A 58,390-nucleotide genomic window follows, 5' to 3' on the forward strand; every position below is an offset into this window, starting at 1 on the left:
AAATATAATGTTTTTAATGTCAAAATCCTTGAATTTATGCAATGCACGCACAGTGCACCATCAAACAATTTGTAATTTGCCGATATAGGTAAGTATATTCGTCGAAGAACATTGGAGTGGGACTGAATTACACTACAATACATAAGGCATATAGGTTGAAAAGAAATGTTTTCGTTTTGGTATTCGGTATTCGGCAATTGAATTGGTATTCGGCAATTTGTCGAGTTTGCCGTGGACGCGCATCACGCGTTGCTTTGCAGAATATATTTGCAATTTTATTTTAGATTTAGGGAGGAAATGGGTTTGATAGTCGATGATGTTAAACAGGGATGGGGCACAACTAACGATGGAAACACTGCGAGAAGATTTTTCCGAAACTTCGAAAAGTCATAACAAATTACAGGAAACGATGAATTGATTGCTGAAAAGACTATATACATTACTCCAAGTTTTGGTTTCAGGAAAAAAAAATAAATGCCGAAAAGTTTAATAAATTTGCAAAAAAGATATTTGTATTGTGCAGAAGAGTTAACCTTTATAGATGGTATTACATGCCATCTTCTCTACACAAAATTTTGATACACGGAGCAAAACTCATCAGCAATTTTTGGTTTCCGATAGGGCATCTGTCTGAAGAGGCCTCAGAGTCTAGGAATAAATACTTTCGGAAATATAGAGAATGCCGTTCAAGAAGGTCTAACAGAACTTTTGCAAATGAAGACACTTTACATAATCTTTTGTTGTCTTCCGATCCATATATAACTGATATGCGTAGCTGTGATAAAATTCATAGCGATTTAACAGAGAAAGCATATCTCTTTTGTTATAATATTTTTGTTTTCTTTTTTATTTAGAGATTAGTTCTTTTGTGAGTCACCCTGTATATTTTGTTAACTATTTGGTACAAAAGGCCATATTAATTTAGATTTAACAGAGAAAGTAATTTCTCATATGTTATAATGTTTTGTTTTCTTTTTTGTTTATAGATGAGCTCTTTTTGTAAGACACCCTGTATATTTTTTAAAATATCTGGTACAAAAGGCCATATTAATTTAGATTTAACAGAGAAAGCAATTTCTTTTTTGTTATAATATTTTTGTTTAGATATTAGTTCTTTTTTGAGACACCCTGTATATTTTGTAAACTATATGGTACAAAATGCTATATTAATTTAGATTTTTGTTGTATTTATTGAAGTCGTACATAAAAAACAGTAAAATAAAAGTGTTAATTTCGAAATAAGTCAATGTCCCTATTTTCCTATGCTTCGATCCATTGTGCGGAGGGGCCAGGTGAGCGATTCGCAGAATGCTGCATTGAGGAGCGGATTGCTTATGGAGGTGGTTCCTGCATGATCTGGGATGCAATTTCTATGACTGCGCGAACCGACCCAGTTTTCATCCGTTGGGGCGACCGTCGTCGGCACGGGAGAGGAGGTTTAACTGGTGCTAGGTATATTGAGGAGATTTTAGCAGTTCATGTGGTACCTTACGTTGACTACATTGGAAACGAATTCACTTTTATGCATGACAATGCGAATGCACACACATCAAGAATCGTACACGATTACATTTCAGAAGTCGGATTTCGGGTTATGGAATGGCCAGCATGCAGTCCAGACTTAAACCCGATAGAACATTTATGGGATGAGCTAAAACGAAGAATTCGTACTAGACGAAGAGCCCCAACTTCTATCCCAGAGCTCATTGTTGCAGTAGAGGAAGAGTGGCTTAACATCCCGCAAGAAACAATATCAAATTTGATCGAATCTATGCCAAATCGTATGAGAGATGTTGTTAGAGCAAGAGGGGGTCATACCCATTATTGAAAATTTAGTTTAGTTAATTGTCCATAAATAAATAAATAAATAATAACATACACCTCTTAGTAATAAAAAGCGATAATTTGTTTCATGCATTAATTTAATAATTTTAATTCAAAGAAACCAAAATACAAATTAATATCTCTAAACTCTTTTCAAAGAATATGAAATTGTCTTTCAAACAGCATGTATTTTTTCCTAATCTGACAAACAGATTCTAAAAAATATATAGTTAACTTTAAAACTTTGCCTTGGGCCGATTTCTATGCACGCAAGTGTATATAATTTATTAACTTTATTTATTGTGATTAATAAAAATGCGTTTGTCTCATCAAGGAGGCCGAATTCGACAAAATATCAAGAGATAACTTTTAATAGGCATTAAGCGGCCCACACAAAAGTGGCACACATGTTTTTTTTTTGAAAAATATTCGAGTGACAACCCATATGCACATACATCCTTGATAAATTTATCGACACTTTTTAGCATTAAAATATGTAGCACTTATAGTAATTTTTACCGCCAAAATTTCATTCAAATCACAAAAATTATAATAAATCGAAAGATTATTAAGACTTTAACACCCTGTAGCTACGAAACAAAGCAGAATCGAACATATGTTGATATGAAAGCAGAATCGAACCTATGTTGATATGAAAAATAAATCTTATTTTTACGTGACGAATCTCCCCACGAGAGATGGTGCATGTTTTTTGGAAGCCTACTGGACGCCATTTTTTATCATACGGTAGATGAAAAATATCTTAAATATTAATAAAAGTTTGTAAAAACTGAAATTCGCGCTTGGTAATAACACAAATCCGACCAAAAACAACAGACTTAATTTGTATAATTTATATTAGAAAGTGTTTTCCTTTGGAAGTAGTTCAAACGTACCGAATACTGCGCGGCCCCGACCGAGACCCACTCCCTCTGTCAAACGTCGGGAATAGGCACGCCACTGGCCGAGGCCTTCCGGAATTCCCCTAGGTGAGATCGTCGTCGGCGGAGTCGCCGTTGTCGTCGTCGGCGTCGTTGTGGCGCTGGTGTTCCGGGTGGATGTTGCTCAGGAGGTCGCGCATGGCGTCCACCAACGTTGCCACGCTTCTTCTGAACTCGCCGTTGCTGTAATCGTCTCGGGGAAGAGCCTGAGCCTCGTCTTGTTGCTGACCTCTGTAAAATAATGAAGGGATATACAGGGTGGTCCGAATTGTATTCGGGAAACTTCGGGAATATAGGGGGTGGCGCACCTCATTCGCCTCGGTTGATTATACGAAAACGGAAAGATGTAGAAATAAAATATTTTATGGATATATGGGGGAAGGCAATGTGCATAATTTAAAATTATTTTGAAATGTACAGGGTATGTCAGAACTAAGATCCACACCAAAGTGTTATATTTTTTTCTTATGGAACATCCGGTATTTTATGTCATATTTGGATCCTTGGACACAAAATAAGGCATTTATTATAAGGATTAAATATGTTTAAAAGTTTTGGTTTTTCGGATATTTAAAGATATTTAAATATGCATGCTATAACAAAAAAGATTGTCGACACCATATACATTGCTTTTCAGAATTAATTATTGTGCTGACTTTTAAGCCAAACTGAAAAATTTGATTGCTTCGTTTAATGTATACGGGGGTATCAAAAACTGCTGTCTATTTTAAGTATAGTAAACGCCACAATGTTTGGGAGTGATTCATCGGTCGCTACCATGTGAACTAATCTGTTCAAGGTCACATAAAACTGTTTCAAGGTCACAGAAAACGATTCCAGTGCCGTGGTGTTTCAAGTCATATAATAATCAATATATAATCTGTTGTAATTTGTTGTTTTAACTGTCAAAGTCTTGTTAAAACATATATTTGGTTATAAATATAAACTGAAATGCCCCATTGGTCGCACTGCAAGCACACCAATGACGACTGACGCACAAAAACAAATCAATCAAAGAAACGCGATATATAGTCTGTCCAACGAGAAGATCCTTGACAGTGATAGATGTGTCTGTCATTTTAATTTCAAAGTAGTTTATTTTATTTTACAAAGAAATAAGTTGGTACAACTGGAACGCATAGCAGGATATATTTAAAATTTGATTGACAAGATGACAAGTGATTACTTCAAAATATTGTGAAAAAAACTGTATAAAACTGAAAAAATGTAATCGAGTTATTTTATTTAATAAAAACGGTATGTGTTAATACAAAACAAACAAGAACAAGACACTACGTACCAAAAAAATATAAAAAAAAAACTATTATTTACTTTCAAGCTTTATGAAACTACCCGTTTTTATGATTATATTTATCAATATAACTTATGTACAAATACAAATTTGTAATATTCCACAGGAATAAATAAAACAACATAGGTAAATAAAACAAACTATTTTAATAATAATAACACCTACCAAATTTTATACCTTAAAGGTTGATTAATTAACTTTAATCTTAATTTTTTTAAACCAGGACCTTTTGACATTATTTTTCTACATTACTAAAATCCATTATTTACCTCTCGTGTGATGTCGATATTTTACAGCTACTCCAGTTTTTAGTATATGTTTAGTTTGATCCTTCTACCATATACGAGATGCACTTATCTACGACGAAATGGTATACAAAATTTATCGATGGCAACTTCATTGGTGTATAAGACTTTCTGCCTGGACAGCGAGTATTAACCATAAACTGTGCTCTGGGTCTACAGTTAATTTTCACTCGATTTTTCCTCCACTTGACTTCAAAAGACACAAAACACACGTAATAATACGAATCAAAATGCATAATCTTCCAAAACGCAGGGTATTTAACAAAAGTTGACAGAAAATTATAACCTATAATTTGGCAAGACTTTGACAAGCATCAAAAATGACAAAAATCTAAAGGCGAGTTCATACGCATCGGTGTTCGTTTGTCGTTCATCGTTCCGTCAAACCAATAAAAATGAAATACGATCTGTCATTTTTTAAATAAACCAATAAAACTGGTTAAAAACAACAAGACACGACTCATGACGGATTTATATTTAAACCCATCCATAGATAACTTAAAAATTATTAGAAACTTTTTTTAGTAAAATAAATAGATTGGTATGGGACGTCATCTGCTTTTCTTCTGTCATCGTCTGTCGAAATCTTACCTAAGAAAAAAAACAGAGTATAGTATCGTCTTTGTCATTCACGGTAACATTTTAGAATAAGTAGGAGGACCGCAGGCAGATGATTAAACCGGGCTTTTAAAAACCTACGTCTGCGGTAAAAATTTACGTTTTAAATGTAAAAATGATAGCGCGCGTGTCGATTCTAACTTCATATCAAGGAGTTATCATCAATTGGGAGTGATGAATCACTCCCAAACATTCGTGGCGTTTACTCTATTTATTTTACATAAAAATTTCGTTATTTCAAATACAACACCCTGTATTTTTAAAAATAAATTAAAGCAGATTCAAATGCTATTTCAAACTATACTGAGGTTTCCTATACCTATCTAGCTCAGATTTAGAATAAAGAGCAAATTTTCAATGGCAACGAGGAGGGCTATAGCAGAGAAGAACAATCGTAGAGAAGCGACAAAAACCGTCGGCACTATTGAAGTGAGGGGGACCAAGTTTTGTGACCTTCAAATTGAGGTACGTGAGAGATCGTCGGTTTATTACACTGAAAGAAATTCAATGAAGAAATGAAAAAAGATATACACTGATAAAAAATGTGTTTAGTAAAAAGCATATTAAAAATATTTAGGAATAATTTTGAATAGTAACTATCTTTTAATATTTTACGGGTTTCCGCGATTTGTCGATTTACCGCGTTCAACACTATCTTTTAGGGATATTCCTTATTTTTATATTTAAGGACTTTAGCATTAACAATGGCAACGCTGCCCGTGTTCCGAAAATCCGTTGAGATGACAGTTGGCCGTTTTACCTCCCACTCCAAATTTTTAGGCGGGATTCGTTTTGTCGCTTCTCTACGGTTGTTCTTCTCTGGCTATAGCGTCGTCATGGCAAATTTCTAGTGACAGTAGCTATTTTCAAAGTCGAAATTAGTTTATAGACATATTTAAATTTATACCAGTTTACTTTTATTTTACATACAATAGTTTAATAAATAATATTTATTAAATATGAATTTATTATTCTTTAAGAAAAACGAAGAAGTAGTTCTTTGATTTATTTTACGATGACTTGTAGGTACATGGATTTTCTATAAAAGAGATATATAATTACTAGCGATGGGAACTATCGAATGAATTAGACTATCGAATGGTTACTGAATGAATGATTTCAACTATCGAATGGTTTTATTCGAATAAAATCATTCATTCATTTGTATACTAAAGCATATGTGACAACCTCGCCGTGCGACTAAATGGTTATCGTTGAGCCACGACTATCGAATGCTTTTGATAAATGAAAAATGAAATTTAGTATTCGTTTGATTTTTGTGTGCGTCAGTGCATTATTAGTTCTTCCAAATTTTTATAACTTCACCTTATAAATACTGTGCTATTTTTGCGTTTATTAAAATATTTAAAATACTAAAATAGTAGTTTTTAATTGACGATTGTGTGCGTGTGCAGGTGTCAAAATTTTTCCGAAAATTTGTGTGATTTTCCGTAGCCCGATCTTTCAATTATTTTATTTTATATGGTATATATGGTCTATTTTTAATGGGAAATTTTGAGAAGTAGCAATTTTTAAGAGAGATGAGATGAACTTGAAGTTTTACACGTGCCAATTTAAAAAAAAAGTTAACGATGTTTGTATTTTGTTTATGCTAATTCTCTTACATGTAGTTTTTTGCGAAGAAATATTTCATTTATTTTTTAAAGTAAATGCCAGTAAAAGTAAATATTATTTTTAAATAATAATATAAAGTACCTAATATAAATAATTTTGATTTCTAATTTTTCATTTATATTTTCCTTCCATTACACTGCATGCTTAGAAAATTAATAAATGTTTATATTTCATGATTTTAAAGTTTGTTGTTAATATAACAAATTAGCTCTGTAATTATTATTATTTAATAAACCAACGATGTCAAAAAATTTAAAGACTATATTATTTTTAAATATGATCTAATATAAATAATTTTGACATCTAATTTGTTGTTTATATATTGCTACTACGTAAAAAAATGTTTATATTAAATTATTTTAAATTTTGTTGTTAATAGGTATAACAAATTATTACTGTTATTATTATTTTTATTAAACCAGTCTTTGTTTAAAAACATTAAAAATAATTTTCCTACATCCAAAATATTTTATTATCTAACCTAACCTAACACCAGATTATTAATAAAAAAAATGCAAAATATATGGACATACTATCCCTAACTAACTAAAGCCAAACAATAATATTCTTTGCTAATATCAACTAATACCAATATATGGCAACAGCGCCCTTCATAATGTATTTTCTGTGTAAATACTAGCACCTCAATAAAAAAAATAATGTGTCCTTATCTTTATATGACTCCGCAAAAAATCAAAGATGCCGGCTTCTTTCATAGCATTGCCACCGACCGCTCTCGGGTTTCTCGGAAAGAAACCTACATCGCCGGGCGACAACTAAAATCCAGTTAATATTTTATTATAATCGATCCTGACGAATAAATGAATTTCATAAATGAATGAATTTTATAAATGAATGGTTTTTGCTGCCGAATTACTAGAATACAATATTTCAAGGCAGATGACGCATCTATTCGATAATTTTTATTCGAATAGTTTTCAACGAATGTTTTTTACTAGCTATCGAATTATTCGAATGAATTGCAACTATCGAATGTTTCGATAGTATTCATTCGATAGTTCCCACTACTAATAATTACGGCAAATTCATTTTCTTCACTTCTAACGACAGGTTTTTGTCTAATAGGTTTTTTATAAACCATACTACCAGCTCTGTGAAATAGGACAAGTAGGTTTTCAAAGGAACGCTTATTTGGAAGATTCCTATTTGGATATCTTTGAGCATAAGCCCTTGAGGCCAAGAAGCAATTTTCCTCACAAAATAAAGCAGCAGATAGTGCTTTATCTTTCTTGATAAAATAATGAATACTTACATTAAACTATTGTGGGTAAATTTAAGTAAACTGTTATAAATCTAAATAATAATGTCCATAACTAATGTCGATTTTGAAAATAGTTATTAACTGTCGTCTGTGTTGATTATCATTTTATTTAAAAATCGCTTTTTATTCAAAATCTGAGCTAGATAGGTATAGGATACCATAATATGTTTTGAAAGAGCATTTGAATCTGCTTCGATTTATTTAAAAAAAATACAGGGTGTTGCATTTGAAATAACGAAGTTTTTATATAAAATAAATCCTTAAAATAGATCAGACATTTTTGACACCCCTGTATAAATTTAAGGAAGCAATAACATTTTTCAGTAAAGTTTATTTCTCTACCTTTAAACTCAGCACAAAAATTAATTCTGAAAAGTAATGTACAGGGTGTTAATAATCTATTGTATTGTAGCATGCATATTTAAATATCTTTAAATATCTCAAAAGCCAAAGATTTGAAACATATTTAACCCTTACAATAAATGCCTTTTTTTGGGCCCAAGAACCCAAAATTGAAATAAAATACCGGATGTTCTATAAGAAAAAATACAACTTTGGTATGGATCTTAGTTATGAAACACCTTCCGTTTTCGTATAATCAATTACGTCGATTACGATCAATTTATCTGTCATTTTAAATCAATTGGAACAATTGATTTAAAATGACAGATCACTGTCAAGAATTTTGTCGTTGGACAGACTACACTCACCCTTCGACATTTCCTGGTAACTGATTAGGATTGAAATCGGGCATCAGAGATCCCAAAAACATAGCCAACGGGTTCGAGACATTGTTTACAACCGTAGGTCGCTTTGGTCTCGAATACAGATTGATAGAGTCCTTGGGAGGGAGGGGATCGAAGGTCATTATTGGCCCCGACGAATCCTGCAAACGATATCTTTGATAAGGAACAAGAAATCCCATTACTAACGAGGTCACGAGGTTAAATAGGGTGGAACAGTTAAGAAAAGGCTTATTTTATATCGGCCAGGCATTTTTAGAGCTACCCTGTACAGCGTGGGTCAAATTCGACGCTTTTAAATGGAAACACCCTTTTCTATAGCAGATAGGCGAAAACTAATATCGGTGTCTGGAGCTCAATTTTCATCAAAAACATGATCATGAAAACCGCATATCGATATCTGTTACTGTTTCGGAGTTACGGGATGTTTTTCAAAAATGTGCATTTTTAATAAATCACTGTAACTTTTTTGCTATGGAAAATTTTGCATTTCTATGAAAACATTTCCAAAGCACCTTTTTACGTAGAATTTAATGGTATAAGTATATTTTTTTTAAAATTAATAATTTAAGAGTTATCAACAGAAAAATTGATTTTTTATTTGGGACACCCTCTATATTTTTAATTAACCGAAAAGAATTTAAAAAATATAGCACACTTGATATTTTGTTATATTCCCCTTCGAAATACAGAATTTTTAAAAGTTCGCCACTTTTAACTAGTAGGCTTTGGACTCCTTATTGATGATATGCCCTTAATGGAACTCGAAAACATATTTTTCCAGAAAGAAGAGGCACCGCCTCAGAACGCTGAAGTTATCAGTAAATTTTTGCAGCCAATTTCCAGAATAATTGGATAGCTAACCAAGATCCCAGCCGTTGGCCGTCGAGGCCACCTGAGTGCCCATGGATCTAATCCTATGGATATATTTGCGGAAGAATAAAGGTTGTCGCCCACTAGACCGCTGCGCGGCGCGAGAATTTTTTCCGGCTGCGAAGGGACTGCGCCCACTATAGTGCGCTTTTGAAACGCGGCAACGCTATTTAGTTATAGTCGAAGTGTTTTTTACTTACTGTAGTTTAGTTTTTAAAGCAATGAGTTCAAGTACGGACGAAAGCGTATTTTTTGTGCTCTTCTAACAGAGGAAGAGGAAGAGGGGGTGAGGAAAAGTTTGGACTCATACGATTAACCAAAAAAGAAAGAAGTTTGGAGAATTTTACATCTTTTTCCAGATTTAATAAAAGACAAAATCATTTTTTTCAGTATTACAAAATATAAACGAAACATTTTACGCACTCCTCAATTGAGGGTTTTAGAAGAAAAAACACCGGGTATATCTACTCATCATATTTTTTCAGAAGAGACAAATTACTAATATTTTTGATAATTCTTATTTATTCTGATGTGTATATTAGTTATGTGGTCAAAAAAAACCCTGATCTTTTTTATATATTTAGGTAATTAGAATTTAAAAATTGGAGATTGTCACTTTTGTTAAAAAGTGGAGATTGCCAGTTTTGCCTCTACACCCCTCAATTATATTAAATCTTTGATAGAAAAGCATTTCGTCCATCTGTCTCTAGTGAGGGAAGACTAAAAAAAATATCATATTCCTTTATGAAAATCGATTTGCCTAATTTACCTTTAAAAATACAATTCTGCCATTAATACATATCACTAGTTCCTAGTCAAAAAGCCAACTGAAAAGACTCGAATGCAAAATTATCTCCCTTGTGAGTACGCACACTGCAACGCGCCGAAACGCGGGAGACGGAAAAAAGTTGCTAGAGAAGTCTTCCGACTTCTTGACGGAAATTCCGTGGCGCGCTTCTGCGCTGCGCGCTCTAATGTGCGTTGGTCCATTTAAATACATGGCAAGCAGACAAAAGAAATTTCCACATGGCGCCGCGCCGCGTCGCGCCGCTGTCTAGTGGGCGACAACCTTAAAGGTTCCTTATTCTTCCGTATAATCTAGACAAGTATTAGAAATACTTAGCAGTTATGAGAGGGTATCTCTCACCCCCACTGAGTTAATGAATTCCGCGAGAAATGTTTAGAAACGGCCCTGTCTGTCCATAACAGAAGACGGTCGAACACCTGCAGCAAAATCTCATGTCTTGGTTTGCTATTTATTTTTATTGTTATCAGATATAGTTTAAATGTGTTGATGTTGGTTAAATATATTTTAAATTGTTATAAAATTCTGCATCTCTCAAAGCACAAATATTATTTTCTTTTTAACTGATGCTCACAGCTATAATTTTTTTGCATTACAGCCGGTGCCATTCAAAGCCTACTTAATTAAAGCGGGCGAATTTTTGTATACTCTACATCTCGAAGAGGAATCGAGCAAAATATCAAGTGAGTTATATTTTTGGAAAGGTAATTTTAAATTCTTTTCAATAAATTAAAGATATACAGGGTGTCTCATATAAAAAATCAAATTTTCTGTTGATAATTATTAAATTATTAATTTTAAAAAAATTATACTTAAACCATTAAATTCTACGTAAAAAGGTGCTTTGGAAATGTTTTCATAAAAATGCAAAATTTTCCATAGCAAAAAAGTTACAGCGATTTGTTAAAAATGCATATTTTTGAAAAACACCCCGTAACTCCGAAACGGTAACAAATATCGATATGCGGTTTTCACCATCATGTTTTTGACAAACATTGAGCTCCAGACACCGATATTAGTTTTTGTCTATCTCCTATAGAAAAGGGTGTTTCCATTTAAAAGCGTCGAATTTAACCCACCCTGTACACTCATTAATACTTACCGAAAATGACAATCCTTTGACGTCATCAGATAAAATGATGTGTCTGCCTATACTTAAAGGCATTGGTCCTGAAAATCTAACAATAAAAAAATGTTAGAAATGCTTAAAAATGTCTTTACTAGCATTATAGCAGTAATATCAGATTAGGTATACTATACAGGGTCCGGCAATAGTGCGTCCGGCATCTATAGCTCCTAGAATAAAAAACTTGAAAATTTTGTTTAAGTGCAAACCTAAAGTATGTACCAGGATGTATTTCAGGAAAATATTTTAACTTCTATAGGGTGGCTCAAAAAAGTGTGAGTGGACCTGGATGATTTTTTTTAAATGGAACACCCTGTATATTGTTGCATTTTTGGCTTCCTTTTAGATCACTTTACATAACCCTAAGATATGAATAAATATATTTCGATAGTTTCAGAGATATTAAAAATAAATCAAAAATATATTTTTCAGCCCTTCTTAAAAAAATATTAAAAATAAAGAACTGTTCCGAAATCAAAACTATATTAGGTATTTACTTTTAGATGGTCTGTTCTTACTTTGCTATAATTATGTTAATCGTAAATCATACAGGATGTTCAATATTCTACACCAAACTTTCTAAAATATAAATTATTTTTTCTTTGTTTTTTAAATGGAACACCCTGTATATTATTTTTTATTAGATGGAGAGTAAAAAATGAACATTTTTGTATTCAGAGTATTTCAAAATTTTTAACGGTTTCGCAGATACACGCAGTATTTTATCATATGGCGCTTTCAATGGTAAAATACGCGAGAAAAATCATTGGGTGGCTTTGATAAAAATTTACTATGGAAAATGCCATCTGAAATATAAAACCGCATATATCTGCGAAACCGTTAAAAATTTTAAAATACTCTAAATACAAAAAATGTTCATTTTTTAATTCTCTGTCTACTGAAAAAATAATATACAGGGTGTTCCATTTAAAAAAACGATGAAAAATTATTTTATATTTTAGAAAGTTTGGCGTAGAGTTTTGAACATCCTGTATAACTTACGATTTTCATATTTATTGCAAAGTAAGTACAGACCATCTAAAGTAAATACCTAATATAGTTTTGACTTCAGAACTGTTCTTGTATTTTTAATAATTTTTTTAAGAAGGGCTGAAAAATATATATTTTTGATTTATTTTTTAATATCTCTGAAATTATCAAAATATATTTATTCATATCTTAGGATTATGTAAAGTGATCTGAAAGGAAGCCAAAAATGCAATAATATACAGGGTGTTCCATTTAAAAAAAATCATCCAGGTCCACTCACACCTTTTTGAGCCACCCTATAGAAGTTAAAATATTTTCCTGAAATACATCCTGGTACATACTTTAGGTTTGCACTTAAACAAAATTCTCAATTTTTTTATTCTAGGAGCTACAGATGCCCGACGCACTATTGCCGGACCCTGTATGTATACAGATAAAAATCTTATCCCTAATTCGCGGTTCGAAAATTGTTTTTTTATGACGATGTGCAAACGAATAAATTTTCCTGTGCGCAAAAATAAACTCGTGTAAAATAACAATAAACAGCGTAATAGAGAGATATCGCTAAACCGAATAGCGTGCATGGACGTCAATAAGGCCAGCTGTTATTTCCTTTACGTGAGGTGGTATTAACTCTCTTCATTTATAGTTATCGGATCGGAAAGAATTCTGTTCGCGTCGCGTCCGCTATTTAAACTTAACCTAACTTTGAATTTAAAACTTTGAAATTGTTTTGTTTACTAGGTATTTTAAAACTAAAGGACTAAAGTGCTTATTTCCGGTGCTTTATTGTTCAACGTCTGCCAGTGGGTTTAGGGCAACAAGCAACAAATTCTCTTAGAAGGGCTAAGTCGTCATCTGCTGTAAACCTAAGCCTCTTTATAGGTTCTTTAATATTGGAAGAGGTGGAATCTATATTTTGGGCCATATTTATTTAATTAAAACTAATCCCAGCTACTTAAATATCAAATTACCTAATAAAACTAAAGTAATAATTCAAAACAATTCACACATAAATCAAAAGATCTCGCCGGCCGGCCCCGGTTGTCAAATACCCGCACATGCCCATTTAAGCAATTTTTAAACGTTATTTAGAAATAGCGCTTGGTGTAATTGATCCGCATATTACGTCAGGCGGTAACGTTATTAGCGGGTGTTGCGTTAAAAATTAGAGAGTTTTTAGGTCGCCTATTTGGCAAATGACGTAAAACGCTAAACGTTATACTGATTGTGCGCAGTTTGTGAAAAATAATCGACAAAATTTGTTGGCCAGGTATTGTCATTTTAGATTTTGAACCGTTTATTTAACACGTCATCTGTCAAACGTTAACGTTGCCAAATAACCTCAGAAATTGAGTTTTGTTTTTCAAATCAAATTTTGCAAATGTCAAGACGTCAAATGTCAACCATCAACTTGGACACTACATCTTGGAGTTGCCAATTTTTGTCGCTCAAACATGTTGGTTATATTTTGAAGGACAAAAGAAGACTACAAAAAATATATTTTTAGGAACTATTTTACGTATTATTTGTAACCCTTTTGCAGCAGTTTTCTTTTTTCTTTCTTCTTTGATTAACCCAAATAAGTATTACATTTGACAACCATGCTAAAGTGTATCCCGTAATAGCGTACCGTTTATGTGAACCTAAATAGCGGCGAACGCTATCCACTAATAGAGTAATCCCTAATTTTTGTATCAATGCCCATGCTCTATATAACGGATAACGTATAAAGCTGATCGAATAAGGAGCTTAACAAGTCTCTATTGACACGCGCATATCGTAACCATGATAAGGTACGCGTAAATACTGCATGACGCTATTCGGTTTTCCGATATCTCTCTAATAACTGTGCCGGTCAGGCGCTGTGCGCAATTTCAGAGGCCATAAGTGGGCGTGCTACGTGCGCAAACTAGTAACCTAACTAGTGCCCGATTCCGAAAATTGGAACCATGAATAACAATAAAGAAGAAACAAAGTTTATAATCTGTATAATCTGTGTAATAAGTAAGAGGGTGCTATTAATGCACAAACTAATAATCACAGAATTTAATAAAAACTAACTTTGAAAATGGTATAATGTGCTTATCAATCAAACTTACTTCTCTGACTGCAGTCAAGGGTAATAAAGTACCTTTATCATCGCGTTATCGTCTAAATTGTTTATCAGGAAAGCTACAAGCTCTTTGCTTCGACTGTTTAAATGCTTCGGCATATTTTCAACACACAATTTCAAGAAATGCAATACAAAAACTCGAAAATTTAGTTCTTAAAAGGACTGTTTGCGCTTAAAAGTGCGATTTAAAAAAAAACTACGAAAATAGGCAAGAAAACGAGAACTGCTCACAAAGATTCCACAACAACACGATATTATACAAAATAATGACTGACATTAGGATAATTGTCAAATAAGAAAGGACAACATTGATAAACACGGCGCAATGTGACCAACAGAGAAATAATAAAATTCGGTTTAAACTAATTTTTGCAGCTTTAATCTAAATAAAATATCTGTTACAATCATTTGCTCTATAAAGTAAAATGAAGAGCTGCTTGGTATCTTGAATTATACAACAAATTTAAACATTTTTTGCCAAAATTTTATTTAGTCAGGTTTATAGACTTTAGTGTCAATGTCGATATGATTGATGACGTGTATCGGAAAATGTTTTGCGATTACAATATTTGGTACTCTCTATTACCTAGAGACTTTCATTTGGTAACCCTGTAGCCACACTTACCTCCTTAGTCTCTTCTCTTTATATTCTTCTGCCAAAGCACTATTTTTGTCCACCCTGTTTAACACTTCATGTACGTTTCTTTCTAACCATGCCATCAAATCGGAATCTTTCCACAAATGGTAATTTCGACTGACATATAACAGAACCAATTGGCCCAATGATGAAGGCGTACTATAAAAATAAAGATTATCGTAGAATAACATTAAAAAAATCTAGTTGGATAATGTTTACTCTTTTTCATTTAGTTTTGCGAAAAACGGATGACTTGATACCCTGCTGTCTATCTGCACTGAACACTGTTCTAGTAGTGGCATTAGAACGCTTGGGAACATTAACAGTGCTTCCTATAATAAAAAAAATCAAAAAACACACACTCACATTCTTAACAGGAAAAAATATTTAGGCGAATTCTTTTCTTTCCGTCATAGTTTTTCTTCATAATTATTCATATGACTGTAAGTGTAAGCGAATACACGTTAATTTACAAATCTGCACGAATTTTGTACAAAATGGCTTTCCAAACCTGTTTGCACAGATTACTGAAAGTGTAAACCAGTGGCGGCTCGTGACACTTGTGACTGGGTAGGCGACAAAATTTTAGTTGCGACAAAATTTTAGTCTACTTAAAAATTGGTAGTATTGAGAGAAAGAATAATTATTTTTTATATATTAAATTGATGAGTCGGTCTCTTAATAAAGAAAAGTTATTTATTATTATATCAGTAAAATCATCAGATTTTTGAAGAGCTGATTGAAAGAAAGGCAAGTGACGGTAAACGTTTATTTTTCATGGAATCTCTACTATAAATTTTAATGCATTTCAAACATGAAAAATGTCTCTCAACCCAAGTACTTGTAAATGGTGTAGTAACAAACAAAACAAACAATTTGAAAGCCTCTGGAAATATATTTCCAGGATTATTCTCCTTAAATTATTTTATGCTCTAAATTGGCATATCTATTATTAATACCTGCAATTTATCCATTAATTTATGTTGCTCAATAATATTTTTTGTTTGTTAAATCACTATTAAATGCGTTGGAAGTTGGAAATGTATCAATATAACAAGTTTGTTAAATCAGATGTTAAATGCGTTGGAAATTTTTTATAGGATTCTTTAAATTTCGGATCCGCAAGAGATAAATAAAAATAATTGAGACATACGAGTCCCTATCTGCAAACCTTATTTCTGAATGTACAACAACGTTATCTAATATTTCATAAAATAAAATTCGCAAAGATATTTGACTTAGCCGCTTTTATTAACATATCGAATTGAAATAACACAGAGACTTTTCTGTAATATCTGTTGTATCGTCTTCTTGCAATGAATAAAATAACGCGCTTTTTTATTTCGGATTCTTTTATTTCTGTGGCGTGTTCTGAAATACAACCGGTTATATCATTTTTAATAATTTCAAACAAGCCCGAAAAATGTTTCCAATTTGCTTTAAACGTTTTTTGAATTTTTATATAAAAGTTTTAAATGCTACGTATAATGAATCATATGAAATATCCCCTTAACGAAATGTGATATACCCCCTTATGAAATATCCGGAATATCCCCTTAACATCTAAGCCTACCGAACCTCCACGACTTCATGCGAAGGCGACCGTATATTTCGCCTAAGCCCCGCCGTAATGTGATACAACTCCGACTTACGCTGCGTCGCTACCGCACGATGAGTTAGACAGAGACAGAAGACTGCCGTACGTCCTGCATCGACTCTGATAGTAGGCGATGTAGAAATTGCCGAACAAAAGCACTCCACCGGTCAAAATTATTATTTTTTTTCATTTACGCAGCGGCACAGTCAGCGGTCAGCGTACGCCAGCGGTAGTGAATATGTTAATATACAAGACCACAAATATTAAAATAATATTGATTATTAAAACACACTTTCGTGTATTAACAGTATTTTTATGTATTGGCAACATTAATATAGTCTGTCCAACGAGAAGATCCTTGACAGTGATATATGTGTCTGTCATTTTAATTTCAAAGTAGTTTATTTTATTTTACAAAGAAATAAGTTGGTACAACTGGAACGCATAGCAGGATATATTTAAAATTTGATTGACAAGATGACAAGTGATTACTTCAAAATATTGTGAAAAAAACTGTATAAAACTGAAAAAATGTAATTGAGTTATTTTATTTAATAAAAACGGTATGTGTTAATACAAAACAAACAAGAACAAGACACTACATACCAAAAAAAAATATAAAAAAGAACTATTATTTACTTTCAAGCTTTATGAAACTACCCGCATTTATGATTATATTTATCAATATAACTTATGTACATATACAAATTTGTAATATTCCACAGGAATAAATAAAACAACATAGGTAAATAAAACAAACTATTTTATTAATAATAACACCTATCAAATTTTATACCTTAAAGGTTGATTAATTAACTTTAATCTTCATTTTTTTAAACCAGTACCTTTTGACATTATTTTTCTGCAGTACTAAAATCCATTATTTACCTATCGTGTGATGTCGATATTTTACAGCTACTCCAGTTTTTAGTATGTGTTTAGTTTGATCCTTCTACCATATACGAGATGCACTTATCTACGACGAAATGGTATACAAACTTTATCGATGGCAACTTCATTGGTGTATAAGACTTTCTGCCTGGGCAGCGAGTATTAACCATAAACTGTGCTCTGAGTCTACAGTTAATTTTCACTCGATTTTTCCTCCACTTGACTTCAAAAGACACAAAACACACGTAATAATACGAATTAAAATGCATCATCTTCCAAAACGCAGGGTATTTAACAAAAGTTGACAAAAAATTATAACCTATAATTTGGCAAGACTTTGACAAGCGTCAAAAATGACAAAAATCTAAACGCGAGTTCATACGCATCGGCGTTCGTTTGTCGTTCATCGTTCCGTCAAACCAATAAAATTGAAATACGATCTGTCATTTTTTAAATAAACCAATAAAACTGGTTAAAAACAACAAGACACGACGCGTGACGGATTTATATTTAAACCTATCCATAGATAACTTAAAAATTATTAGAAACTTTTTTTAGTAAAATAAATAGATTGGTATGGGACGTCATCTACTTTTCTTCTGTCATCGTCTGTCGAAATCTTACCTCAGAAAAAAAACAGAGTATAGTAAATAATGTAATGTAATAAATCGCTTAAATTCTGCCAAAATCTTAAGGTAGGCGCCGCCTACCTTGCCTACCCTGACGGGCCGCCACTGGTGTAAACCCCCCTTAAAAGTTGTACAAACATTACATACCGTGCTGGCAACTCTTACTTTTGGGTCGGTATTTACATGTGTAGAAGTAAATCGCATAGGGATCTTATTAAGTCGAAGTGAGAGAAATGCGACGGTGTGCTGTTGCGGCGTTGCCGGTACGCCTTTCCCTATCATGTAAAGTATAATCACGATCGCAAACCGCTTATTTTTAAAAGACTTTTTCAAGAGATAACTAGATAAATAAAATTAGCCGAGGCGACCCGAGGCGCGACAAAAAATTACCGATATGGGCATTGGTATTGGCTAGAACCGTCCTTTTTTGTCGCGCCTCGGGTTACCTCGGCGAGTGTGTACTTCCAGCATAAAGATATCGTTAGGGTGTCCATTTTTTTATAACGAGAAAACGTCAGAAATCGCGATAATTTAAAAACTCAATTTTTTAACACATAACACGCGATAACTCAAGAGCCACTTTTGATATTGATTTTTTTTTATTTTGTTCGGATCTTTTACAAGATGTTTAAATAAGAAAAATTCGATAGGTTTGTTTTTTTTTTCATTTAAAATTGAAAAAAAACATCCATTTACTTTTAGTGCATTGCAATTTTCAGCAATCATGTAACTTTTTTATTTATAAAGATTTTCACATACTGTCTACGAAGAAAATATAGCAGAAATATTAAGAAAGTTACTGAAAAAAAATACAATCAATTGTTCCTGATGGATTTCGAGATATCGATTTTTGAATTCCGAGTTCCAATAGCGCGACCACTGTCAAACACCAACTCAATTCCACTTATTTTTACCAAAAGTGCAAGTGTTTCTAACTTGCCGTTAATAATTTACAAGCTATAGGGAAAATTACAACGACTCGTTAATAAATAAACAAATAAAGCATCACGAGACGTAATTAAATCGTGAAGCTGAACGCATGATGTACGTAAGTAAAAATTTGAAGTACTGATATGGTACTGATTGGGTTGACTGGGCGATCGCGACGAATCTGCTATATCCCCTTCCACGTCTCTTAGCAATGTGCACAGTTTCTCGCTTTGTTTCATACGTTTGGCAACGTTTTTACTGTTCTCTCCTTGTTCAGTACATTATAAACGCATTGTACTATTCTTACATGCGGAAATCCTGACCTTTGCCAGCCCTTAGTATATTTATAATTAATTCATTTTTGTTTCCTAAAATATTTTGATTAAAAGAAAATATGCAAAAGTCGGCAACGCCGCACAGAGGGGATTTTTTCCAAATTCGTGGCCAAAATTTAAAATTCTGAAATGAGCAATATTCTCATCATTAATATTTGAAACGATAGGCAACATATCTATCTATTAAGCTAAAAAAAAATTATTATAAATTTTTACCGTATTCTCTAGTTACGTTGATCCAAAGTTAGCTTTGGCAAGACAAAATGTTATGCTGGCTGTCATTACTTAAATTTTCGTTACTAATAACGTTTGGTTTTATTGTGTTTCCAATAATTTTTTGCGAAAAGTGAAACATGGATTGTGTACCTTCATGTATGTAGAATAATATAATATTTTACTTAGTAGTATTTTAAAAATGCATATATAAACTTTTATTGGTTTTGTTTTCTATTGTTCAAAATGAAAAAGAAAAATTAAGCGTTCATTCGGTTAAGCATTTGGTACCCTATTAATGCGTATTAAGCTCAATGCTTTTCACTGTCTTATTTATCAATGCTTAATCTTATTAACTGTGTTAAAAGTGACTGCTAGTTTTTGCTAATCTGTTCAAAATAACAGATTTTTGGCTCTAAACGTAATGTGAAATCTACTTATATAATAGAATAGACTGTCTCACTAACAGCCACTTGCATCAACATTTTTTTTAAGAGACCGTTAGGTTAAGGGTCTTTTAAGTGCCATTTTAACACTGACTCATGACCTGTACGTCACGTCAAATAAATGGCACCTTTAAATTTAATTGTCCTTTAGTTAACGGACACTTAAAAAAATGTCTGTGAAAGTGACTGTAAGTGACGGATATAGGCACATATCAATGCACAGCTTAAACCTCTGGGTCTAGAGACTCGAAATTTTGCACAAAGGTTTCTTATACAAAGTAGGCGAGCAATAAGAAAGAATTTTATAAAACTTGAATTTAAAGGGGTTGTAACTACCCTTTCAATATTGAAATGTTTTTTATTTAAGAAACCACTGGTTTCGCGACAAAATGCTTGAACACGTATTTTTATTTTTATTTTTGACATACGAAGATATTTTTTTCCACAACGATTGTCCCATAGGGGGCGAATACAACCCCCTTTTCATCAAGCTGAAACCAATGGGAGTAAAAAGCTGAATTTTGGCTTACGTATAGATTGTTAGGTGTAGAGGTTCAATAAGTAGGGATTTTTCAAAACTCAAATTTTAAGGGATGAACAACAACCTTAAATATTTTTTATTTAAAAAACTATTGATTTTGGTGAAAAGCGATAGAAAATACGTGTTCAACCGTTTTTCTGCAAAATTAACCAATTTTTAAAATAAAACATATTTTAGGGGTTGTACACTCCCTTAAAATTTATATGTAATGAAAATGAAAAACATAAGAACAATTTGCAAAAAATACATGTTTAAAGATGAAAACTACTGAATATTTTCTTCTAATAATTAATATTACCTCTGTTTCGAACTTTGCAATTTTTCGTCACCCTGTATAGCATCAAAGTATAATAGATATTTTCTTAGTAAATATGACTCACTTTTAACGTAAATACTAGTTTCGAAAAGAAATAGTAAGTTTATGCTACAAAAATCATTTTGGCCACGAATTTGGAAAAAATCCCCTCTGTGCGCCGTGCCGGTCAAGCTTAATCACGTGACTAAAAGTTTACTTGTTATGATCTACGAGGCATGTTTTTTAAGTAAGTACCGGTTTGGAATTAAAAAAAACGTGCAAAGATATCGCAATAATTTTATTTTTACATGAAAGCCTGTACCTTAATCTACTTTTCTACATAATTTCCGTGAATATTGAGGCACTTGTCATAACGTGGTACCAGTTTTTCAATACCCTCCTCATAAAATTCTGCCGCCTGACTGGTTAACCACTGTATCACAACTGTTTTGACTTCGTTATCGTCTTGAAGACGCTGACCGCCCAGGTGTTTCTTCAAGTGCAGGAATAAATGGTGGTCACTGGGCGGCAGATCAGGCTGTATGGAGGATGATCAGAGTTTCCCATTTAAAAGATTTGATGAGATCTTTGGTCCGATTAGCCACATGTGGACGGGCATTATCATGCAGCAAAACAATACCCTTACTCAACTTGCCACGTCTTTTGTTTTGGATTGCACGGCGCAGATTGTTCAATGTCTCACAATAAGATGCTGCCTTGATTGTCTCATTACGAGGCAGAAACTCCACTAGCAATACTCCTTTTCTGTCCCAAAAAACTGCACATGATTCTCCGGGCAGAAATTGTTTGCTTAAACTTCACTGTTTTGGGTGATGATGAATGTCGCCATTCCATGGACTGTTGTTTCGATTCTGGTGTTTCGTAGGCCACCCATGTTTCGTCACCAGTAACAATTTTGTCTAAAAAATCTTCACCTTCATTGTGGTACTGCTCAAGGAAAGTCAATGCACTGCCTAAACGTTGGGTTTTGTGCAAATCCATCAACATTTTCGGAACCCAACGTGAACACAATTTCCGGTAATTCAAGTTCTCGGTCACAATGCGATACAAAACACTACGAGAACATTGAGGAAAGTAGTCGCACAATGATGAAATTGTAAAGCGTCTGTTTTCTTTCACCTCTTTGTCCACTTTCTGCACCGAATCTTCATTAACGACCGAAGGACGCCCACTCCGTTCTTCATCATGCACATTTGTGCGGCCATCTTTAAATGCTCTCACCCTTTTCCTTACCATTCCATCACTCATAATGGTTTGTCCGTAAACTTCACAGATCTCACGATGAATATCGATCGGTTTTACGCCTTTAGCACTAAGAAATCGTATGACAGCCCGTACTTCACAATCGGCGGGGCTCACGATTGTCGGAGGCATCTTAAACACTCAATAAACAACGTATACAATGAAAAATCAGACTGTACTGGCGTCTGTGCATAGACAAGAGATGCAGGTAACCAGCGCGCATGCGCGGAACGCCGACCGAAGCGCTGCGGCGGCGGAATCGCAAAACGGTACTTACTTAAAAAACATGCCTCGTATATCTACTTATTCTAGTGGCGAAATACCCTGAAGTATTTTTTGAAGGAATTATATACTTACTTGAATCAAACTGTCGGCTTTTTCCGTGTTCCCAATGTTAAAATAGGCAAGTGGAACATTATAGGAAAAATTGGGGAGTTGCATCAAGTTATATGTCGCATCCAATTCAGTTATGAAATCGATCAGCCACTGGTACTCTTTCGCCCGCAAAGCGTAAAAGTCTATAGCTAGCTTTATAGCGACGGGATCTGTGTCCGGATCCAGCGACAGCAATAGCTTACAAAATTCTAGCGACGTCCTGGAACAAGCTCTTCCTCCCAGGAACATTAGGTGTTTGAAGACCGTTACGTATAAGGCTCTGGAAAAATTAATTTTGTGTAATAGAAGAGCAATATACTTATAAAAAAAGTGCGAGTCGTATTCGCCCACCGAGAGTTCCATAGTTCCGAATAAAGACGATATTTTTTGTGATTTAATTACAAATGTGTAGTTTTCAGATGTTTCCCTACACTTGTAGCACGGCACATAAAACAATCGGCACGCCAACTCTACTCAGATTCCATTGTTTAAAATTCCTATAAAATTTGACCTTGTCGGCGCCATTATCGTTTCCTAGTCAGGGCCGGATTAAAACGTATTAAAAAATTTCTCAGAAAATACGACAGGGTCGTATTAAAAAAATACTGTAATTGACTGAAACTGAATTTTATTTGCAATACTTTTGTCCAAACAAATGAATCGTTAACCGCGCATACTTCTCGAAAATTAAAAATGAAAAGATCAATTAAATATTTCACTGTAGAGAATAGACAATTAAAATTAAAAAACATGCAACTAACAAAAACATGCCAGGAGTTACAAACAAGAATTAAAAAAATACCAATAAAATATTTATTGAACAATATAAAGAGGCTACGTACAAATTATGCCCATCAAGGGGCGTAGCAAATTTTATTAATATTCAAATTTCACAAATTAATAAATCCACAATTTTTTTGAGAAACTTCTATTTTTTTCATGGCAGGAAACAAAGTAGGTACCGCATTGTATTTTATACGGTTACAAAGTGAATTGGTAAACATTTTAAATTCAAAGTGAACAGAACACAACCTGTACTTGTGGGCCTTATTTATATCTTCAATCAAGTCTTCTCCATTAGCTGCAATTGCCCATGTTCTTGCCCTAAAAATGTATTGTTAACTTATTTTCGATATACTCATTTTATTTATTTTTATACCCATTAGTATTTTTCAAAGTAGAAACAATACATTTATCAATAAAGTTGTTTGCGTTTAACTTTTTGCCTTGGGTAACGAGTTACAGAGTCGGTTAAAGTGTTTCAATAATTATGATCTTCAAACATCCTCCACACTTAAATACTTTTGTTTTATTTTCCTTCACTGCCATCTGACATATTTCTCTAACTAAATCATAAAAATCATATTTTTACTATAATTATCCCAATTTAGGATAAAACGCGACTTAGACGCCATATTAGTTTTGTATTTCTGTGAATTAGGATTTTAAACAACGTTGCAGTTTGTACTAAATTAGGCTTCTAGTTAACGTCGGTATTCAACGTCGTTTCGACCCAAAAATTATTCTCCAAACTAGTGCAGACTAGGGTTGGCACGAGGTTGTGCCGACGTTGCGCCCCGACGTTTGGTCGCGTGACACAAAGTTGTCCCGACGTCCAAATGCTGCTTGGGAAGTTTTATATTTTTGCGAATAATATTCAGGTTTATATTCTTCTAATACAGTTATAACCTTTAGAATTTAAATTAAAATACATACATTTGTAAGATAATTATATATTTCTATCGTTTTTCTTAAAATCTGTTTACTTTAGAAATAGTTTAGCTTAAACAATAAAAAGTAACATAATTTGAATTATTCGAGATACCTACGCCGCGCCATATGCTGAATTTCTTTATCTACGTGTATGCTTTTATCTACGTATATTCCTTATTGGCGAAAAAGAAGTAAAATGTTCATGTCAGATAATCATCTTTTTTTTCTTTAAAATTGAGTTATTTTTTTTCATTTTTTTTTTGGAAATAAAGGCATTATTATTATTATTATAATTCAAATAAAATCAGTTTTGCTTTATTCCTCACTCAAATTGGGATTATATTTTTAATCCTTTGACAGTAGCTTTACAAATTTCCTTTTTTTTTCGGTTATATTTCTTCTTTGTTTTTTCTTATTTTGGTAAGAGTTTATTTGTAATTATCTAATGTACCTAACATATATTTATTATCAATCAAAAATGCCTAGTACCTACACATCACTACGGACAACAAAGTGATCTTATATAAGGGTTCCGTTTTTTCCTTTTGAGTTACGGAACCCTAAAAATAAGTGAGCAAACAAAAAAAAATATTTTACCTGTTTTCCTGCCTCCTGTAATCCAACCTGCAATTTCCTTGGGCCGCATTGAACAACGGATGAAAAGCACACTCGAGACAATACAGGGCCCTCTCGATTAACTCCGCAGCCATAGCCAAATCTTCACTTAACTTACACAAATCAGAGAGTTGTATCAACGCATTCACGTGGTAAGGGTGATCATTAATAATAGCAACGATATTATCAGGATTCAGACTTTCCACTGCCTAGAATCAAAGAGTAATAAGTAAACCGCACTAAGCGAGTCAAAACTAATCAAGCGTAAAAATTAATTTTTGGGACTAGAGCAATAAGGAACAGAGAACTGGACCACTATTAGGGTGGGTCAAAAAATCGACTGTTTTTTTTTCACTTACAGCGTTCTTTATCCAATTTTTTATTATGTCCCCTAAGGTTGTGCGTTTCTTGGTGCGTTTCACTGATATGGAAGATGTTCATGACGCATCCATAGTAGTAGTGATGGGAATAATCGAATTATTTTCACGATCGAATAATTAGTAATAATTCATATTTCACAATCGAATTAATAATTCGAATTATTTAGTAGCATTATAAATTTAACCTAAAAATAAATTCGTCCCAGCTAGTGCTCGTCTAGGGGCTATATTAAACAAATCTGAACCATTGCCATACCTATATTCTCTCACTGAATAAAGAATAAAAAAAAATTCTTTATTCTAATAAGTCACCCTTGTTCCATTTGAAAAAATTGACATATGTATGATTAAAAATACGATTTGTATATCTTTTAACAGGCCTAGACAAGACACGAAACCCATTAGACGATCAAAACTATTTTTCCAAGGCTCCTTGATTAAAACTTAATGTTTGGTTTGGTTTGGACGACCCGGTATATTAAAAAATATTGTTTCATAATGTAATCTCATTTTAAAATTCTCGTATGTTATTTTAGATTCTGAAGATAATTTTAGAATACACCGGAATATATTTTTAATAAAAACATTATTAATTATTAACAGGGTTATAATTATGATTTTGTTACAATGTAAGTAAGTAAATAATGTAATGCAAGAGAAAAAGTTGAAACGAAAGTGGTTTCAAGACTTAAATGGATTATTTAAGTCAAATTTCTTGCAAACTTGGCACTGGCGAACCATATTTTATAGTTCTTGAACAGAAAAAGTCAATAAAATACACTTAAGGACTACAAGCTAAGAAAATGCGTTAATACAGCCGGGGACATAGCGGCAACAAAGCTTTACCGCACACGTGCGACGCGTACTACAAGGTAATAAATGAATGAATAGGCTACCTCGCCTCTAATCGGTGTTGCCATATTGTAAAGAACTTATCCTTTTTAAACAGTATCCGACTTATAATTTAGTAGAATAAGGACTATTTAATACATCTATGGAATATTAAAACCTACTTTATTAAAATGTAATATTAATATCTCAATATATGTGTATAACAAGAAAAAAAATATTGATAATATTAAAGACGTGACAACATAGGCTGGATGAGGAAGGCTCGGTCGACTGTACCCAGAAGTAAACATGTGTACAAAAAGATTGTTTGACCGCGTTGAGATGTAAATAGTGTAGTCTATACAGTGGCGTCGCCAGAGGGGGGCCGGGCGGGCCGTGGCCCACCCTGGATTAGCTTGGACCCACTAGTGGCCCACCCGCGCAATGTCCAGTAAATATAATCAACAACTATGATATGGTAAATTATCTGGCCCACCCGAATAAACCCTGGTCCCAGTACTGGCCCACCCTGAAAAAAATATCTGGCGACGCCACTGAGTCTATATTTTATTTTAAGTCTATGTTACCAACCTTTTTTTTTCAGAGTATGACGTGAAAAAAAATAATCGATTTTTTTGACCCACCCCAACCTCTGTTCCTATTATCTTTATACACCAAAGCAGCGGCGTGCGGTCTATGGAAGCGGGGGAAGCACCGCTTCCCTAAACTTTTTAAAGATAAAAAATAGTTAAACGTTAACAACACTGTTATTTTATACCAAAAGATTAATTTGATTTGTTAAAATTATTTATTTGAAATCTTACATAAACGTAGTAAATTTAATTAGCCTTTTACTGCATAGATGCGGGCCTGGAAATCGCCGCCGGTCGCCTATGCCTCCTTCATGTAGGTGTTATTGACCTCGAACGCAGAAAATCGCGCACAGTTGCTAGCCACGTCAGCGATCTTTCGGCCGCCTTCCGCGGCTTTTAATTTATCGGAACGGGTTCGCTTGCGATTTTATAGGTATTATTGTATTTTTTTCGGATTTAACTTAGTGTTTACTGTTTCGTTTGTAATGGGGGGTCAAGAAGGACAATCTTCTGCTTCTGCTAGCATGGACAATAATTTAGACTGTGTTTGTGTTGTATGTGTGTTATTAAAAAAGGGATTCTCTAGTGGAACTTCCAAGAAAAAAGTGACATTATTAAGTCTGGTAGGCCAACGGTTCCTATCAATTTAGAGACCAGAGTGGAGAAGTCGGTAAAAAAATTCACTAGACATTTCCATGTTGGGTTTTACGACAAATATGAGTGGTTATATTATATATACAACTTTGTGTTTTTGTTTGTTTAATTTAACTTTGTGTTTTTTTTTTCGATAGAATTTTATTCGAACCATGGAATTGGCCTCGGAATTTTCAAAGGTAAGTTTTTTAAGAAAATGTAAAAGTAATGTCTCGAAATAGGGTTTTTTACCGATTCGCTTCCCCGCCTATAATTGTCACCGCACGCCGCTGCACCAAAGGTAAACTGAAATATTGAAACCTACTTGCAAAAACTTATTTTCCACCTGCCTATAGCTCAGACTGTGCTCGTAGCTGAAGTACTGTAGTCCATCCTTATTTTCCTTAAGAGACATGGATAAACCCGATCTACCTACTTGAGGCCAGTTTTCTTTATACGTAACCATCCACGTGGCTTTCAAGTGACCCCTCGATCCACCTCTACTCTTACGCTTACTAAAATAAGTTATATAAATACAACATTTATACAGAGTGGTGTCTCTCATACGACACGGAGGCTGCAAGGAGAACGACAGTTTGTATTGAAATGAAATTTCGTGAGCATCTTTACAGTAGCGTGGCAACCCCGCAAACTTTGTTAGGGGGCCCCTCTAAGTATACTCAAAAATTCGTTCAAATACATCATTATTGTGATATCTGCTTGAAACATATTTTTTAGCCACAATGTGATATTTTTTTATATTTTGATAAATAATTGTTTCAAAATTTATTTATTTATTATTATAGTACTCTTAAAATACTTAAACTAGAAAACAAACATTTATGCTTCTAATTAATCAAAGTTTTGTTAAAAAAAAACAACTCAACATTTAACTACTATTAACTTTGCTAATAACTAAAACACAAAAAAAGGGAACAAGAAATTTTAAATATTTATGAAGTACCCTATGGTATATTAGAAAGTCCCTATTCCTTTTTCCTCGACCTTAACAAAAGGAACTTGTTTACGAGGCTGTCCAAATCTACCTCTTTTGCACGATCATTCTCAAATGATACACAGTAGTTTAGGACATAGTAGACCTCGCAAAACTTTTTATTATTTTCAGCTTAGAAAAAGTTCTTTCTGGTTCAGCGAATGTTACAGGGAGAACCAGAAACAACTGGAATACAGTGCAAATCTCAGGTATACTGCAAATCAGTATTTGTTTTTTTTAAATATGATACCTACTGTGAAAATTTTTGATTTTTTCATAAAATAAATGTTTTGCTTGAATTAGCTCCGATGCTAGATTTTGTGTTAGGTCGTTAGGATATTTGTCTACTAATACTTTGGCATTAGCTAAGATATCAGATTCCTGGGATTTTAACAATGTTTGTGAGTTTAAAATTTTAAATTTTGAATAAATATTTTGAAATGCGTCATACCTGATTCTAAACTGAGTTATTATTATATCCAAACAAGCATAAAAAATTGTGCAATTTAAACGACTTTTAGGATTTTCAATGGGCTCATCAGCTGCTATTTCATCAAAAAATGCTTTGACTCTACGAACTCTTCTTTTTTAACTGAGGTTCAATATTCCAAGATTTCGCAATTGAAATTGATAGCTCATACACACTTTCAAAATTGTCCCTAAGATTTTCTATTTTAACAAGAACTCCTGATATTAGATCTGTGGCCAGTCCTATGTCAATATCATTTTTTGTAAGCCTTTTGAAAGTAAGTTAGTATTTTCCTTTGAATAAGAAGACTAAGGAAGGAGCATATCAAAAATCTTAGGTACACCGCGATGGGCCTCAAATATGGCCGACTTAAATTCCAGTTTATCAGTGTCGTTCTAATTTTATTTAAAAAATGTAAAACTATGATGTAGGGTAGACGTGGGGTAGACTCAATAATTTGTTGTTTTATTTTACGTTGTGAATAAATGTTGGTATTTATTAAAATTGTTATAAAAATATATAATTCTAATAAAAATAGATAAGTTATAATAAAATTTAAAGACATCGGCTGCCGACCGGGTCTCAATAAACTATCTTTCTCGCGCTTATAGATACTCATAAGACTTTCTTATCGCGCTCATTTAAAATCTTTATTCGCGTCTGGCAAGTATTAAATCCCATTGAATTCGTCTGGCAATTAACACATATTTTTTAATATCATCTAATAAATACGCTGTAAAAATTTTAGAATGCCTAAAGTATGTTTTCTAGGTATAATAATTAAACATATTTGGAATGGTCTGGTTACACTTTAAACCCGAAAAAAAAGTCTGGCACACTTATTTCTAGGTTAAATAGATGCTAAAATTTAAGAATAAACAAATTTCAAGTTGCCTAAAGAATGTTTTTTGGATTTATTTTTTTGCAAATGTTAAGGGTTGCGCAGTAGCGAAATACCCCCAACCCCCCAGCCAGACTTAGGATTCTGGGTTCACCAGTTAATAAACTATACATTTTAAGTTATTCTAGCTTGCCTAAAATATGTTCTCTAAATATGTCGTCAGCTCTTAGGCTATAAGCTTCTTACGTTGAGTGGTTTGAGCAGGATCGTGATTAATCAGTGAGTCAGTCACTTAAGGATTTTATATATTAATATAGGATTAATATAGATAGTTCTACAGGGTGTCCCGAAAAAAAGTTACACATCAAAGTTTTTTGTAATGGAACACTCTATACAGAGTTGTTCACCACATACGACACGGAGTATTCTAGCTAAACTAAAATGTCAATATTCCATGGGTATAGTGATAAATGAGGTCCAAATTATAAAAAATGCATTTCCTACGAAAACTTGAAGGGATAGGGAGAAAATGGTATAATACAATTTGATAGACAATTAAATTGTGCATCTGATTCTCTTAAAATATACAGGGTATTCTATTTAAATTAAACAAGTTATTGCCGTTTAAAGCTAGTCATTATTTAATATAAATTTTTGGACACTCTGTATACGGTAGTATAATTTTTATTATTGCAACACAATATCTGATTAATAAATATAATCTTCAGTAAATATTTACTATTAAAAACTTTAATGTCCTTGAAGAAATGAAGGCTTAAATTTTTTACTGCAATTTCACAAAATTGAAAATATTTCAAAAACGGTAAGGTTTAAGTGTGATAAACCTTAATCAAATTTACCTTTATTTCAATCGTAGAATCTAAAAATTGAATAATATACAGGTTGTTCCATTTAAAAAAATACAACTACAATATTTTTTTACTTATTTGGGACAATATCTGTATCTTGTAAAATTATTTTTAAAATTGTGTAGTCCTTCTAACCTAACCTAACCCAAAACTTACAATTTGTAAAAATCTAATCGTTTAGCTACAATATTCCGTGTCGTATGTGGTGATTCTAGGAAAAAAATAAAGGTGAGTTTTATTAGAGAAATATATGACTGAAATGTAGTGTAGGTTTTTGACATATTATTTAACATTTTCTAAAAATAATGAACAAATTTTAAATATTAACAAAAGCTGCCTAAATTGAAATTTACCCAGTATAGCTTAATATTTAATTTAAATAACCATTGTACTTTAAATCAAATTAAATCTTCGAAAAGTTATACAGGATGAGACTAAATTAATATTGAACATTGATCACTTTTAAGTTACTCTTTTATTTTAAACGGAACACCCGGTATATTATTGCGACATTCAATGGGAAATTCATGTTTCTTCAAAATACTATTAAGGTTACCTGTCCCTCAGACAAAGTATTTCCTGGATATTTTTATTTGTATTGTTTAGTCAGTAGACATTACCAGTTATACAGGGTAAATTAAAATATATGCAGCTCTTATTGAAATTTAAAGTTTACTGTTCATTTTCACAAAATGTGAAATATGCCAAAATCCTTGCAGTTTAGGCATATGCTTCCTTAATAAAACTCACCTTTATTTTTTTTCCTAGAATCCAAAAATAAATTAATATATGGAGTATTCCATTACAAAAAAGATAACTTTGATGTGTATTTTTTTGGGGGACACCCTGTATAGCTCCATATATTTTTATAAAATACTTTCAATTAAGCTACATACACTCCCAAAATTTCATTTCAATACAAACTGTCGTTCTCCTTGGAGCTTCCACTTCTTATAAAAGACGCCACCCTGTAGAAGTTTACTAATAACAAACTGTTCGGTTTGAAGAATCTTGGAACCAAATATCCTCTTAAGCTCATTATTAGGATTCAAGTGTTTATGTTGCAGCGAAAGTATAGTTTTCTTGTAACTGCTTCTTTCGTGGCTTTTTTGATTTGTTGGGGTCGCAACTTTAGGTGAAACATTCTCACCAAGGAGCCTGTTCACTTCCCTCACTGACCTTTCCACTTCATCAATCTAAATATACTGAATTAACTATTTTATATTGAAACATATTGGTTACATACATCGGCATTGTCTTCACTGCTTCGGTGAGTACTAGAATGTTTCCCCGATTTCTTCTTCCTTTTCCTGCGTTTCTTTTTCACAGACTCGTGAACGTTATCCCCCTCGCAAGATTTAGCTGCTTCAGTTTCATTATCGTCTTCCTTTACTTCACTTTCTGAATGGGATTGTTGGTTTAGCTGAAAAAAATCATGAACTATACTGCATTGCAGAGACACCATAAAAAATATGTATTATATGAGAAATTACAGATTAACAACTATATAAATGTTAGAAAATAAGTGTTTACCAAGTCGTAGCGGTTTATATTAAGTTGTTTTCTTCGGGCACCTCCAACTGGAGTGTCGATATCTATATCGGAAGTGTTTTCATTTTCGACCAGATCTTTCTCTTTTTCACCTTGCAATTTACGTAGAACTCTCGAAGACATTATTTTTCACTTAAGTTAACTGCAATCTGCTGCTATCACCTGCGCTATTTAGTGAAAAACATTGCAGAACGACTAAAACCTCTTTTGGAATGTCGATTATTCACCTACATGTCACTTTTGACAACCTAATCATATGTTAAGTGTATTTAGGCAACTAGATATACCTAAATTTGAATTATAACTACGTTCCGAAAATATATAAAATGTATTTTAAATTTTATTATTTCTTGCATAAATACTAACCAAAAACAAAAGGATTCTGTAAAGTGATTAATCAAAGTTTAATAGTACATATTTTTGGGATTTTATTTATTTATTCTTAAATACAAACCAAAATATAAAGCTTAATTTGGTGGCTTTATTTCCGAACGCACTATAAGGTCGTTCTCTTTAACGGTTGACAACAACAGTTGACAATTTCAAAAGTTGTTAGAAATATTTACAAATGTTTTACTCAAAAATGCTTATAAACTGTGTTTAGAAAGCGTGTTATTGAAAACTTGATGAATAAATTGGTAAAGATGGTTAAGTGCGATAAGAAGCTGGCGACGCCACGTCGCAGACTCTCCGCTAGAAATACAGGCACCATATCCAAAGTTGTAAAAGTTTTAACGCAGCCTATAGCCAGTACTGCGCCCTGTATCCAAAGGGCCACGAATATGACAGTGGTTGTAAGGGTACGGCCCCCTAATTCCAAAGAACGCGACCAGAATTCTCGGTTAATAGGAATGCAGCATTCATTTTCAAATAGTTTGTAATGAATTCAACTTTTAGGACTGTTGTAAAAGTAGTAGGCGATCAACTGCTTATCTTCGATCCAAAGGAAGAGGAACAGCCGTTTTTTTATCACGGCGTCAAACAGAAAGATTTCCTGAAGAGAGGCAACAAAGAATTGAAGTTTATGTTTGACAGAGTTTGTGGAAATTCATCAACAAACTCAGAAGTTTATACATACAGTACAAAATCTTTAGTCGATACTTTAATGAATGGATATAATTGTTCGGTATTTGCTTATGGGGCTACAGGAGCTGGAAAGACATATACCATGATCGGTAAGCTTGTTTTGAATGCTCATTCTCATTTTTATGACTTATTTAAAATGAACAGGCACAGAAGAATTCCCTGGCATCACATTTCTGACGATGAAAGACTTATTTAGTAGAAAAGAGGAGCTGAGTTCGGAGAGGGAGTTTGAATTGATGTTAACTTACGTAGAAATTTACAATGAGGTAGTTAAGGATTTACTGTGTCCTGGTGGACAACCGTTATATCTCAGGGAGGACTCTAAATATGGTAAGCTAATAAAATAAAAATTAATAGAAAATTTGCGTTTCTTTATTATATGTACTTTGTATAGTTTAATAACTTTTTACCTGTCAGTCTTGCCTGTTCATGGACATAGTTTAAATTAAAATATACAGAGTGATTCAATATTATTTATAGGTGTGATAATATCGGGAGTGAAGGTACACAAAATCGCCAACCCTAACGACTTGTTCTTACTGTTGGAGCAAGGTAACAAAAGAAGAACGCAACATCTGACCGACGCAAACGCGGAAAGTTCGAGGTCGCACGCCGTGTTTCAAGTGTATATTCATATGACGTCAAAAACTACCAGAGAGGTCAGTTTTTTTATTTTTTAGTATATTTTTTTGGCATTTGTGTTTATCAAATATATAAAATTCTCATGTTTTAGTTATCGTACTCCTCCGAAACGGCTTAACCGATTTTGGTGAAATGGCATTAAAAAATACATACAACCCTAAATTTTCACCCTTTTACCATCAACCCCTATTTTTCAATAGGTTTTTTTTAAATGTTTTGTTACCCTACTCCTCCGAAACGGCTTAACCGATTTTAATCAAATTTTATATGTATATTCAGTAGGTCTGAGAATAGGTTGTTATCTATTTTTAATACCCCTAAGTTATAACAGTGGCCCACCCCATTTTTTTATTTTTTGGACAAAATTTTTTATTTTTTTTGATTTGGCATTAAAAAAATACACACAACCCTAAATTTTGTCACAACCTAACCTAACCCTTTTACCATCAACCCCTATTTTTTAATAGTTTTTTTAAAATTTTTTGTTACTATACTCCTCCGAAACGGCTTAACCGATTTTGATGAAATGGCATTAAAAATACATACAACCCTAAATTTTCACCCTTTTACCATCAACCCCTATTTTTCAATAGTTTTTTAAAAATGTTTTGTTACCCTACTCCTCCGAAACGGCTTAACCGATTTTAATGAAATTTTATATGTATATTCAGTAGGTCTGAGAATAGGTTGTTATCTATTTTTAATACCCCTAAGTGATAACAGTGGCCTACCCCATTTTTTTATTTTTTGGACAATTTTTTTTATTTTTTTATGATTTGGCATTAAAAAAATACACACAACCTTAAATTTTGTCACAACCTAACCTAACCCTTTTACCATCAACCCCTATTTTTTAATAGTTTTTTTTTTAATTTTTTGTTACTATACTCCTCCGAAACGGCTTAACCGATTTTGATGAAATTTTATATATATATTCACTAGGTCTTTTTTTATTTTTTGTTTTTAACATTTTTTTTTTGATGTGGCATTAAAAAATACACAACTCTAAATTTTCATCCTTCTACCATCAACCCCTATTTTTTAATAGCGATATTGTGTATTGTTTACTTAAACTTAAAAATTAATCTTAATTTACCGGATCCGGATGGTATAAAATTGGGTCTGTATATTTTATTTTAGGTTTCGACGGCTAAATTGAGCATGATAGACTTGGCAGGCAGCGAAAGGGGTTCCGCTACTGGATACGTCGGACCCAGATTTAAAGAGGGCGCTAACATCAACCGCTCACTTTTAGCCCTCGGCAACTGTATAAATAGTTTGATCAACGGAAAGAACCACATACCATACAGGTAACATCAAGCTTCAAGTACCCCATATATTTACCTATAATAGCTTACTATTTTTACTTATGTGATTTTATTAACAGAGATTCAAAATTGACAAGACTACTTAAAGACAGCTTGGGAGGTAACTGTCACACCGTTATGATAGCGAATGTCTCGCCATCGTCTCTGTCATATGAAGAAACATACAACACTTTGAAGTAAGTTTTGTTGATGTAGGTATACCGTGCTGGCAACTGTTACTTTTGGGTCGGCATTTACATGTGTGGAAGTAAATCGCATAGGGATCTAATTAAGTCGGAGTGAGAGAAATGCGACCGACCGACGTGACGCACGACGGTGTGCTGTTGCGGCGTTGCTGATACGCCTTTCCCTATCAAGTAAAGTAAAATCACGATCGCAAACCGCTTATTTTTAAAATACTTTTTTTTGACTGAGCATCTGAAATGGAATTATAAGGATATCGTTAGGGTATCATTTTTTTTATAACGAGAAAACGTCAGTAATCGCGATAATTTAAAAACTGAACTTTTTAACACATTACAGGCCATAACTCAAGAACCACTTTAGATATTGAAACTTTTTTTTATTTTCAAGATCGGATATTTTACAATATGTTTACATAAGAAAAATTCGATAAGGTTGTTTTTTTTCCATTCAAAAATTGTGAACTATCCATCCATTTACTTTTAGAGCATAGCAATTTTCAGCAATCGTGTAATTTTTTTATTGATGAAGATTTTTACATACTGTCTACAAAGAAAATACAGCAGAAATATTAACAAAGTTCTTGAAAAAACTACAATCTATTATTTTTAATAGATTTCGAGATATCGATTTTTGAATTCAGAGTTCTAATAGCGCGACCACTATCGAACACCAACTCAATTCCACTTATTTTTACCAAAAATGCAAGTATTTCTAGCTTGAACTTAAAAAAATTCAAGCTATAGGGAAAATTACAACGACTCGTTAATAAATAAACAAATTAAGTATCACGAGACGTAATTAAATCGTGAAGCTGAACGCATGATGTACACCTTTCCCTAGAACTTTATGTACTGACAGAGGTACTGATTGGGTCGGCCGCTCGACTACGACAAATCTATCCCCTTCCACGTCTCTTAGCAATATGTGCACAGTTTCTCGGTTTATTTCATGTGTTTGGCAACGTGTTTACTGTTCCCTCTTTGTTCGGTACATTATAAAACGCATTGTACTCTTCTTACATATGGAAATCTCGACCCAAGACTAAGCTTTGCCAGCCCTTAGTATAGTACGTTTGTATACTTATATTCACTAGTAATGACTCCACGTGAAACAGCTATAAAAAAAATTGTATGTGCACTATGTGCTTATATTTGATGTGAAACTCCTTCATACTTTCGCCTGTCTGTCCGTCTGAGGACTCCATTCGGGTACCTCTATCCACGTGCTTAGTTTGGTTCCAATCGACCAGTAATTAAGAAAAATCCTGATGATTTCGTTTAGTTAGAGGCATCAACTTTTGACATTTCTTACGTCAAAACTAACTGTCACAGTAACACGTGTCGTACACGGTCAAGTTGGACTTGGTCCAATCTATCGATGTACCAAATTTCATTTAAATCGGACAATTTTTTCTATGCCCTAGGTTGTCCTTACCCAAGGACAGTTAACCTAATAGGACTGCTCATTCAGCCAAAAGTTGAAGAAAGTTCTTGAAAGCGAGAGAAGGGAGTGGTCCCTGGGAGCTCCCGGGGAATGCTCCCTCACTCGACCTCCCTGAAAACGAAATGTCGTATTCTTGAAATACCGAAAGCACCGAGGAGTATAAGGGAGGAAGTAAAATCGGGGAACAGCGTTGCCGGTTTGTACGACCAATTAAATTACAGCAAATTTTGAGATTCAGCAGCTTACTTATTCTATGGTCAGCGGCTTTGACTTGCTCAGGCTTGTGTAGATGGCGTCTTATTTACTTTAAAATGTAAAATTTCGAACGATGGCAAATGTAGGTTGATTTGTTTGTGTCTTATGTCTTTGTACCTCCCATAAGATCAACAAAAGGTTTTTTTTGCATGTCTTGTACTAAAGTGAATACAGAAACTTTATTCAGAGACAGTATTTTCAAATTAATGAAATTAATACAGCGGGGACACACAAACGACTTTTAATGTTTTATCTAAATTTCAAATTGTTCAAAAAATATACTTTTTGATGTTTTTATCCATATTTAAAGCCATATATTCCACTATAACCGTAATTTATATATGTACAATTTATTAAGCATTTATTCTTTTTAGACCTTAATTTGGGTTCTCAAACAAATGCATTTTTATTAATTTTAAAAATGACATGTTTACTATCCACACTGCATAAAACATTTTTTACACACATTCAAAGAGACATTTTTATCTATTATTATTATATTAAGTATGTAACAGACCAGTAAACAAAAAACATCGTAAATAAATACGTTAAGTTGGGTTAGGTTTGCTCTCTCCCTCGCTTTATTGTAAGAGAACTTTTAACTCCTTACCATCTCCCTAATTTCTTACTCCCTCCCACAATATTTTTCAAAAATACGGAAACTACCAGTTTTACGATTACCACGCCTACTTCTCTCGGGAGTTCTACTCCCTGAAATTCAAGAATAGGTACCCTGTGCATGCGAAAACTCCTCGCTTTGTGACGTCATTGTAGTCCTTGTCATGGTTATTCGTCCTTATCCCAAGAACAGTTAACCTAATAGGACTGCTCATTCAGCCAATGTCCGCCAGGTGCATGCGAAAACTCCTCGCTTTGTGACGTCATTGTAGTCCTTGTCATGGTTATTAGTCCTTATCCGGCAACCAATAATACACAAACGTGCATTATTGGTTACCGGATGCAAAACGTTCATTATTTAGTTTATTTATTTAACACCTTATATGTATTGCAGTATAGAAAATTAACTGTATAAATCGTTTTAAATACTCGGATAATGCATTTTTAAGAACAGCAGTTCCCAGCATCACCGTTTGCAGGCATTTTTTTTAGAGTTCTTCCATATTTTGCTTTAAAATAATAAACAATATCGTAGGCACTTAGTAAGCACTCTGTCGCAATCCACAACACAAAATGAACGTATTTATACACTCTATAAATAAGTGAGAGACAAAATAATTAACTCAAAATTTCTCAGCCGTTATTTTTATAAGTTTACCATAGGCAACTAATAATACACACTATCATGACAAGGACTACAATGACGTCACAACTGTCAGCTGAAGCGCGGGAAGAGGCGAACGTACGTCTTGTGAGGATGAGCAATCCTATTAGTTTACCGTTCTTGGTCCTTACCGCTTTTTATCTCGCTAGCTTGTGTGTCAAGGCCTTGAATTTTTACTCTCAGCGCGTGTAAAGAAGTTTCATTTCAAAAATAGTTTTGTCTCGGTCATAGACTTAAAATAAAATATAGAGTACACTATTTAGATCTAAACGCGGTCAAACAATCTTTTTTGTACACATGTTTACTTCTTCTTCTTACCGCCGACCGAGCCTTCCTCATCCAGCCTATGTTGTCACGTCTTTAATATTATCAATATTTTTTTTCTTATTATACAGATATATTGAGATATTAATTTGCATTTTAATAAAGTAGGTTTTAATATTCCATACATGTATTAAATAGTCCTTATACTACTAAATTATAAGTCGGATACTATTTAAAAAGGATAAATTCTTTACAATATGGCAACACCGAAGAGACGCGAGGTCGCCTTTTCATTCTTTTATTTTTGTAGTACACCTCGCACGTGTGTAGTAAAGCATTGTTGCCACTACTTCCCTGTGTACTGCCCTTGGCTGTATTATCGCATTTTCTTAGTTTGTAGTCGTTAAGTGTTTATTTTATTTACTTTTTCTATTGAAGAACTATAAAATATGGTTCGCCAGTGCCAAATTTGCAAGAAATTTCGCTTAAATAATCCATTTAAGTTTTGAAACGACTTTCGCCCGGTAGGCAACTCTCAATTTACCAATTGGGAGTCAGTGGCGTTGATGTAGAAAGGCGCTTATTTAGATAATATTTTAGTAAAATGTAAAATCAATCACAAAATAAATCATAAATAAAGTTTTTAGACTCGTAAGACGTATTTTTTTCTAAGCTTTTATTTAAAAAAAACCTCTCCTAAATCTTAATAATATAAAAAAGTTTAAATACGATATATTTTTAATTGAATTATCGCTTCATTAAAATAAAAAAATACCCGCCTATGATACGGAGAGTTCAGGTGTACTGAGAAACGAAAGACAGCGTTGCATTTCGCGGCAGAGTCGTCAGGGAACGACTGTTACGACGGAGACAACCTGTCTATCGCTCGTGTCGCACTCGTTAGAACCTAAAACAATAACAAGACATTGTCTGACCGCATTGGCCAGCTATTTATGAATGAGATGCTCAGTCTATATTTTATTGTAAGTCTATGGTCTCGATAGTGTACTAGCATTATACGAGTATTACTTATATGAATATAAATATATACGAAAATAAATTTTCTCAGGTACGCTAATAGGGCGAAAAGTATCAAATCGAACGTGAAAAAGAACATAGTCAACACCGACCTGCACATCGAACAATACATCAAGCTGGTCAGCGACCTCCAAACGGAGAACGCCACCCTCAAAGCGGAAGTAGACCGGTTAAGACACGACAACCAGCCAGTTCAGTCTGACAGTGGGTCACAAGTGAACGCGTTGACCAGTGAGAACGCCATGTTAACCAATGAGAACGCGGCGTTGGCCAACGAGAACGCGACATTGAAGAGGGAAATCGAGATCCTCAACATGACCATCAACGCGCTGAAGATCGAGAAAGGTGAAGGTGACGGATTGTGCGCTGTCAAAATCGGACAGGAGTCCAAGGAGGTGTCCATGGAGGTGTGCAAGAGTCCGGTGAAACCATCCATTTCCGTGGAGTTTACGGAACTGGTAGTGGAACAGAAAGAAGCTATGAAACGGATTTTCGAGCTGGAACAATCGATTTTACTGTTGAAAGGGTAAGTAAAAGTCCAGTAATATTGAAAACTGGCTGTCTTCTTTGTCATTTTGTCAGCTTTTTGGTGCCAGCGGTATATTTTGTTGTACAAATTTCGTTGTACAGGGTGTCCCCTTAGATCTTAAAAACTTCGTGGATAAAGCTATGCCATCGTGTCTATACACACTATCTACTATAATATAGTAGTATAATATACATATATTACACACGACTTTGTTTACGGGACTTTCACATGCATTTTTCTATTTATTTCTTTCTAGAACAAGATTATCGTATAAGCCTATCCTTCTCTCTGAATATGCTACTGAGCATGCGCAGAACGATATAGACGTGAATGCTAATTTGGAGCGTTTTTTTCGCTCCGTTGACAACAATTACTAAAAATATAGACTAATAAAAAATGTTAATCAAGATATAATAATTGATACGTGTATTTATTATTTTGAAAATATTTGTCATATTATCTCAATATACTTTTAATATAAATTTTAAACAAAAATTAAATCATATAACGATAAATTTTTTTTTATATGGGACACCCTGTATATTTTTAATTTATTGAAGAGAATTTAAAATTACCTTTCCAAAAATATAACACACTTGATATTTTGTTAGATTCCTCTTCGAGATATAGAGTATATAAAAGTTCGTCCGCTTTTAAATAAGTAGGCTTTGAACGGCACCGGCTGTAATGCAAAAAAATTCTAGCTGTGAGCATCAATTAAAACGGAAATAATACTTGCTATAAGAGATGCAGAATTTTATAGCAATTTAAAATATATTTAACCAACATCAACACATTTAAACTATATCTAATAACAATAAAAGTAAATAGCAAACCAAGACATGAGATTTTGCTACAGGTGTTCGACATATCGACCGTCTTCTGTTATGGACAGAAGGGGCAGTTTTTGAAAATTTCTCGCGGAATTCATTAACTCAGTGGGGGTGAAAGATACCCTCTTATAACTGCTTAGTATTTTTAATTCTTGTCTAGATTATACGGAAGAATAAGGAACCTTTATTCTTCCGCAAATATATCCATAGGATTAGATACATGGGCTCTAAGTCAGGCGGCCTCGACGGCCAACGGCTAGGATCTTGGTTAGCTATCCAATTATTCTGGAAATTGGCTGCAAAAATTTGCTGATAACTTCAGCATTCAGAGGAGGTGCGTCGTTTGCTGGAAAAATATGTTTTCGAATTGGGCATGTCATCAATAAGGGGTCCAAAGCCTACTAGTTAAAAGTGGCGAACTTACTAAAAATTCTGTATTTCGAAGGGGATTATAACAAAATATCAAGTGTGCTATATTTTTGGAAAGGTAATTTTAAATTCTTTTCAGTTAATTAAAAATATAGAGGGTGTCCCAAATAAAAAATCATTTTTTCTGTTCATAACTTTTAAATTATTAATTTTAAAAAAATTATACTTAGACTATTAAATTCTACGTAAAAAGGTGCTTTGGAAATGTTTTCATAGAAATACAAAATTTTCCATAGCAAAAAAGTTACAGCGATTTGTTAAAAATGCACATTTTTGAAAAACACCCCGTAACTCCGAAACGGTAACAGATATTGATGTGCGGTTTTCACCATCATGTTTTTGATGAAAATTGAGCTCCAGACACCGATATTAGTTTTCGTCTATCTCCTATAGAAAAGGGTGTTTCCATTTAAAAGCGTCAAATTTTACCCACCCTGTACATCAAAATTGTACTTGTAATATACCTTATCTGTGATTCTACCAACAGCCATATACTTCTATCCACCACATTTTGTGTGTCTTTTGACCAAGCCTAAAGTGGTCATATGAACAGAGTAGTGTAAAACGATCGAGAATTTAAGAGAACTATGTATTAGAATTATTTATTATTATTAAGAATTTAATTTTGGAGAACGTTTCCTTTTCACGTTCCCCTGTGCCCTTTAGTACTAACCGCCACTGCTCATTTCTCTGGTATTGGAGGTCAATCAGTTGTTTAATGTATATTGCAGACAGTTGGATGAAGACCTAAATCGGAAAACCGTTAATATCATCAAAAATCATGAGACCAGGAAGAAACTGTTGGAGAAATTTGACAAAGACGAGAAGGAGGTGCAAAAGCAAATACAGGAGTTGCGCATTGCCAGGACCCGGGCCGAAAATAAGCTCTGGAACTTGCTGATGGCCTCTCCAGAACTGAGTCGGGAATATGAGAGATTTGTATCGGACAAGGAACGAATGGAGTTCCAATATAAGGTAAGAAATATTTAAATCCAGGGTTCTCAATCTTACGAGGGTAGTGTGATAAGTTTCCGACTTAATAATTACAAAAAAGCATTTAAAAAAATGTATACAGTGTGAGTCTTAAATAATTGCAAATATTTTCAGGCCGTAAGAAATACACTCAGTTGCAAAAAAAAACGCAACAGAGAAATTTTTGGTCAAATTTAAAGCGTCATACTTTTTGTTATTTTTAGCTCTATTTTCATAATTTTTTTAGCAAGCTGTATATAATTATATCACCTTTTATTCGTAAACTCAGTTTTTTATCATCTTTAATATTTGGTATATTATACAGGGTTAATCGGGGTTGTTTTTTTTATCCTAACTTTAAAACACCCTGTGCAATAATTTCATGTGTAAATTTCCCTAAAATATAAATTTACGGTCAGAACCATGTCTCCTGAGCATTTTGTTTTTTGGATCATGTCAATAACACTTTAAATTTGACCAAAAATTTCTCTGTTGCGTTTTTTGCATCTAAGTGTATTATCTGTGGTTTGTTTCGAAATGTTTAATTATTTTTCTCTGTGTTGCAGAGCGAACTGACCCAGATAGAGAACCATATGCTGCTGAAAAAGCTTTCCAGTTTCCAGACAACGAATAAAAAACACCGAGCGGACAGCGCGGTCACGCCGGGAACGTCACTATCAGGTAAGGCGAACATTTTTCGCATTCTCCCGGGCCAATAAACGTAGTAAACTCGCAATTTTATGCCGAAGAAATGCGGCGATATGTAATAATAACGCGCATCTCGACATGGATACAATACGCGAAAACACCAGTGGCGTGTGGTATATGAAAGCTGAGCCTCCTCTAAAAAAATACACAAAATATGTATAATAATTTAATACAGTTATTTAGTTGGTTATAGGCCAGTTAAAATAATTTGGAGCTCTTAGATTTGTATTTTGGGAACGTTTCGGTTAATAAATAAATAAATAAATGTCTTTATTGTCAAAAAAATTAACAATTTGTAGACAAAGGTAAAGTAAACAAACAAAAGAGAATACAAAACAAGTATACAAATTACATTGTCAGTCTTATTGTTTAAAATAAACATTTATAAATGTTTACAATGTCAAAGAATAAAAAAACAAAAATAAGATTCAAAAATATTTTGAAAGTTTATAGTAAATAATAAATAAAATATAGTAATAGCAAATATTAGACCAGTTCAAGATCAAATTCGATTATCAAAATATAAGTCATTTACGGCGTAGAAAGCCTTCTCTAGTAAATAAGATTTCAATGTTTTGCGAAATGAAGAAAATGATGTTATTATTATGGGTTTGATTTCAAATGGCAGGTGATTGTACATTTTTTTCGAGTTGTATAATATTGAACTTTTAACTAACTCTGAGCGTGGGGTAGGTAGATAAAGATCTTGCTCCGCGTTCCTGAGTGGATAAGTGTGAGATGGCCTTTCTTGAGAAGCTGATACATGCTTACATATTAGGCAAACGGATTCAAATATAAATAAGGAAGGAAAAGTTAATATTTTTATTTTTTTAAAAAAGTCCTGGTAATGAGTTCTGCTTTTTAGTCCCAGTGAATATCGAACAGCTCGCTTCTGGAGCTTGAAAATGCGATCAAATTGAGTCGCACAACACGTACCCCAGAATGGAAGGGCATATCTGAGGTGCGACTCAAAAAGTGCATAATTAACAGTTCTAGCCACTGACAAGTTAAGCTCCTTAAAAACAGATCTTAATGCAAAACAGGCAGAGCTTAATTTTTTCGACAAAGCGTCGATATGCATGTCCCATTTTAGAGAATTGTCTACAACAAGCCCTAAGAATTTTACAGATTTTACGACGTCAATGGTGGTGTTGTTAAGTACAAAAGGCTGCAGCGAGTTTTTATACGACAAAGCTTTAGTTTTAGAAATGTTGAGACTCAGGAGGTTCGAATCGCACCAAGATTTAATGGTGATTAAGTCATTTGATATGATCCTATGAAGTGCCGTGGCGTCCTTGTTGCTCCAAGTGAAGCTAGTGTCGTCCGCAGATAGACATATTTTACTACTGATGTTATGTTAGCAATGTCGTTAATAAAACAAAATAGGGCCTCGTACTGAGCCTTGAGGTACTCCACATTCTATTGGCATGCTATTATTGGTATCCACCCTCACAAGTTGACTTCTGTTGCTCAGATACAACTTAAACTATTAATTAGGATCTTATGATTTACACAGTTGAACGCCTTAGAAAAATCACAGAAAATTGTTGCTGTAGAATGATGGTTGTTTAGGCTGGAGTAAACTTTATTAAGGAGGAAAAACATAGTGTCATTTGTGGATAGTTTTTTTTTGATAAACAAAAAGTAATGATATAACTGTACGCTGGATAGTCCCGATGAAGATTATATATTAATCGAAACGCTGACAAAATATAAATATAAGAACTCCAAAGTCTTTTCCTGGTCTATAACCAACTAAACAACTGTATCAAATTGCAAAATTGGGGCCACAAACATTAAAAATACTATAATAATTTAGTTTATATTAAAAGTGCCCGAAAAATAACCTTTATCCTGGGCTTTACTATATTTAAATCATATAAGTAATACTACTATAAGGCTAGTAAAGTAGAGTAATAGGCTAGTAAGTAAAGACTTTAAGCATCTGTCAAGAGACTGCTACTGCAATAACATGCAGAATGCTATAAACAAAGGCAGATAGGGATATCAAAATTAACCTATCAACTATTATATACTCGGGTCGCCCGGTATATTTTCCTTATACTGAGTTATGGCATCGGTTCAAGGCTTATAGCACAGAATATCTAGCTACGCAACAGAAAAATACTAGAAATGAAAGAGCTAAAATTGCACAAATAGAATACTAGATGGCGCGACAATATCATAATCAGAATATAATTAGAAATTTTGAACTTTCGGTTTTGAATCGACGGCTCGTCGACGGCCTTATAGCTCGGCTAAATATGCACAGTTGCCAGATTCAAAAAGACTTGAATTGGCATCCCATTCTTTTTATTGTGTATAATGCAGTATGTGTTTCTTTCTATTCTTCTTTCCTTGTCAGATACACTTATATTAATTATTCCTTTGGCTATTAAAATAGTTTTAAGTATATTATTACAAAACATATACACTTTTAATATACACTATACCTTATAATGTTAAGTAAGAAAATACCTTTAATTACTTTTAAAATTAATAATATACAGGGCGATTGATAGTGATATTTATTAATGCTGGAACGTTAGTAATGAAATATAAGTTTAATAATAATGGAAATAATTTATTAAAATGCAGTACAAAAAATGTTAACTGACTAAAAAATACTATAATAACAAATTTCTTCCGTTTACCACGTTATTTATATAGACCTAGGTAGATTTTAAAAAGTGGCACAGGTACAATTAATAATATATTAGTTCGGCATAAAAGTTGCTGTCACGACATCGAACAATAAATTAAAATTCGTAAAATAAATTAAAATTATTAATTAAACAAATCTTTATAAAGAAACGCAAGTATACCAAATTTGGGCCCAATCGAACTCCAGGAAATGATATCATAATAGTGTACTATATTATGGTACCACTCGATATACTTTAAGGTACCATAATATTGCAATGTCACCGAAGATCCGTAGTATACAAAATTTAAGAACAATCGAACGCCATGAAATGGTATCGTAATATGGTACTATATTAAAGTACCACTTTATATACATCATAGTACCATCATATTACAATGTCACCGAAAATACGTAGTATCCCAAGTTTAAGCCCAATCGAAAGCCATGTACGTAATATAGTACTATATTATGGTACCAGTTGATATGCTTCATGGTACCATAATAATGCAATGTCATCAAAAATACGCAAGTATATATCAAATATGAGCTCAATCGAACGCCAGGAAATGGTATCGTAATATGGTACTATATTATGGTACCTCTTATTATGCTCCATGGTACCATAATATTACAATATCACCGAAGATACGTAGTATCCCAAATTTAAGGCCAATCGAAGCCATGTACATAATATGGTACTATATTATAGTACCAGATTATATGCATCATAGTACCATCATATTACAATGTCACCGAAAATACGTAGTATACCAAGTTTAAGCCCTATTGCCGCCATGTACCTAATATTGCTATGTCATCAAATATGGTACTATAGAAGGTACCACTTTATATGCTTCATGGTACCATGATATTACAATGTCACTGAACATATAGTATACCAAGTTTAAGCCCAATCGAACGCCATGTATCGTAATATAGTACTATATTATGGTATCACTTGATATGCTTCTGAAAAAAACGGCGTCCAGTTGGCTTGAGAAGGACGATCGATGACATTTCCCATATAAATTTACATATAAAATGACAGCGATATTCATTTCATAGCTATCGCTAACGCCGTTTTTCCCGATTATACGATATGAACTTGGTATGAACACAATCGAACGTCAGGAAGTGGTAGAACTATAATAATAGTTCTGTAGAACAATCCTTATTATATTGTCGCCGAATTACAATGAAAATTCAGGATTTAATTATACAATCAAACGTCAGGAAGTAATTGTAATTTAGCTCATAAGATTTAATTCCAACTAACATGGCAAACTGAAAAAACAGCTCTGATCTATTTTAATATGTTTAAATGATGTAGCAAATTTGAAGGTAGGCTTTATCAGGAAGTATTACGATATGAATTACACAATGGCAACACTGCACAAAATTCTTTTAAATTTTGTTTGTAGAAAACTGTTTTCTTTTAAATTTATTGCCCTCTATTATGTAGTAGCGAAACTACCACATCAAAATATCTGATTTGGAGACAGGCTTTTAAAGCCTGTCTCCTTTTGCTTCCTACAATTTTATACATGTAACGAGGCTTCTGTTGCGTAGCTAGATATTCTGTGCTTATAGGAAATCCCATCTAGATTATTGGCTCGAACTCTTTACTGCATTACATCAGGCTTCCTATCAATTTTGAAACTCTTCTGCCAATCCATTTTTAAATTATTTGCAAAATTACGTCCTTAAAAAAGTAACTCGTACAACGTTAAAACACTTTTATTAAAAACTTTGTTGTAAAATTAACAGGGGAGTCAATATCACGACAGTTCAAAATTTGTATGCAATTTCCTATATTTCCAACGACAATGCACCACCCGGTATACTAGCCTTATTAAAGGTATTACTTATATGCGATATCCAAATGGTCAGCCTCGAATATGGAACACCATGTCTGTACAACCGGGGCTAATTTATTATTTTCGCGACTTTTATACAGGAAAATCGCAAACTAAACCCAAGAGGATCCTGCAAGATTCCAAGAACTCGGGAGTGAATTCCACGTTCGTCATGGACAAGGACGCCGCCAAGACACAGACCAAGACTAAGACGCGTCAGATCGCTGTCAAAGGTGGGGTATATTTCGGGCACGTTTTGGTGGAAATATTGCAAGAGTTGTTGCATAGCGATGTTACTGATCGATACTGATAACTAATAATAAATCTTTTGTACGTAAATGGTGATGGCGTTTTTTTCTCTACTAATATTGAACAGGGATGTTGCATGATTTTTTTTAACTTTGGTTAGGATTATGAACACGTTAAAACATCGTTACTTGCAGCTTGTCTGACAAACAAAGTTATACACTTATTTTTGGTGCCCAACGTGGGGCATGAAAGATTTTTGGTGCCCAACGTGGGGCATGAAAAATTTTTGGTGCCCAACGTGGGGCAGTAAAAACAATAAATTGGCATTTTTTATTTAAAAAAACTTCTAAGTTGAAACAGTTCAAGTCTTGTCACTAGTAGGGAGATACATAAACTAAATAGTCTTCAAAATAACTTTCAATCATTATTGATTTATTGCTTGATTATAACAAATTAGGACTAATATTATTTGGATGCTTGGCTTCGTTTTTTACGAAGATACCAATTTTGCAAACGTAAGACCATTTTTCGTGACACGAGATAATCTAATAATATTTTCTTTCTATCATAGGCTATAAGACGCGAGTTTCGAAGAGGTTTGGACCGATATCCACGGCAGGCGGCAAAGAGAACAACCATCAGGTTAGGAAATTTGAAGCTAAAAAGCCCGTTAAGAGGAATTGGATATAAAAAAAGAAATGCCTAATGTAAGTATGACCTATAAATAGTGTTAATAGCCGCTTATAGTTTTTATTTTTTTATAATATACATTTTTTTGAAGGATTCCTGATGATATCACAAGTTACAAGTACAATTATTGTTCGATCGATTCTCTACAATGACTTTATTTTATTATTTATTTAGTTTATTACGTGTTTTATATATTTTTAATTTTTACTATGATATTTTGCAATAACAAGTAAGATACAAATCGCCTTGCTAAAATAATAACCTCATAACTATTCGCCTGATTTTTGCTAAAAGAAAATTTTATTTTGATGTACATATATATTTTTAGAGGAAGATTATATTAGAGTTTAATAATTTAAGAGAGAGTTTTTAGTATGCATAAATTGTGTTTTTTTGTACCAAGTATATTTTGTAATAAAAGAGATAGATATAATATCACACAAGTAGTTTTATTTTTTTGAGATTGAAGTAAAAGATGTTTAGTAAAATTTTACGTTACCATCTCCTTTTTGCTGGTAGGGATAATCTGGACGGAGCCTACTTTGTTTACGCGGAATCCGAACCGCGGTCCTCATACGTAGCTCTATCAGACGACAATTAGATGAAAACAAAAATAAGTGAAGAAAATTAATTTGCCTTAATTGGTTCTTTTATAGAAAATCCAATATATCTACAAGTCATCGTAATATAAATCAAAGAACTACTTCTTTATTTTTCTTGATAAAATAATAAATACTTACTTATTAAACTATTGTAGGTAAATTAAATAAAAGTAAACTGTTATAAATTTAAATAAAGTCCATAAACTAATGTCGATTTTGAAAATAGCTACCAAGTTTTACTAGGTAGTAACTACCCAAGTAGCATCTATCTGACTTTGAACTAAATCTGACCTGAAGCGACATCAGACTTTGTGCAAATTTAGGTCGGGTGCTGGTGATACGACCGGTGACGTCGCTTTCCTATTAAAAGCGACGTCGTTGGATCCGAGTCGGTAAATCCAACGATCTGTCGACGTACAAAATAACAACGTACCATTTTTATTAATTTCCCAACGTCGTTTCCACGTTGGCTTGCACGACGTACATATACTTGAACTAGCCCGACGTCTACCCTTTGTCCGAATGGATACGTTTCACTGATAATCCCTAAAGTAACGTCCAATTATATTTTGTTGTATTTTATGTTCCTATTTATAACCTAATTTACGTATCTCTATTTACGTCCGTAAATACAATTAAGTAGCATTTGCGGCCTAATGAACATCATGAACATAACCTAATAAAAAGTTTTTGTAAACAAACTTAATTTTTTTATTATGCCTAAAAAAGCACTAAAAATGCATTTATACATTCATCTACATTTTACAGAAAGAGGTCGAGGCTTTTGCAAAATAATAATAGTAGTAGTGATGTCTTCCCTCCACCCACGAATGCTTTTTATCCGGAAGAGATGCTGCATTACACTGGTGCATCTTAATTTTATTTTTAGCTTAGGAAACCAGCAGACCCCATCCTCCTCCCACATGTGAGGTACTGGTTCCAATTCTTTTAAATTTTGGATATATACTATCTTAAAAAAGTGGCTACCCATTTTTTGAAGGAGAAAACAAAAACTAAAATATAGTTGCACAGATCCACAAATCACTGATACGCAAAGTGAGGTTACGTGGCGTACGTTGGAATTATATACGTCATAATTCATAATACGATTGCCGGTCGTCCGGTTTGATGACTTCGGTCGTGTGAGACGACTAATGTTGGAGACCCGGTCGGAATTGGTATATTGGTAGTTCATATTAAGTCGGACACAGAAATCCGCCATTCTTAACAAGTATCCGATTGTCAGCCATTTTAAAATTGTTTTTTGTTTTTAAAATTTATATTCACATTCCGATTTCTAGTAAAATAATATTGATAAGGTTGAGTTTGGGGGGAACCACAGTACAGTTTTATGATTAAACCAGCTAGAAAATAAAAAAAAATATTTTGCGAGTTACTTTTTTATAGATATTTTTATTTCATAAATCTACCTAATTTTGAAGGCGCTCGTTGTTTTCCGGAGTATTTTAATCAGATATATCAAAAAGTGACTTCCGTTGACAAAACTGATGTCTGGATTAATGATTCAGAATTATTATAATATGAAATTAGGTAGGCACTTATAGTTATATTCGAGGAGTGATTATGAATCCATTTGTAATTAGGTAGTTTGGTTAGGTTTTTATGTATTCTTGGTAGCGAATATGAAACCAAACGTAACGTAAGTGCTTAGTGACGAATTTTAAGTAACTAAAATCCAACGTAATCTGACGTTGGTAATTGGTAGAATTACATTCCCTATTAGGTCAGATACCACGTCGAGGCGACCCGAATCTGTATTCCCCATTTAGGTGCAAATAAGGGTCGTGAGGCGGTCAAACCGACGTTGGTACCCGACGTCGGGTTTCTTGAACGCGACGTATACCCGACGTTAGATAACGTCCAAATGCTACTTGGGTAGGTACTTACTAGGAAATTGCCATGGCGACACCAGCCATCTTGATTACAGTTTTATTGAAAAATCGCTTTTTATTCAAAATCTGAGCCAGATAGGTATACGAAACCCTAATATAGTTTGAAAAAGCATTTAAATCTGCTTCGACTTATTTAAAAAAATACAGAACGTTGCATTTGAAACAACGAAGTTTTTATGTAAAATAAATATTTAACATAGACCAGCAATTTTGATACCCCTGTATACATTTAAGGAAACAATCAAGTTTTTTAGTAAAGTTGATTTCTCTCGCGTGAAAGTCAGCACAAATATTAATTCTGAAGAGTAATGTACAAGGTGCTGACAAACTTTTTTATTATAGCATGCAATCAATATCTTTAAATATCTCAAAAACCAAAGCAAACATATTAAACCCTTATAATAAATGCCTTATTTTATGTCCAAGAATCCAAAAATGAAATAAAATATCGGGTGTTCCATAAGAAAAAACATAATTTTGGTATGAATCTTAGTTCTGATACACCCTGTACATTTCAAAATAATTTTAAATTGGTGTAGATAATGCAGTTTGGTGCAGTTGTGTCGCATATTTTACTATGAATGTGTGGGGCTTCTTGGATACCACTTACTTTAGTAGATAGAGACGCTGGAGCGGCATATTTCCATGGCTAGCTAGGTCATCGGATTCAATATGCTGCGTTTTAATTTATGGGGTCGAATCAAAAACGAACATAGATAAATAACAATTAAATGGTATTAAAATGAAATTAAAATATATGTTTTGATATTTTAACGTAACCAATTTGCCTCTTTTTGTTTCCTAGCCTACTACTATAATTTTTAAACTATATAATCCTAAGCGGCAGCCTAACATATTTTGTTCTCTTAATATCTCCGGTTAGAGACAAGATAGAAAATTGCGGTTTGCGCTGATATTTTGGAAATTTTGTGCTCTATTTAACTGTGTTAAGAGAAATATAGCCTCGTATTTAATTTTTTTATGCAAAAGCGCAATATCTGTTATGATGTCAAACAGCGCCCTCTAGCTACCACGGAAAAAATGATGGAAACAAAGTTTACACTGGAGATCATTAAGGAAGAAAAGCTCTTTTAAACGAGCCCTAGTTTGTTTAAATCGGTTAACCTAAACCAGAGTTATCCTTATATTAATAAAAGCAAGTTTAACCTTCCCCCACCACTTTATTTTATGAGATAGAGCAAAACACTCTATATCAAAAAAATTACAAATTTCTCGATGATTACAATAGTAATATTTAAAATACCTGTTCACCTAGCGGATATTTTTCGAACTTGAAAATAATTTCCAGCGATTTCTCTTGGTCGATTTACTTATTAGAATTTTTTTCCCAAAGTTATACGATAAGTAGTTTCTGAGATACAGCCGGCGTCCATTCTTAGTTGGCCACCCGGTACATTACTGTGGTAAAAAACCAAGAACACTTTAGGTAAAGGGGAAATAAAGTAAATAAAACACTTTTCAATGTCAATTTGTGTATATTTAGCCTACATAAATAGAGATCGTTCTTCTAATAAACATTTAAACTCAACAACATATAAATCCTTTCTTAAAAACTCAAATATATTTCATTACCATCTACCAAATACGGTCACATTTCATTTTTGTTTTTATTTTTATTTGTTCTGGATCAATTTTAAACCTCCATATTACATTTATATTATATTGTACTTCTACTAGGGGAAAAATATAGGTATATCGTATTGTTTATTGACTTCTCATAAAAAATATGTCTTGGTACAAACTTTGGCACTAAATGGTTCGAAAAGCCCGTGGACCGTCTTTAAGCAAATCATATTAACTTCCCAGAGAAATAAGTAAATTTAGAGCAGTTCTAAATTAACGTTTTTGTTCATGTATAAAAGTTGACTTAATGAATTTTCTAGCTTAAGAGTTCACTTCACTAGTCCGAAAAAGTAGCAAAATAAGCGTTGGGCATTTAACGTTTTATGTAAAACTGGTTAGGTATTTTTACACGAATGAAGAAGGAAATTAAAGATAAAGGATTATACTATATCCGTATTGTAGCACATTTTTAGACAACTTCTTTATTTTGAAGATTTTGATGGTCAAACATCAACAAAATATTCCTTATGTTTGGACTAAATTTTCTCGAAAATAAAGACTTAATTTAAAATACCGTTACAATACGGAAATAGATTGAAGTTTTGTGATTACATTGATATACCGTGCTGGCAACTGTTACTTTTGGCAAAGTTTACAGAATAAAATATAAGTTCCGTCACTTGTGTCGGCGGCAGGTATCAAAAGCCGCTTCACGCACGTGTTTCCCAGTGTATTACTGGTGTGTGGACTTTGGACCCAGCATACACGGCGGATCACGTTCGGCGTATTACTCTGATTTTGGCGTTATTACAGAGTGGTCTCGCATCAAGTAAAGTAAAATCACGATCGCAAACCGCTTATTTTTAAAATACTACTTTTTTTTCAAGAGATAACTAGATAAAATCATTAGACATGTTTCTGAGCATCTGAAATGGAATTATATCGTTAGGGTGTCATTTTTTTATAACGAGAAAACGTCAGTAATCGCGATAATTTAAAAACTCAACTTTTTAACACATAACAGGCCATAACTCAAGAACCACTTTAGATATTGAAACCTCGGATATTTTACAATATGTTTACATAAGAAAAATTCGATAAGGTTGTTTTTTCCATTCAAAAATTGTAAACAATCCATCCATTTACTTTTAGAGCATAGCAATTTTCAGCAATCTTGTAATTTTTTTATTGATAAAGATTTTCACATACTGTACAAAGAAAATACAGCAGAAATATTAACAAAGTTCTTGAAAAAACTACAATCTATTATTTCTAATAGATTTCGAGATATCGATTTTTGAATTCAGAGTTCTAATAGCGCGACCACTATCGAACACCCGCTCACTTCCACTTATTTTTACCAAAAATGCAAGTGTTTCTAGCTTGCACTTAAAAAAAATTCAAGCTAGAGGGAAAATTACAACGACTCGTTAATAAATAAACAAATCAAGTATCACGAAACGTAATTAAATCGTGAAGCTGAACGCATGACGTACACCTTTCCCTAGAACTTTAAGTACTGACAGAGGTATTGATTGGGTCGACCGGTCAACTGCGACAAATCTGCTATATCCCCTTCCAAGTGCTTCCACGTCTCTTAGCGATGTGCACAGTTTCTCGGTTTATTTCATACGTTTGGCAACGTGTTTACTGTCCTCTCTTTGTTCAGTACATTATAAACGCATTGTACTCTCCTTACATACGGAAATCTCGACCCAAGACTAACCTTTGTCAGCCCTTAGTATAATTTATAATATGGTTTTATAACAAATTGCTCGCTATTTTATGCCAAATGCTGAAGCCCTGCAAACCTTAATCAAAGCACGTATGTTTGGAATTTTGGGTGTGACTTAACACGACAGGATCGGGCTAAGCCTTAGGCAAATTTCTGAAATATAATATATATTTACTTCAGCCACACACCCCCGATAGCCACCCGAAAGTACAGCGTAATAGACTCTTAAAAAAATAATAAAAGTTAAAATCTGTTAAAAGTGAGACAAAATAAAATGCTACCATTGTACAAAGTGTTCCATGTTCATAGAACCCGCCTTAAGCTTCAAGTATTTTGAAATGGTTCGGTTTAAAGACGGTCCTGGACAGTAATGAAGCATGCGTACAATAAATAAGGGTTTCTTTTACATTAATGGCTTTCTGCGCAAGGTACTATGTAACGATCAAACAACCGTAAGCCCAACGACATGGTCTAAAGACCTAGATAGTATAAAGCATAGACTTAAAATAAAATATAGACTACACTATTTACATCTCAACGCGGTCAAACAATCTTTTTTGTACACATGTTCACTTCTGGGTACAGTCGACCGAGCCTTCCTCATTCAGCCTATGTTGTCACGTCTTTAATATTATCAATTTTTTTTTTGTTATACACATATATTGAGATATTAATACTACAGTTTAATTTTATTTTTTTATTAATTAAAGTAGGTTTTAATACTCCATAGATGTATTAAATAGTCCTTATACTACTAAATTATAAGTCGGATACTGATTAAAAAGGATAAGTACTTCACAATATCACAACACCGATTAGAGGCGAGTTTTTTTTTTATGAGCACCCGGTATAATAAAGACAGTACCGAGTTAAGTAAATGTAGTTTTCATTTTATCCACTTCCTATCACCTTCCTTGCTTTAATGGAACAGATTTATGTTTTCTCTAATTTACATAATAAAACATCCCTTAACCAGAAAAAAATTACAAAAATCATATTTTTTTTTCTCTTGTTTTTTTTCTCCCTGTCGCCGATTCTATTATATCTGTGTATATTTTGATTAATATTAGGGGTTGCAAATGTTTGACTAAAATGAATAATTTATTATTAATTTCAAAAATTACGTAATTTTGATTATAAAATTTCTTCTATAACGTGTATTTTATTATTTTTATCCTTTTTGGACTCTAAGACGTTTTTTCTAAACTTTTATTTAGAAAACCTGTCCTAAATCTTAATAAAATATAAAAAAGTTTAAATACGATACATTTTTAATTTAATTATAGCTTCATTAAAATAAAAAAATTACCCGGCTATGATACGGAGAGTTCAGGTGTACTTGAGAAATGTAAGACAGGGTTGTGTTTCTCGGCAGAGTCGTCAGGGAACGACCGTTACGACAGAGACAACCTATCTATCGCTCGTGTCGCACTCGTTATAACCTAAAACAATAACACAACAATACATTGTCTGACCGCATGTTCCAGCTATTTATGAATGAGATGCTCAGTCTATATTTTATTTTAAGTCTATGGTATAAAGTAACATAGATATAGTAAACGCCACGAATGTTTGGGAGTGATTCATCGGTCGCTACCATGTGAACTAATCTGCTCAAGGTTACATAAAACTTAATTCCAGTGCCGTGGTGTTTCAAGTCATATAATAATAAATATATAATTTGTTGTTTTAACTGTCAAAGTCTTGTCAAAACATATATTTAGTTATAAATATAAAATGGAATGCCCCATTGGCAAGCACACCAATGGACTGACGCACAAAAACGAATCAATCAAAGAAACGCGATATAGTATCGTCTTTTATATAACATTTTAGAATAAGTAGGAGGAGCGCAGGCAGATGATTAGACCGGGCATTTAAAAACCTACGTCTGCGGTAAAAATTTACGTTTTTAATGTAAAAATGATAGCGCGTGTGTCGATTCTTACTTCATCAAGCGATGAATCACTCCCAAACATTCGTGGCGTTTACTATACATCTATAAGCATCGAACAGTGTTGTCAGCGTATCGCATATTATCATATACAGGGTCGCTGATATGTATGGGAACGGTCGATTATTAGGTAAATATAAGAGGTAATATATGTTAACAGATAATTAAAAACCCTATAACTTTTATATTTAACTTTTCGCGGTAACTCTTATATTTTACCTAATAATTATCGACCGTTCCCATACATATCAGCGACCCTGCATATCTCGACAATACAGCTGTTATCACAAACTTTTCACCTTATCTAGTAGTATATACGTTAGTTTTATATAATCCAGGTCTCAAACTGAATAAAATATGGATTTTCTTTTTACATACAGTGTGTTCAAAGTATTTGAACACATACAGGGTGGCGCACCTCATTCGCCTCGGTTTATTACACGAAAATGGAAAGATGTAGAAACAAAATATTTTATTTTTCTTGATAAAATAATAAATACTTATTAAACTATTGTAGGTAAATTAAATAAAAGTAAACTGTTAAATAAGGTCCATAAACTAATGTTGATTTTGAAAATGTGACTAGCAAATTGCCATGGCGACATCAGCCATCTTGGTTACCATTTTATTGAAAAATCGCTTTTTATTCAAAATCTGAACCAGCAGGGGCGGATCGTGAATTTGTGGGGCCCTGGGCTGAAACTACTTAGGGGCCTACATAAGTACTCAACTAATAGCCATATCAAAAAACTATAATGATATATTATCATTCTTCTTCTTTACGTGCCGTCTCTTTCGTGGAGGTTGGTGATCACATTGGCAAAATCTTCACGATTCTCGGCTTTCCTTATGAGTTCTTCAAAAGTTAGGTGAGTCCAGTTTCTGATGTTTCTCAACGAAGTTAGTTTCTTCCTGCCGAGACCTCTCTTTCCTTCAATCTTACCCTTAACTATCAATTGTAAGACGTGGTATTTTTCATTTCTCAATATATGCCCTAAGTATGATGTTTTTCTTATTTTTATTATATCGAGCAATTCTCTTTCTCTGCCTATTCTGCTGTAGACTTCGGTATTTGTGATATATGGATTTAAGTAACATAAATGTTACTTAAATCTACGCAAGTATTAGTTGTACAAAAGGCGACCTTATTGCTCTTCCAGGCAAACTTTGGGTGAGAGAGAAACCGAAATAGTGATATTTTATAAGAATATAAAAAAACAATAAAACAATTTTATTTATTTACTTATTATGAATTAGTAAAAGAAATTGATAGGTTGTAGTCACAGAAATTGACAGTTATTTGGTCATCACATTCCAAGTCTTTAGTTAGATCACAATTTATGGAAAGAAGTGATAAACTATTTAGTCGATGGTTAGACATTGTTGTCCTATATTTATTTTCTACATAGGACATCTTGGAGAAGGAGCGTTCTGCTTTACAGCTAGTGATTGGCAATGTTAAAAAAATCTTTAAAATGGTATAGCAGTTAGGGAACACGTTAATAAGTTTATTTTCATACATGAGCATAAAAATGTCACTGCAAGAGGTGTAAGACTCAGACATAGATTGGAGTAAGTATGATTTTAATTGAATGCACTCATTCACTAAATGCTCGTCTACGTCATCGGGATTGTAATCAATAATATGAAGTGTAATTTCCAAATCTATGTTTTCGATATTTTTGTCTTGCAAATCCATTAAAAATTTGAATTTCTTGCTATATGTCTCATAGACTTGTCTCCTTTTATTTAAATCCATAATCAGCTTATCCAACGCAACTTTTAACGTGTCTCTTTAAATCTTTCTGCGCCGTATACTGAGAATTCACCTGTAGACTTATCTGAAAATTTTGGGATAATGCATCTCTTGTTTATGTAATTTAGTCTATTATTACACTAGTACTTAATTTTTTAGCTTTTTCGTCGTATTCCTGTAACATTTGATCTGATTGAT

The 58,390-nt window shown here is 33.3% G+C and overlaps 2 protein-coding genes across 3 annotated transcripts; one reads left to right on the forward strand and one right to left on the reverse strand.

Annotated features, from left to right (window-relative positions):
• Window positions 1-208: 208 nt before the first annotated feature.
• LOC115890020 (transcription factor 25) lies at window positions 209-32,450 on the reverse strand. The gene is made up of 11 exons (XM_030910122.1): window positions 32,194-32,450; window positions 31,907-32,083; window positions 31,654-31,856; window positions 27,813-28,002; window positions 25,033-25,259; window positions 22,705-23,002; window positions 15,427-15,539; window positions 15,196-15,366; window positions 11,441-11,516; window positions 8,628-8,803; window positions 209-2,996 (listed from the first exon to the last, which is right to left on the reverse strand). The coding sequence occupies exons 1-11, from the start codon at window positions 32,332-32,334 to the stop codon at window positions 2,810-2,812; spliced, it is 1,959 nt and encodes a 652-aa protein (XP_030765982.1). The 5' UTR covers window positions 32,335-32,450; the 3' UTR covers window positions 209-2,809.
• A 267-nt stretch (window positions 32,451-32,717) lies between these two features.
• On the forward strand, window positions 32,718-49,091 carry LOC115890154 (kinesin-like protein KIF18A). Of its 2 annotated transcripts, XM_030910313.1 has the most exons (12): window positions 32,718-33,052; window positions 33,109-33,386; window positions 33,442-33,627; window positions 33,778-33,956; window positions 35,080-35,249; window positions 35,327-35,443; window positions 39,767-40,261; window positions 42,258-42,501; window positions 43,065-43,179; window positions 47,811-47,942; window positions 48,530-48,665; window positions 48,740-49,091. In XM_030910313.1, the coding sequence occupies exons 1-11, from the start codon at window positions 32,838-32,840 to the stop codon at window positions 48,646-48,648; spliced, it is 2,250 nt and encodes a 749-aa protein (XP_030766173.1). In that variant the 5' UTR covers window positions 32,718-32,837; the 3' UTR covers window positions 48,649-48,665; window positions 48,740-49,091. The 2 variants fall into 2 exon arrangements, with proteins under 2 accessions (XP_030766173.1, XP_030766174.1); XM_030910314.1 differs by lacking the exon at window positions 47,811-47,942.
• The last annotated feature ends 9,299 nt before the right edge of the window (window positions 49,092-58,390 follow it).

Source organism: Sitophilus oryzae, unplaced genomic scaffold, assembly GCF_002938485.1.
Source record: "Sitophilus oryzae breed Bouriz unplaced genomic scaffold, Soryzae_2.0 scaffold_85_pilon_pilon, whole genome shotgun sequence".
Taxonomy (NCBI): domain Eukaryota; kingdom Metazoa; phylum Arthropoda; class Insecta; order Coleoptera; family Curculionidae; genus Sitophilus; species Sitophilus oryzae.

What these genes read in the sequence shown, in the direction of transcription:
- LOC115890154 (XM_030910313.1), top strand. Translation starts at nt 32,838, where the DNA reads ATGAATAAATTGGTAAAGATGGTTAAGTGCGATAAGAAGCTGGCGACG. An exon ending in CGTCAAAAACTACCAGAGAG is followed by an intron (nt 33,957 to 35,079) that starts GTCAGTTTTTTT and finishes ATTTTATTTTAG; the next exon opens with GTTTCGACGGCTAAATTGAG. An exon ending in AAGAACCACATACCATACAG is followed by an intron (nt 35,250 to 35,326) that starts GTAACATCAAGC and finishes TTTTATTAACAG; the next exon opens with AGATTCAAAATTGACAAGAC.
- LOC115890020 (XM_030910122.1), bottom strand. Translation starts at nt 32,334, where the DNA reads ATGTCTTCGAGAGTTCTACGTAAATTGCAAGGTGAAAAAGAGAAAGAT. An exon ending in GCAAAACTAAATGAAAAAGA is followed by an intron (nt 15,367 to 15,426) that starts GTAAACATTATC and finishes TTATTTTTATAG; the next exon opens with TACGCCTTCATCATTGGGCC. An exon ending in TTACCAGGAAATGTCGAAGG is followed by an intron (nt 2,997 to 8,627) that starts GTGAGTGTAGTC and finishes ATTATTTTACAG; the next exon opens with AGGTCAGCAACAAGACGAGG.